The following is a 72,089-nucleotide window of genomic DNA, read 5'->3' on the forward strand; positions in this document are numbered from 1 at the left end:
ATCTAACAAAATGCTTAAAACACTACTTATCCATTATAATGGTGTAAGATTCTTGAGTGATTGGGGTGTGCTCCGGTTTTCTAACACTGTCCACCGAGAAATAAACATTTGACAGGGAAGAGAGAGAGGAAAGCTTTTTCAGTTTTTTCTAGAGAGAGAGAGGTGCACGAGAGGGAAGAGAGAGAGGAAGAGAGAGGGAAGAGAGAGGGAAGTTTTTTTAGTTTTTAACAATTTTCTTTTTTATTTTTTTAAGAAAAGGGTAAAGTGGGAAGTTCATGTAATCAATGGAATTAATTTGTACAAATTAGTGAAGGGTCTAAATTTTGATATTGGGGGTTTTATTAGGGGCAAAAAATGAAATTTCCCTTTTGATTTTGTTGGGTATGAAAGAAGGAGACTAAGATGAATGTAGAATATAATGATGAAAAAAAGCTAAGGGTGTCATTGATTTGGCTGTTGGAATTGGATTTTCTCTTTATTTTTTTGAGTCTAATTGTTTAGCTTTGATCTCTGCATTTTTCAAGAGATGTTCTTTTTGCATTGATTTAGGCTTTTTTTTAGATGATTTTTTTAGTTTATTATCCAATTTTTCTTAGGCATCTCTTATTCATGCAAATTATTTAGTCGATATGATTATGCATGAATTAACTACACACACTTAAAGTGAATGGTGAGCTGATTTAGATGGAAAATTTTCCATCTTTTATTTATGATGTACCCAGTTGATCTTTTTCAATAAAAATTTGTCAAGTGTTAAAAAAATACTAAAAATAATCATCTAAAAACTAATTCCATTATAAAGTTAAGGTTGGTGGCATGAAAATTAATTTTTGATGATCCATTTGATCATTTTTACATATAATCATCTAAAAACTTTTATGTAATAATAAATATGAATATGATCAATATCTAATAATTATTAGAGAAGATGGGTGAGACTTTTTAGTTGGTTTGGTTCAAAGAATGTTGACATTATAATTATTAGTATGTTTAATTATCATTATATCTAGAAAAAAGGATTATTAATGATGATATCTACATACATTCTTAGTAATGAGGCCACTAAAATAAAATGTCATAATAATAAACCTATGAATTTGGTCATTTTTAGAAGTCAAAAATGGACTTTGAAGCATAAACATATATTATATTTTATGTTCTACGTGTCAATTTGTGAGGTTCCTACATATCAGAAAAACTTAATTAACAAATATTAATTAGTCTTATAATTTTTTATTTTTTTGCCTTGGTAGAGTTCCACATTGCCAATTCAAGTGATCATATTTTCCAAATATGAAGTGTACCAAATCGATATTATTCTAACATAATTAATATAATATGTTAAAATTGAGTGATCAATAGTTTGATTAATAGTTTGGTACGTTTATTATTATTGTTGATTTTAATCTATGTACTACATCTATTTTTATGTAATGGATTTTGTATGATTTGTGTTTAATAATGGAAATTTTTATTTTAATTTTAAAAAAATAATTTGTTTGACGTTGTTAAATATTAATATTAAAAGTTTTCTTTTTTAAAAGGAATATTAAGAAAGTTTGTGAGTATATTAAATTTCAATCTATTTTTTTTATTTATTTGCTTAATATTTTTATTTACATAGTTAGAGCCAATGGACATAGACCCTTGCACTCACTAATATTAGTTCAAGGGTTAATACTATTTTAGTTGTTATATTTTACAAAAGTTACTAATTAGATTCTCTATTTTGTTAAATGATAAAATTGTCCGTGCATTTTTTAAAATAGTTTAAATACTGAGCTCAATTTTTAATAATTTTTTAATATAACTAATTTAAAGATAATTCCCAACACGAATAAATGCAGAAAACATAACTAGTTTTATCAAAAACACATCTAAATCGAGTTACTATTAAGTTTTATTTTAACCAAAAATCAGTTAAGTGTACTATTTAGTAGCATTTTAGAAAATACATGATTTAATTTGTCATTTAATAAAACAAAATGTCCAATCAATAACTTTTACAAAATACTGAGTTCAAAAAAATTAGAGGAAATTACACTCTATACCCTTTTTATATTTTCCTCTTTTATTTTTACCCTCTTTTTTAAAGTCTATCATTTTTACCTCTTTTTTAAACATTATACCAAATTTACCCCTGTCACTTCAAGATACTTTCCATGTGACTCTGTTATGTCAGGGTATTTTAGGTACAATACACGTAAAAAGAGGTATGTTTCAAATAAATATAAAAGTAGAGGTAAATTTGATTTATTGATTAATAAAAGTGGTATTTTTTAACTTACCCCAAAAAATTAATGAACAAATTGTTTTTCTTTTTTAAAAATAAAAATAGAGAAAATACATTAGTTGTGATTTCACTCAAATTATTTATCGGCCCATTTACGTTTACAATTGCAATAGTTTAAATGGACAATCATGTATGACAATTTGGGCTGCTATTGGGCTTTATGGCTAACATTAACAAAACAAATTAGAAAATTTCAGTTTTATGGTTTTTCCAACAAAATTTTACAAAACTATGTTTTTTCAAAAATATATATTTTATGGAAAAAATTAAAAAAAAAAAAAGTTTTAAAAAATATAGAAAAAACTCATGAGAAAGAATCTGTTAAATGATTCTTTAAATAAATCTTTGTTAATCCAAATCATAGTCTAAATTACCATAATACGAGAAATATATCGATTAATTTTAATTCTTTATTTTTCTATTGATTCTTTTCCGATGGAAATGTACGAGGTTTTAGCTATTTTCTACTTTTAATTATTAGAATATAACTAAAAAGAAAGCTTTAATCTTCTTTAAGCTAGCATATTACAATCCTCTATGATGATTGGTATGCAATTTTTCTATTAAACATAATAATAATATTAGAGTCTCATCACAATGAAAGTTGGAAGAAGAAGAGGACTCAAAAAACTAAGCTTTTCTCCAAATAATAACCAACCAAACCTTCACATTTGACTAGGCTTTTTTTTTACTACCTTTCTCTTCAATCAATCTAACTCATACCCAAAAAAAAAAAATCAAAAAAAGAGCAAATAAAAAATTGCTCTATAGAAAAAGCTGAGCTACTTTAATTACAAAAGTTAATCTATGTTCCCTCTACTCTAAACCCCATAAAAACAAAGTTATATATTTATGAACAATTTGAAAAAACACCCAGAGATGCAGCCACATCCTTCTCCAACATTTTACTTTTACTTTTTTTTTTTACTGTTTAACTGTCAAAACCTGGTGCTGTTGTTTAGTGTTGGCAAAAGAAGCTCCTCAGCCTGTACCTTAGCTAGTACTGGCCTTGGTCTTAGCCTATTGTTGTTGTTAATGTTGTTGTTGTTGTTGTTAATGTTGTTGTTGTTGTTGTTAATGTTGTTGTTGTTGTTGTTGTTAATGTTGTTGTTGTTGTTGTGTCTTTTTGAGTCAATTTGTACAATGAAAATAGCATAAACAGGTCTATGGTCTGAAAATCTTGACTCTTCTCTTCCATACCAAATTTCTTTCATTCCTTCTCCTTTCCATAATATCCTATCACACCTGTAAAAATTAAAATTTAATTTTCAAATTTATCAAAATTTTGATTATAACAAAAAAAAAAAAAGTAACTTGCAGCATAAATATTAATGTTTAACTTCCAATTGTAGATAAAGACTTAAATTATAATTTTGTAACTTCGGTAAGTAAGTGTCAAGTAAATCGTCAAGTGGTAATTCTTAATTGGTCTAGGTTATAAATTTTTTATTTAAATATTAAATTAAATATATTAATAAAAAAATAACACATGAATGATGACTTAACATTTAACAGGTATGTACAGAAATTTTAAAAACATAACTTAAATATTATTACCTAAGTATTTACGCCAAAAATTACTTTAAGTTAATGCACATGGTTTTGTTTATAATCTCAAAATTATTATACCAAAATTGTCGGTTTATTCATGTTACTTTTGTTTATTAATTAATTTAGTTTAACAATGATAGTTTTCACATGGACTGTTCTCAATTACATCTTAATTATATAAATGAATCATATATATATTATATATATAAATACTCAATGATAAGTGGAAGCTTCAACTAGGCTTGGTGATATTATTATTATGATTAATTAATATTAAAAAAAAAAGAAACATATAAAAAGAAGAGAGGCTGGTAAGTAAACTGTCATGAACAGAGCAAAACTGCAGCACTAAACATATTTTATAATAATAATAATAATTATATTAATGATATATATTATAGAAGAAAGAGATAATGATAAGTATTAGTAGTACTACCACAACTTGTTCATAATTTCATTGGACAAATAATATATAAAAAATAATGATTAAGACTTAAAGTTGAAGACTTACCAGGCAGGTGTTCTTTGTTTGTGTTTGGATTTATTTGATGAGATTTGATTAACATAATAATGATCTGAATTAGTAACATATTTGTATGTTGGTGCAAAATCTATTACCCCTTCTTCCCAATCTTTGAACACTCTCCCTTCTCTTTGTTCTTTCCTTAGCTATAATATCATAAAAACAAATAAAAAAAATTAATAAAAAATGAATAATTACGACATAACTACTCAAAATTTTGAGTTTGTAAACGATATTATATTATCTTATATAGATTAAATATAAAAATATTGATCCGTATATAAGAATATAGGTTACTTCACTTATTATCAATTAGTTTTAAGATGAAAATTCATGCACCTTAAATCTAATTATTTATTTAACGGCACAAGTCTTTAATGTTTATAAAATTGTAATTTTTGTTCAGTTTCGTAAATACAAATTTCGTTTTAAATTTATCAAAAGAAGATTTGAGCGTAACTCATACTATATGTTCCCGTCCAAACTTAATGATTTTGAATCTGGACCTTATATGTGTCCTGTTTATTTAAGACACTGTACTAATGAAACTGAAAGAAAATTACATTTTTACTAATATTAGTTACTTGTGCCACTCAAAAAAATTATCAGATTTATGCCACTTACAAACTCAAAATTTAAATAAAATTAATCAAAATTAAAATTTACCTGATCTTTCTCCAAAAGTGTTTGCCAATCATGTTTTTCAATTAGCTCATGAGTTTCACAATTTCCACTACTACCACCCACAAGTCTATAATTCAAATCACCTAGCCAAATAATCTTACTGAAAAAACCAAAAAAAGAAAAAGGATTAATAATTAATTAATTAATTAGAATTAATCATAAGATAAACAAGTTTTAATGAAGACTTACTCATGCTCTAATATGGTATTAGGTGATGATTTTTCTAAAGAAGAAGATGATGATGATGATAATGAATGAGATGAAAACTTTGTCTTCTTAAGAATTTCCATGACATCTGAGTTTCTTTTGACCTCATCTCCTTCTTTTTCACCAGAAGTCAAATGAGTACACACAAAACAAAAGCTTGTCCCACTTAAGCTCATACTAATTGATACTGAACCCTACAAAATAATCATAACAATTATTAATAACTCAAACACATTATTACATTTTTAGAAAATTCTAAATAATTTATAATTTCGAAAACTCACAATGAATACCTTATATAAATATATATTATATGTATATATACCTTATTGCCAAGGTAGCCCATGATGCCAGTACCAACACAAGAGACTTTCAAGTTGGAAATGAGTGAGCAAAGATCTGATCTAACCCAAACACATAGGAAGATTCCCACCATTTGTTTACTAACAGCCAACCTAAACTTGGGTCCAACCTCATCTTTAATAGCATCTTCTTCTTCTTCTTCTTCTTCATTTTCTAATGAAAGAAAATCTGAGAAACTCATCCTTCCTTGCTTCTTATTATTCTTAATTTGTTGATCAAATTCATTGTCATTTAAAGCTTCTCTAATCAAACCAATCCATTGCTCTGCTGGGCCCTTGTCCTCTGCTCCTAATACATTACCAGCATTCAAAGGCACTATTTCTTGGAACCTAATAACAATAATAATTGTAAAACAAACATGAATTTATGTACCAAAATTTTGTGTAATAGAGTTTTAACCCGAACCCTTTAAACTAATTCAAATAGTTCGCGCTGGACTACATACCTCATTGAAAACAAACTAAACATGAGTTTATATACGAAAATTTCGTGTAATTCAGTTCCAAACCCGACCCTAGACATAGGCGGGTTAGGCCCGTACCTAGGGCTCACTTAGCTTAGGAGTCCAAAAAAAGTATTTCACTTTTAAAATATACATTTTTTTACTGATTTCGAAAAATACAATATTTTTTTTTATGACCCACTAAATTTCAGGACTGTTTAGTTCTAACCTGAAGCCTTTAAACTAATTCAAATAGTTTGCGCTGGACTACATACCTTATTACAACAAAAGAGAAATTTAATTACCCGATAATATTTGTAAAATAAGCATGAGTTTATATACGAAAACTTAGTGTAATTCAGTTCTAACTCGAACCTTTTAAACTAATTCAAACAGTTCACGCTGGATTACATATCTGATTAAAATAGAAAACGAAAAACTTAATTGTAACTAAAAATGAGATTATCACTATAGAGAGTAGATCATTACCCAATAACATAGATATCAGCTTGAGTTGGAGACTTAAGCCAATTCCTTAAGTTCAACCCATCATGAGGGGAAATTCCTCCAACATTCCATGTCCCAACAAATGTTCTAATTTCATAACACAAAAAACAAAACAAGAAGAAAAATCTTAAGTCTAAGCTGAAAAAACAAAGTCTCATCTCATAATGTTTTGTTTGGTCAAAAGTCATTAAATGAAAAGTCAAATAAAGAGTACTAACCTCAGATTGAGATGATCATCTGAGTCTTGTACCTTTGAAAAAACTGCAAAGAAATAATATGATCAGAAAAACTAACCCCAAAACATAACAAATCTAAAGAAGAGAGGAAAAAGAGCAAACCCGAAAAATCTTCAGGCACGACGACGCAACAATTGTCGTCGGAGCAACTCTTTCTCCGGCGTTGGAGTTTAGTTGAAGCTTGTAAAACATAATCTGAGTTAAATTCATCTGTTTTGCTCCGAATGTTAAGCCATTTTCTTGCCACTTCTTTAGGCCAAGAAGAACTCTGCACCAATACAAAAGATAACATTTTTTTATCACATTTTTAGTTTCAAACTCAAAATGAAAATTTGAACAAGAAAATATAGTGAAAAATGAATAAAGATTGTACCTTTGAGATGAATTCTTGTCCAGTTTTCATTACTAGTCAGCCAAAGAAGAAAGTTTGAGCCTAATCCAAGAGATAGTATTATAATTATTATTATTAGAATAGGAATCTAAAATTATGTAAGCTTTCATCTAAAGATTTATATAATGAATTGAAAAGTTAAGAAAATAGCAAGAGGGGTTAAAATAAACTAATTATAGATTAATTCAACGCTCAATTTTTTATTTTTTATTAAAAAAAAAACCAAGTTGCAGTGGCAAATGGAGACAGCTCCTTTGGATCAATCTTAAGTTTTTTTTTTTTCTTTTTAAGAAAAAAGAAGCAAAAAAAACATTGGAAAATTATTATATTTTTTTAGAATAAAAAGAATTCAGAATAAGCCAGCTTCATACTTTTTTATTTTTTGTTTGGAATATTTGCTTACAAAGCAAATCTTCTTCTTCTTTCTTTCTTTCTTTCTCTAAACAGAGTAGAAAACCCAGTTATTTTTTGACTATAAAGATTGAAACTTTATTACAGATTTGTAACTAAAAACCATTTTAAAAAATACCGTTTTGATAATTTTGGTATTTTGTAGCTTAAAAAACAAGAAAACACAACAAAGTTAATAAATGCAGTAAAAACCAAAACAGAGAAACTAAAAGAGATAGCATTTGCAGCATTGAGAATCAGAGGAGAAGAAGTACTTACAGGAATGAAAATGAGCATATGAGACTGAATTTTTTTGGATGTGAAGAAGAGTGATATCCAATCAAATCAAAAGAATGATAAAAGATTGAGTCTTTTATAATCTTTTTCTTTCTTTCTTCTTCTGTTGTTGTTGCAGAAATATATATATATAGCCTTGAGGAGAGAAAGCACAAACCTTTGTAATTGTTTTTCCTAGTAAAAGCAAAAAAGACCTGTCTTTTCTTTTCATTTATAACTAATCTTTTACATTTTAGTTTATATTTATTAATAATTAGGCTTATTATTATTATTATTATTATTATTATTATTATTATTATTATTATTATTATTATTATTATTATTATTATTATTATTATTATTATATTCAAACACAGAAAGTAAGGAAGAATAGAAAAGTTGGGAAAGGGCCAAATTTGAAAAAAGTTATGAAAACAAACAACAAAAACAAAGGTGGGACAGGGCAAGGCAGTCATTTTGATTGGATTGCAGAGTGTTTAATTTTTAAGTGTTTTTAATCCTAACTTGGTTGGTTCTTACTAATAAATTTTCATATCTTAACTAATTTTGTAAACTTAGTTAAGATTTTTATTTTTCTTAATTTTAATATGTATTAAATTGGGTTCCCTAATACTTTAAGCTATTAAAAATTCTTTTTAAAATATTGAGAATATTAGATTTAAAAACTTCTCTTTAATTATTAAGAGACACATTAGATGAATACAAGTTTAGAAAACACGATTTAATATATGGATATTCGTCACATTAATAAAATTTAACGAAATTAAATAAAAAAATTTACATTTAATAATCTCACTAGTTTAAAAACAATGGTGAAACTAGCAATAAATATTAGTGGGGACAAAAAAAATTCTACAAAAGTAGTCTATTAATAAACAAATTATTATTTTTAGAAGAAAGAAAAATATAAACTTTAAATTTTTTAGGGATATAAGTAAATAGGTGCGAATAAAAATAAAAATAATTTTTTTATAAAATAAATATAAAATTATGTGAAATAAAACTAGAAAGAGAAATATTAAAAAGTACTACTAGTGTCTAGCACTTTTCTCGATGTTATACTATTATTGGTGTAATTAAGTATCAGGTCTCATATAATTTTAAAAAATAATTTTTAGAGAATATCGTTAATTAATTATAGAGTGCAACATATAAAAGGTGTTGGGTACCACTGACGCCCAATAACAATGCTCAACTAAAAAATTACAAATTTACAAAGATAAAAATGTAAAAAAAAAAATTATATTATAGGGAAATATAAAATATATAAAAAATTATGCAAAAAAATAATTTATTAAAAGTTGAGTAGAGTCGTATGCCAGTACATGACCTCACACTCTCCCCATCCCTAGGATGAATTTTTAACGATTTGAAAATTTGGGATACAATTAAGTACATTTTAAAATTAAGAAATTAAAAATTATAATTAACCTTTTCTAACTAAATTAAGAATGAGAAAGTATGAAACTTGTTTAGATAATAAAACTATTAATGAGGTGAGCTGTATTCCTCAGTTTATATGCTTGGAAAAGTAGTGGTCTTTAGTCTTTACTTATATAAAAATATATCTTTTATAAGAGATATTTTTCTCAAGTTTGGTATCATGGAAACATGCACTTACTACTACTTCTACATAATATTAGATTTAATGATAATTAAGAGTATATCTCTACATTCTCATTCTCTAATAATGATAAGAATTTTTGTTAGGTTAGCTTACTAAAACAAAAAAAAAAATGATCTTAATTAGATGATTAGATTCAAAAGCATTAATAGAGAGCACTTGTTTATAAATAATAAAGTTAAAAGTGGTCAAATCTGTTAGGAATAGGATGAGATTGTAATAGTAGCATTTGTTGTACTATGTGATGTACCTTCATTTACAACTACAATTGAGAATTGAGGACATGATACCGGGACCACATAAAAGTATATAGATATAATCAATATCATTAAATTAACATACATATAATTTTGACTTAAATAGTAAAAAAATTCAAACTCTCATCTTGTAAATACTCATTATTACACTGCAAAAAACTCCTACTTTTAGTGATAACTTTTTAATCACAACATAAATTTTTTGTGACTAAATGTGACTTTTGGTCACAACAAAACCTTACTTGTGACTAAAACATAGTATTTAGCTACAAGTTGTGACTAATTTAGTTTTAGTCACAGTAAATATTATGACTAAAAACACATTTAGTCACAACAAATAGTAATTTTTGTCACTAATACTTTTAGCTGCGAACTTTTTAGTCACAACATAAAAATAATAATTTATAATTAGTCACAACTTTTATACTTTTAGCCACAATTTTTGTTGTGACTAAAAGTAAACTTTTTTGTAGTGTTAATTCTATGGTACTTAAACTTTCATTAGTGATGCGGTTGAGATTTACGAAGATGAGGAAATTGATTTACTTAGCTCAATTGAGACTGAGATAGATGATTTCATTACATAGGAAAATCTAATACTATAGGATCTCACAAAATGGTGACAAGTGAGAAAGGAGATTTAGCAAAATAATCCTAACAAAAATGATTGCTTTTTGTGTGTGTAGGCAGAAGAGATTTGATGTGATGCTGGTGAGCTTAGTGTGTACCCTTGTACACATCATTTAAGGTTCGTAACACCGCCCCCTAAATGAAGGGGTAGTTGCTTCACACCGAGTTTGTCAATTAAGAATTAGACTATGACTTAAGCTATTAGTGAGACAATCTGCTACTTAATCTGATGAGGGAATATAGTGCACTTCGAGCTCTCATACTTTATCTTGCACAAATTGAATGTCAATTTCAATGTGCTTTGTCTTTACATGGTAAACAGAATTTGATGCCAATTTACTTGCACTTTGATTGTCAAACCAAGTAAGAGGAACACTTGGTAGCTTGAATTTTAGTTATTTGAGTAGTGATTCAATCTAGATTATCTCAACTAACACATGAGCAAGAATTCTATATTCCGATTTTGTCCTTGATCTGGACACCACGACTTGTTTCTAAGAGTACCAAGCAACTAATGTATCACCAAGATAAACGAAATAGCCTGCCATTGATCTCCTATCATCAGGGCAACAAGCTCAGTCCGTATCAAAGTATCCAACCAAAGACAATCTTTCACTATATCTAATATGGAGGCCATAATTCATTGTCCCTTTTTAAGTATCTTAGAATTCTCTTAGCATCACTCCAATGACTAGTAGTAGGAACGTGCAGAAATTGACTCAATTTGTTTACGGCAAATTAAGACAATGTCAAATATTGTGTGACACAAGTACTGCAGGGTTCCTATTACACTATTGTAGACTATATGATTTGACAATAGTTCACCATCTATTTTGGACATTGGCTTGCCCAAAATCATTGGAATTAGATACATGGTTTTAAGTTCAATGTATCCTATTTCTCAAGCAGATCATTGATGGATTTGGCCTATGTCAAGTACAAACCAGTTTCATCTCGATACACTTCCATGCCAATAAAGAAATGAAGTAATCCAAGGTCTTTCAGTGAAAATTATTATTCCATGTCCAAAATTTGAATGAAACTAGCCATCTATTCATAATTGTTCCCTGTTACAATAATAACATCTCTATAGATCAAAACTAGGATGATAATTTGATCTGTCATGTATTTGAATAATGAAGAATCAACCTTAGAAATATAGAGCTTTCAATCAATTAGAGTGTCCTCAATTTATCAAATTAAGTACGGGGTGCCTATTTTAAGCCATATAATGATTTGTTCAATTTGCAAATATAGTTTGATTGCTCTTGTCCTCAAACCCAAGTGATTGGACCATGTACACATCTTTCTTCTAACTCTTCATTTAAGAAAGCATTGTTATTAATGTCAAGCTGCTTGATTTCTTAATTCCTTGATACAACAAGAGTCAAGATAATTCGAATAGTTGATAACTTGATGAATGAAAGTCTAGCTAAAATCAATTTCAAGCCTTTAATGAAAGCCTTTAGCCACAAATTTAACTTTGTATTTTTGTATTGAGCTATCTGTATTTTTTTTCATTTATTCTTTATTTTACTAAAAAAAATGTATTTAGAGAACATGGTTGAAGACGCTTTTACAAAACTATAAGATGCTAAAGCCAAAAAGCTTTTTGAACTAAAAAGTAAAATTCATTACAAATCCAAACATCAATTATAGTAAATATTTTTGAAAATGGGTGATTAGCTAAGGTATTTTGGATTAGGGTTTCAATTTGAACCAATCATTGAGTTGTGTGGCTTGAGGGTGTGCTAGCTACAAAATAGCTGTCTATATATATAAATTTATATATACATTTTATGTGTACTATATACTATATAGCTTCTCTATTCTTTGATTTGCCATTTGATTTGATATTTTCTTTTTTTGCTTTAATTTTTAGTCAAATCACAAAGTCAGATGCCTAGTCTGATCAACTAAGCCTTTACATTAATCAATTATTTGTACGAGAATTATATATAATTAATAATTTCTTGTTATTAATTACAGTACTACAGTTCAGGAGACAGACCCCCCTACCTATATATAGACAACTATATATGTAATTTGATTTGTAGCTTCATATATTCATAGTTCCACACAAAAAAATTGTTGTTTTTATTGGTTAATTAATTATATATTCTTCTTTTTCATACAGATGATAGATTACATAATATGTATAATATTGCATGCATGCAAAATTATATAATTAATATATAGCTGGTTAGGTTTATTATTTGTAATTTCATTATTTGTTAAAAAATAAAATTATGTATAAATATACTTGGATTAATTAGCTATAGTACTATAAATATAAATGTAATTACTAATATACTAGTACTTTAGTATATTTTTCCGTATAGTATAATTAAGTATTAAATTGATATATTATGAAAATAATTTTTTAAAAAATATCACTAACTGCGGTGGGTATCTATGCTGGGCTACAGATTGGTGATCGTGTGGAGACGGATTCTTCTGTTGTTAATTCTTAGATTACTTTTCCGAATTCTAATTTTACGTATAAATTAATTGTTGAGGAGATTATTTCTCTTTTAGCTGCTGTTGGTGGTGATTCTTGTTGTGCCATTTCGCGTGTCGCGAATGGTGTGGCCCACGCACTAGCAAAGTCTGTTATTAGTTCTGTAGGGGTTGATTTGTGGACAGATACTTATCCTAGATTTATTAGTGCTCCTGTAACAGCTGATTTGATCTAATATGATACATTCTTTCTTACAAAAAAAAAAAAAACAGAATCAATTAATGAAAGCTAATAATTTAATGATGTTATAATATATATATATTTATATATAGAGAACTGTAAAGCTCATCCATTTATATAAGAGCGGCTTCAATTGTACGTATATATGTATAGTGTCTTTGACGTGACACCCATATTAATTAATTATATATAAATAAAATTTAATTTACATTTTAAATTGAAATGGCTCTTCTTTTTCTCTATCAAGAGTTACTTTTTTGTATAATTAATAATTAAGTACTTAATTAATATACACATTAATAAAAAGAAGCAATTAATAGAGAATAGTAAGTACGTAGCTGATAAAATATATAGCTAGCTAGGCTGCCACAAATAGGGAAGCATTATAGATGTTGCTTATTTCTTATCTCTTACTCAAAATTCATAAAACTAATTAATAATATCTTTAAATTGTAGGTAAACATCAAATTAATAATAATGATCATCATAAATATTATTCATTATTTTTGTTGACCACCACATTCATGAATATATATATATAGTTTGTATCTATAATACATTATGTGTACTCCTGCAATCCCTAATTATTCGAAAGATTTGAATAATTTTTTAGTCTAATTTTTTTCTAGTTGTGGACGTTATACTTATTTAAGACATTCTGCAAAATTTTAAGAAACTCAAAATAATTTGTGACAGTCAGTAATTCTAAGATTCATAAGAGGAAATATCAAGCTATGGAATCCCACATCGCCTCAAAAATGTCAAGTATAATGATTCTGAGATTGTGTAGGTATAGGACTATGCAATTGAAAGAGAACTTAAATGCAAATTGATTGGTATTGCCTATATCAACAAAGCGTGTCTTGTTATCTTGTCTCATCACGAAAGAACTCTATAATTAAGCGTGCTTGACCTGAGATAATTTTAGGATGGGTAACTCTTGGAAAATTTTCTTAGAAAGCGTGCGAGTGCGAACAAAGCATATTGAAAACACTTGTGTTGGTCTGTAGAACCAGTTGTCAGTCTAAGAAACAACCAAGAGTGAGCGTTACATGATTCACAATATAAAAATTTAATGTCCAAACCATCTATTTTACATGCGTATAAAATAAAAAAGACGTGTGCAATAAACTCTTTAAATCCTATTTTTGGTATGTTAAAATTTTTCGAATTTCTCAAATTTTTACAAAATGTCTTAAATAACTATAACGTATATGACTATTAAAAAATTAGGACTAAATTTCTTTTCTAGATACCAAAATAAATAAGGGTGTATCCAAAGGGCGCATTGTGTAAAATTTTCTTATATATAATCATAAATTTCAAATGGTAAAAACAAACACAAAACAAATAGCATCATGAAATGTGTCAAAGTACAAACAGACAAAAATATATATTTTTTTTCATCACAAATATTTCTTAAGATGAAAAGTAAATTATTTATAAATGGTATACGTATAAAAAGGATTAATGTTGATAGATAGTAAGCTAGTGGTGGAGAGATTTATAGTTCGATTTGATAGCCAACTACTATACCGCACATGTAAAGGGTCAGCTTTAAGTATAAGCGGACTAAGTTGGTACTTAGGATTCATATTTTTCAAGAGTCTAAAATATAAGATGAAAGGTTTAGATTTTTATTTAATTAAAATTAAGTGTATTGTAAATAAATATTTACAGTTTAGTCAATTAAAGTGTATGATACATTACATAATGGTACAAGTTCAAGTTCCATGATAGTACTCTTTTTAAATATTTTTTTATGTATTCTGAAAGTGAGGGCTCCAAAATTTAAATGACCTTAGGCCCATATATTTTCTAAATCGACCATGTACATTCAGTTGGTCAAACGTTCTGTTATAATTATCAGTGATGTTAAACACAAGCCCAACCTTTTGTATAAGCAAACTAGGCTTGTACCTACTTAACCCAAGGATCAATTTTTTTTTTCTATAACCTATTAAATTTTAAGGTCGACTCTAGTTACACTATCTTAGACACATTATAATTTGTTAACCATTTTTAATAATATATTAAATTAAAATATAGAAGACTAATATTAAATTGTATCTATAGGAAATTATAATAGTGTTGAACAATTTTCATATTATTATTATTATTATTACTAGCTCATTCACTTTTTCTCTTTATTTTTATAATGTAATTTAATTTTCTTGATTAAGTGGATGATTTGTACTTAGGAGGGTTGTTTACTTTATTGACTAAGAAACATTTATTGTGAAAAAAGTTAATTAAAAACCCTAATCATCTTACTATAACCCCACACGTGTTATAGCATTACAATCTTTTTCCTTTGTTTATTATTAAGTCTATCACACGTGCCACCATGCCCACTTCTCATATCTCATTGTGCTTTGGTCAATAACACTCAACATTATTATTATTATTATTATTATTATTATTACTTACTTACTTACTACTAATTATTAATAATTAGCTAGCCAAACAACCAAAAAATTACCTAAGCATATAATTAATATATAGTGCCCCCTGATCCTGTTCCCTCAGCTGTGATCAATAATAGATAAGAATATATATAAATGCATTTAAATTGATATTAATTATTTACTAATTAATACAATAAATAAGTATTTTTGACTATTTTTGATCAGTGAATAATCCAACCAAAGGACATGTGGCCTAAATTAACCTAATGCACTATATATTATAAGATCGTATAAATCATGCCTAATAATTCCAATATCATTAATATATATTTGCTTGACTCTCCATATATATTAATTAATTAAAAAGCAAAAATAAATAAATATAATAAAAATGAGAATGATGAGTAGATAGATAAACAGCTTATAAAGAGGAAACAAGTTCTTTAATTTCGTCACGCTTAGAGATTTGTATGGCCTACGTACGTATAAATCTATAATTAATTAATTAATTAAGGCATATATATAATTAATGTTAATGTGTTTTTTTTTATTACCACGTAAAAAGTGTAATTAGTAAGAGGTGGACAAAAGGAGGGGAAAAGTAAACGGGAAGGTACTACTTTTTGATCCCAAATACACTCATCAAATCTATAATAATTAATTAAATATTTAATTAAGTTGATTATATATGCATGCATGCATGTATATATGTGTGAAGAACACCTGTCATATATATTTATATATATACATATTGGTGAGAAATTTTAGATTTACAGTCATCACTAATTTGTAATTTGATCGTAAAATGTGTCGTTTTTTTCTTTGTTCAATCATAAAATTAATAATCGTGTCATGTAGTGAATAGTCTTATTATTTTTAAAGATAATTATTAGTCAAATTTAATATATATCTTTTTTATTTGTTATACTTGACAAATTATGATCGAGAGTATACGTACGTTAGAAAAATTACTTTGTAAATGTTATAAAAAAGAATTATTTTAATTATAAATCTATTTTGTCAAAGTTTCTATCTAGTTTCTAAGTATAGCTAGGTAATTAATTATTAATTAATGAATCTATAATTTTAGGTGATTAATATATATTCTTGATTAACTTTGATAAATTGATCTACATTTGTGCATATATAATAATCATTAATTTATGTTATATACTTAGATCTAAAATGAAATGAGAATCATTTTATGGTGTAATTAAGGTTTTGTCTCTTAAATTATTTTTTTGAGATAATTAATATATTAATAGTCACATTAAAGCCACATACATATTATAATAATAGGAGCATATTTAATCAAGGTTAATTTCACAAATGCACAAAAAAAAAAAAAATAACAAAAATACGGTTTTACGGAATTTTAAACATTTTTACGATTTTTTTATTTTATTTACATAAAATATGGTCTTTTTATGTTGAAATTTTATTCATTTGTTGTTAATTTTTTGTTATATGTATGTTATTTTTTGTTATTTTTTTGTTGTTATTTTGATGTTACTTTTATGTTGTTTTCTTGTTGATTTTATGTTGTTTTCGTGTTATTTTTTGGAAAACCGTAAAAATATAAAAAAACATTCTTTGAACGTAAAAATGTAAATATTTTACAAAAAATGGTGTCTTATGTAATTATTCCTTTAATTAATTTAAACTACCTGTAACTAAATATAATAATCTTCAATATTCAAATATTAACACTAAAAAAATACAAATACACGTAGGGTCTCATATTTTATCATTAAAGTATTGTCTATACAATTATTTTTCACTTAAATTTTCGTATTATAGTAAATTATTAGTCCTACATGATCAGTCTTAATTACCTCAAAAAATTACTTGCAAAAATGAACAAAAAAATGTAAACAAATCGGAAAAAATTACATTTTTTTAATGTTATCGTAAATGTTTTTTCTGTAGTGGTACTAGCTATTAATATAGGAATAACAAAAATGTGGTAGTTATTTATGTACATACTTAACATACATATAAAGGATCAATATATATATATAAAGGAAAGCATCAACAAGTTTATGTGGCATTCTATATGAGTTTTCTCTCCTATTCTTAATTTTGTCAAATTTTGTCATTTGTTTAATTTTTTTAATTATTTTTTAAGCTAAAAATCTATATATAATACATCCACATTAACAACACATCTATTATCTATTATTATTACTAATTACTAATAATGAATGATGGAGTAACTTATAACTATATCTAACTACTAATCTATTATAAATATCAATATATACAAAAAAAATATTGCATTATAAATTGGGAGTATTTTTTCTTTAAAATATATTCTTCCAACAATTAAAATAATTTTAGGTGATATACAACCTCTTTTACAAACTAAATATTTTTTGTCATATTTAATCTAAAAAAATTTACTCATATATATGCATGTTGAAAAAATACACACGGAACAAAAATTAAAAAAAAATCAAAAGAAATAAGCGATATTATATATATATATTTTTTAATCTATTTTTACTCTTTTTTTTTAGTGTTTCATGTTTTATTTTTTCTTTTTTTTTTAAAAAAAATACCTATACCAATATATGCATTAATATAAATTATTTTACAAATCAATATATCTATATTTATCTATCTATATACTTATATAAATGAGATGAGAATACTAAGGAGATGATGTAGCATCTTCTATATGAGTTTTGCTTATTGTTATTTGTTTTCTCAAATTTTAAGATTTTATTTGATTTTTAATTAGTATTTTTATTTAATAAAACTTTTCATTTTTTCATCCCTACTCTCTATTTAATTAATAACATTTATGTATGAATAATTAATGAAAAGATAAAAGAAGAAGAAGCATCATAATATTACATTGGTGGTTTGAAAAGACCACTCATTATTAAAAAATAATTCAGTAATAAATAAAAAACTGATAACTTTCCTTTTGTTTTTTTTTTTTTTTGAGTCAATAACTTTCCTTTTGTTAATTAGATGACCTATGGTTCAAAAAAAAAAAAAAAAAAATTAGATGACCTATGAAATTCTTAACATACGGTAAATGTAATAACTATTTGTAGTATTGTGTATTTATTTCACACTTATTGTCTTATATAATAATAGCATTTTTTCAACATTTTTATACAATGTACTCATGTCTATATAAATATATAATATTGAAACAAGTATTTGTGATATACCATTCTTTCTCAAGTCCACAACTAACATATATATATATATATTTATATTCTCTATATTACATATTTGCGGCAAGAGACAACCAGTCTTTTTGTGTGTATGTTTTGTTGTAATGAATTTATATATAGCTTTATAATCTTTATCCTTAGCAATTGTTTTTTTTTTCTTTTATTGTGTGTTCTATATTTTGTGACAGGAAGGGAGTACTCCAACAGAGCGGTATTGCGAACTCTGACAATATACATGGATCATTATCCTTTCAAAGATTTTATGCTTGAAGAAACTATGAAAGATTTTCAAAGAATTTTTCAAGTTAGGTAGCTCATAATATGACCAAGTTTAGACCAGATTCTCATGGTGCTGGTAGTCTTCATTATGTATATGTATGATTTTCTTTAAATCAAGTCTATGATATTTTAATTATATCTACACATATCTTTAAAATTATAGCCATTTCGCTTTCATATAAATCATTGTACCATTATTTCTAACTCTACCTAAGCCATTTGAGTTGTAAGTGGTGTTAATTTGTTGGATAATATGAAATTTATAATGACATAATGAACTTATTTCAATAAATAAAAAATTCTATAAGCTATATAATTAATTAGAATTTGGGTAGTCTCTTAGGTTGTTTTTTATTTATATTGTTCAATCTTTTCTCAAATTTTCATATAAGGTTTTTTAATTATGATTTTTTTAGTAAAATATATCACTACTACATTTTTTTTATTTAATCTTCTAATTTGTAACATAAATTTAAATAAGAACAATCTTATTGGATAGATTTTTGTATTGATTATTCTGTTAAGCAAAAATCAAGTGTTTTTGTTTACTAAATAATAAATTTATATAATAATTAATAGAAAATAAGTTTACTATGAAGAGCCTTAAACAAATGAATAAATGTTGTGGCATGTAAAAAATAATTAATGGTTAATAAATAAAATTTGAATGATTCAAATATTTATTTTTGCCATATTGATTGTGAATGTGCTTAAAAAAAAATCATCGGTATATAGATATTTGTATATATTTATAATTAATGTTCAATTTCTATGAAAATATTAATTGCCTAGCATTTTTGAATTTATATGTGTTTATCATCTATTTTTTCACTATATATATTTATATAAATATCTATATGTTTGATTGTTCTATAAATAAATTAATAGAAAATTACAAAAAAAAAAAAAAAAAAAAAATGGAAACAGATACTTGATTTATAATCATGGGGTATTTTGAAAGTTCTAGCTAAATGCTAACCCACAAAACTTGAAGAACAATTTAGTTAATCAACTAGCAAAACTGTAAGACAAATTAACATTTTATTATAGAAATAATTAGTCTTATTGATCATGACTTCCTTTTCATTGTTATAATTTACAAGTTTTACATCCACATAATCTGTTAAAAAAAAAATTAATCCTCTTATCTACCTACATTTACAATATTTGTGAAAAAGACATTCCAATGACCTACAAAACAAAATGAAATTTTTTTACAAGTAGCAGTCAAATTGTTTTTAGTTTTTTTTTTGGTTGAAAAAATAAATCTAAATAGTATTTTAAATAAATACTATGGTTTTTCTTTTGAAAAAAGTTATTTCATTGGATTTCTTTTTTAAAATAAAAATATAGTATAAGGTATAATTGATTACCCTAAACTGTTTTCCTCATATTTTTTGTTTTAGCTTCTTCCAGAATATTATTTTTCATAATAAGGCCATATTTTTATAAAGGCTAATTAGTAATTTCCCCTCCTCCCTCCCGAACTTTGACATATACCAAATCATACTTCCTGAACTTTTTTGGCCGTTAAAAATTCTCCCTTAACTATTAAGATTGTTAAATTTAAGAACTTTTGTCTAATTTCATTTAATTTTACTGTTTCAGTGATTGTCTATATACTAAAACATGCTCCTCAGACTTTGATATCTACCAAATTATGCCCTTCAAATTTTGATATGCACTAAATCATGCCCCCTGAACTTTCATCCATGTTAGAATTTTTTTACTAAAATTAGACAAAAGTCCTTAAATTTAACAATCTTAATAGTTCAGGGAGAATTTTTAACAGCCAAAAAAGTTCAGGGGGCATAATTTAGTACATGTCAAAGCTCGAGAGGGAAAATTGCTAATTAGCCTTCTATAAATTTTGGTAAAAAAAAATCATAAAAATAAAAATTTTCTCAATAAAAAGATTACAAATGTTGGGTAATACCGCGCGAAGCGCGGATTAATTCCCTAGTTTTAAAATAAAATAAATAATTGTAATGTATTTGAGCCCTCCACGTGTCTATATTTATGATAAGTTAACGGAAGTGGTAGTAACAATGTAAGAGAAATGTAACATTAGGTATTTTTGCCTCTAAAAAATATTAGGTATTTAAATGTATAAAATCTGAAATATAATGTATTTATGCCGCAATTTACCCTTTTAAAAATTTAATAATGTTTGACTTGGGTTTTTTAAAACTATTTTTACATTTTTTTACTTAAAAAAATTAATATTCGACACCATATCATGACATAAACCCATCCAATCCCAAATTCGAACTCAGACCCCGCCTCGAATCCAGACTTGAACCTTGACCTGGACCCAGACCCGAGCCTGAGTTCGAGTTCGGTTTCAGGGTCCGGGTCAGGCTGAGGGTCGGAGTCGGGGTCCGGGTTAGGAACGGGGTCCCAGACCGGGGTTGGGGTTCGGGTTTGGGTCGAGTTCGGGGTTCGAGTTCCATGGTCCGAGTCGGTCTGGGGTCCAAGATCTGGCGTTCAAGTTTCATGGTTTGGGTCCGTGTCCGAGATCTGAGTTCCATGGTGCGAGTATGTGAGTAAAAACGTAAAATATAATACTTAGACAAAAAAAAATATTTTTGAAAGTTGAAAACTACGTTTTGATGTTTTCTGTTTTCTAGTTAATGCATAAACTAAAGTTAAACATGAAATTGAAAAATTTGGTTGAAATTAATTGTTGGTTTTAAAATAAACAATAGAATTTTAATGGGCCAATTAAACACATTCTTGCTTAGTGATTAGAATAATTGATATGCTTAAATCCCCCAACCAAAAAAATATATATAATTTTATGTAACATAACATTGGTATGTAGTACTTTAAGGAATAGTAATGAAAAGGTTTATGCCTTTATTATTGCTCCACTAACTCTAAGTTCATCAAACAATCATATATCATGATGATAACTTCAAATTATTTCATATCTAATTTTAACCATTATATTATAATTTTTAATTAAAAAACCATATATATCTTAATATTACTTTTGTTAGTGTCATCAAATCAAAAGAAATCTCTACAATTAATATATTATATTGTTATTTCATGTGGAATATTATGGACACGTGTCTCTTGATTATATATATTAACAAATATACATATATATTATTAATTATTTTTTTTTTAATAAATCATGCAAATTTTATTAATAGTAATTAGCTAAGAATAGTCTACGATCAAGTTGGGACATCTCTTCTAGAGATATGATCATAATTAAAATTAGAAAAACAAACAAAATAATCAATTGCGTAATTACCAGATCGTTTGATGAAAAAAATAAAATAATATCAAATAAAGAGAAGATTGCAACATAATAGTTAACCTTAAGAACACTTATATTATGTTTCATCCACCGCTCAGAAGACACAATAGTAAAAATTATTGCAACAGGTTTGATCTTGTAGCCTGAGCACTCAATTATATTATGTAAGGTATGTACTAGTAACAACTTCTTCAATTACAAAAAACTTATTATTCCCAACCACTAATAGTGATGTAATGGGGAACCATTGAAGAACATAGAAAAATCAACAACGAAACAAAATAAAATAAAATTATGTCATACAGACAAAACTAAAACACGTAAAACCATATCACATAGACAAGACTAATCGCAATAACAAAACACAACATCAACCAATATACTCCTAAACACTGAGAAAGTCACCGTGGGCCCTACAGAAGAAAAAAGACAACCTTCAATAACTATAGATTTAGAAACAAGTTATACTATTAATTAATTAGTAAAAGAAAAAGGATTAGTGAAAAATATAATTACGTAGATTAAGGACGGTCCAATACTTGTAAATGGAACCTTCTATGCCGTTTTTATCTTAATTAAGGTACCTACCTAGCTACTTAGCTCTCTATATGTATAGACTTTTCTTCAGTAATTAATTAAAAATTATATTACTTATGATATAAATATATATGTATATATAATGATGAATAATTATCTCTACAACACAATTGACATCGTATTTATCCTTCATTTACATGAAAAAATAATATTAATATACGTAAGAAAATGACATTTAACCAGCCACATGCATATTCATAAAATCACTGACCTTTCACCAGTTCATAAGACAAATATATATGTATGCATATATAGATATATATTTGTAGAGATTCCTTATCATGCATATTAACTAACCATGAATAGGAAAGAATATACATATAAATTATTATAAATGTCACAAGTAATTTTTATGAATGCATCTGGCAAATTGTGTTGGTAAAAAAATTAAAATTTTACTAGTGTACATTTATAGTGGCAAAAGTTTAACTTTTATTAGTACATTTACGTGTTAGGAAAAATTATTTTTGCCCGAGCTTTTCATATTGCACTGGCAAAAGTTCTAATACCAACGTTAATTTGTCAACCTCTTTTGCATCAAATGTAGATTACGTTTTGCTAGCACAATATCAAACTCTTGCCAACATAAAAATGTACTGGCAAAAATGACATTTCTTGTAGTAATTCTTATCAAAAGATACATACAATCTATATATAGACACCAATTTTTAATACATCAAATTTTTTTATTTATACACTAATATTATTTGTTCTCCCGATAAGGGACACATGGAATTCTTACAACAAATATAGTTTAAATACTTAAAACTCAATAGCGGGCCCAAAAGATACATTAGGCCGGATTCGCAAGTGAATAGTCTTTTCGGATGAAGAACAGACAACTAGGGGTGGAGCCAGAACTAAAGAGTTGGGAGGCCAATATCAGACAGTGCAATATACAATAAATTTAAATTTCAGTGACTTTAATACCTTTTAAGGATGTGTGTCAATTATAAAAAATACTACATTTTTAAATTTTATAAATATTTTATACAATATTTTTTTTTAAAAAATGAATCAAATCATTAAATTAAAAATAAAATATGAGTGTTACGCTAAAATTTGACAGAGTTTAATTTAATATTGCCAAAATTAATAATAATATGTAATTTCTTAAGGAAAAAATACTCATATTAATTTTTAGAATAATATAATTAGTTAATTTTACTACTATTTATTAAATAATTTACTAAATATATTTTTAAATTAAAACAAATTAATTAAGTCTAATAAAATAGTAATATAATAATTTACTATTTATTAAATATATATAATTGTAAGACCTACATTAATATAAAAAATAAAACTATATATTTTCTTAATAATAAAATTATATTTAAATAAGTAAATACTAATTTTTTAGTTCTTTCATACATGAAAAATTATGTATTAATATCTTTTTATATATGATTATATATATATGTTTAGTAGTGCAAATTTTTTAAAAATTCAGCCCCTATAGAGGTCTATGTGGCTCCACCCTTGCAGAAAACCTATCCAGGGAACCATCCAACATGGTGCATGTCTGGAAAATATTAAACAACATATCCAAAAAAAAAAAAAAAAATAGCAAGCATCCGAACGTCTAGTGCAGTTTCCCATTTAATTACCAGATCTCACAAGACCATTGTGACAATCAGTAATCTCGTGATCCATAATGGAAAATAATGGGTAAGTCGTGCAATCCCACATCGCCTGGGGAAGGTCAAGTGTGATGATTATGAGACTGTGTAGGTATGAGACTACACAGTTGAAGAGAGGCTTTAAATGAATTGATTGGTATTTGTAACGTCCCCGCTTCAAGCCTCCATTGGGTCCTTACACCCACCGAATAATGGCTCTTATACACGGGTATGCCACTCTGGCTGCTTCCTGGATTGATGACTGACCCTACAGACCAACACGAGTGTTTTCAGCGTGTTTTGTCCTCACTCACACGCATCCTGGGAAAACTTCCGAGGAGGTCACCCATCCTTGAAATTGCTCCAGGCCAAGCACGCTTAACTGTGGAGTTCTTTCGAGATGGGCTACCGAAAAACAAGATGCACCTTGTTGATATAGGTAGTACCAATCAATCCATTTAAGCTCTCTTCAACTGTGTAGTCCCATACCTACACAGTCTCAGAATCATCCCACTTAACCTTCCCCAGGCGGTGTGGAATTGCACAGCTTACCCGGTGTTTCCCCTTACGGATCCCGGGACTACTGACTGTCACAATCACCCCCCCTTACGGGGTCCGACGTCCTCGTCGACCACACTTCCGGCTGGGTCAAGGCTTTGATACCATTTGTAACCTCCCCGCTTCAAGCCTCCATTGGGTCCTTACACCCACGGAATGAATGACTCTTATACACGAGTACGCCACTCTAGCTGCTTCCTGGATTGATGACTGGCCCTACAGACCAAACACGAGTGTTTCCAACGTGCTTTGTCCTCACTCGCACGCTTCCTGGGAAAACTTCCCAGGAGGTCACCCATCCTTAAATTACTCCAGGCCAAGCACGCTTAACTGTGGAGTTCTTTCGTGATGGGCTACCGAAAAACAAGATGCACCTTGTTGATATAGGTAGTACCAATCAATCCATTTAAGCTCTCTTCAAATGTGTAGTCCCATACCTACACAGTCTCAGAATCATCCCACTTAACTTTCCCCAGGCGGTGTGGGATTGCACAGCTTACCCGGTGTTTCCCCTTACGGATCCCGGGACCACTGACTGTCACAGTACTACCTATATGAACAAGGTGCATCTTATTTTTTGATAGCTCATCACGAAAGAACTCCACTGTTAAGCGTATTTGGCTTGAGTGAGGACAAAGCACACTAGAGATACTCGTGTTGATCTGTAGGACCGATTATCAGTCTAGGAAGCAGCCAGAGTGACGCACTCGTGTATAAGAGCCATAAATTCGTTGTGTAGGCCCAATGGAAGCTTGAAGTGGGAACATTACAACCAAGAATAATTAACTCATAAAGATCTCGGCCAAAAGATCATATCTTGCTAAATATGGAAAGATAGTAATTGATAATCAAGAATTTAATGTGTTTTTATTCTCTACGAAAATAAGACACAGTTTTGATAACTATCAATATGATATGATATTACAAAAAATCTTACTTTTATTTACAACAAAATTTGTGACTAAAAGTAAAATAATTGTGACTAATTATAAATCATCATTCTTACGTTGTGACTAAAGGTTCGTGAATAAAAGTATTTGTTGCAAAAATAACAATTTATTGTGATTAATTGTATTTTTAGTCACAATACTTGTTGTGATTAAAACTAAATTAGTGACAACTTGTATCTAAATACTATGTTTTAGTCACAAGTAACTTTTTATTGTGACTAAAAGTCACATTTAGTCATAAAATTTTATGTTGTGACTAAAAGATTATCATTAAAGGTAAATTTTTTTTGTAGTGTGGCATCCACATCAGCATGTGTCATGCGCCTCATGGATGATCGGGCTTCAGCAAATAAGCATAAAGTCAATATGTTATTTGTAACACCCCATCAGTAGGAAAATGGTAACAAGTATGAACCCTAGACACTATAAATATTCAAAGAACCCTTCATGCAAAGGTTAGAAACTTATTCCTCAACTGCTCGCAAAATATTTCACATATTCTTGTAAATCTTATAAGGCTTTTCTAGTTTTAAAATAATAATATTGACTCGTGGACTAAGACTCATTAATACCACAATCACGTAAAAATTCATGTTATTTTCTTTATCTTTGATTGATTTCTTTAGCTTTTACAGATAATCAATTAGTTTCTAAAAAATCTCACTAAATAGGTATCAACACAATATAATTGAACTTTGAAGAAAAAAAGAGAATTTTCAAAAATATATTTTCTTAAGTTTTATTTATAATTTTACGGCCTAATATTTTTTATGAAAATATGCTTGTAAAGTTTTAAATACAAAAATACATTTTTTGAACAATTAAAGTAAGAGAACAACTAAAAGCAACAATAAATCAATCTCACGATAATCATAAATCAATTATAAATAAACTATATAAAAAAAAATCAGAAAAACAACATCATAACAATTATAATACAATTATAAATAAACTATAAAACAACAAAAAATAAACGGTTTATTATTTTACTGAAAAATGTATTTTTACAAATAAAAAAGTTTAAAGTGTAAAAGTAATTTTTTTTTCATATTGACGTAATTTTGTAATTTTTTAAATTTTGGTTAATTTTATAAATTTTTCCAAAAAAAATATGTACATTTGAACTTAGGAAATTAATATTTTTAAAATTAATTATTATTATAATATATAACAATATATTTTTTTTTTTTTTGAAGAAAAGCGTGTAATATATTATGAAATAAGACAGTTAGACCTGTCGGTCATTACAGAAAATATTTTCGGGCAAGGAGTTCAGATTCACTGATCCGAACCTCTGATGGGAAAAAGCCCACTTGGCCACATTATGGGCCGCAAAGTTACAATGTCTACTAACATGTTCAAAGCTACAACCGATAAAATAAGAAGAGATTCTGTTACAAAAAGAGACATAGTTCTCAAGCTCCCAAGGGAAATCTTTCCCATTGAGGGCATTGATCACTATCCTCGAATCACTCTCAACTATATATAACAATATAACTAATTATTACATTGTACTTACCAAGGAAAATAAATTTTCTTATATAATATTAACCATTAATGCATTCGATCACAAGTTAGTAAGTGAGAAACAAAATAATTAGTTATATATTATATATAATATAATATGATTTGAGAATCTCACAATAAAATTAACAAATTTGAATTTTTCATAATAAATAGGTTTAACTTTAAGTCATTACTTTTTTTTTATATTGATCTATCTATGTGTAAATTCCATTTTGAATTCTGTGTTTTATAAAAGTTATCAATTAGACTTTATATTTTGTTAAATGATAAAATGGACATTGAATTTTTTAAAATGGTAAAAATAGGACACTGAGCTTAATTTTTGAATTTTTTTTTTTAATATAACCAACTTGAAGACAATTCCTAATACGAATAGATAGAAAAAATGTAAACAATTTTGTCATAGAACTTTTAGATCGGATTATAATTAAATTTTACTTTGACAAAAAATCAATTCAGGATCCTATTTGTACTATTTTAAAAAATACAGAATTCATTTTGTCATTTTTTTTTTAAAAACAATTCATTTTATCATTTAACAAAATAAAAAGTTCAATTAATAATTTTTGTAAAACACAAGATCCAATATTTATCCTCTATATATATATTAATTCGAAATAATTATGCAACAACCACATGTTTAGAAATTACATTCTTATTTTTAATTTTAAACTACTTAATAATTAATTGGCTTTTATTTTGTACGTGTCAAATTCCAACAACACTCTTCAATCTTCATAGTCAACACATCAATGAGATTTTTTTAAAAACACTTATGAAATAATTTAACTTAAATACACTTATATATCCTATCAAAAAAAAACTTAAATATACTCATTGCCAATCTCGATATTTATTATTTAGTACCTCTATATATTTACATAAATAAACAAATTTATAAGAAATAATTAAGAAAAAAAACTTTTCATAATAATTAATTCTTTTAAGGGATGGTGCTATAAAAAATGGTCTCGATGTATTATTATTATTGTTATTCATTCTTTGCTTTTTCTTTTATATATACACACACACAAAAGTTTAGGCTAAAATTAAAAAAATGATCATCATGATCATTAAAAAAATGTTGTAATATATTTAATTGAATTTGTTAATCACATATATACAACTACTAATTTGAGTAATCATTTGTGAATATTAGATATATTATACTCTCATCTCTAAAAAAAAAAACAGTTTTAGTTGGAGACTATAATTAAATAATTAATAAGGTTGTTATACTAGTTAATGGTGATATTCAATTTTCAGTACGTACGTGCATATATAATTCCAAAGTTTATTTATAATTATATATAAAAAAAATGGTATAGTAATTAGTGGCTAGTGGTGTGTGTATTTATAGCTATAGCTAGGGCATTATAAATTTTAACATATATATTAATCAAATCAATTAGTACAAATTAGTAATTATGTACATTAATTTCAATTGATATATATATATATATTTATACATATATGATATATCTTCATATACGTGTTGGGTTTATGAACGTGGACGGCTACCATATGATTGGCTCCATTGTCGAGTCTGCTTACTTTTGTAAGAGTGTAATTTCTATGGAGATTACTTCCTTCTGAGGAGGCTATTCCTTTTCGTCAAGTTCCTATTCGGGCTAAGATTGTTATTTTGTTTGTTTCTTTTGGTTATTTTCTGTGGTATCAAAGAGGTAGTCTCTCTCGTGTGTGGTCTGTAGCATGGGAGAAAAGGGAAAAGAAATCCAAGTAGTCTCTGTAGACTTGGAGAAGGAGGAGATTATGAAGCGGGATAGTAATCTTGAGATGGAAATGCTGGAGCTTTTTGAGGACATTACTCTTGAAGATGTGGTGGTAAACAAGGCGTGTGTTGGAAAGGTTGTGGGCTGTAAAAATATGCCAGCTTCAGTGGTGAAGAAAATACTCACAGGAGTGTGGCGTAGGCTTGGATTTTGGCGAATGAAGAAATGTGAGGAAGGTGTGCTTGGATTCTTTTTTGATGAGGAAGACGATTATCAGTTTGTCATGGAAAGGAGGCCTTGGATTATTAATGGTGTCCTACTCAACATCAAGCCGTGGCCGGTGGAGGGGGAGGTTCACAGTGGAGAGTTTGAAGTGGCGGCGTTCTGGGTGCAGTTCCATGGCCTGCCTACGCGTTTCCTGGCGAATGAAAATATTCCTATTCTGGCAAAAAAAGTTGGTCATTTAGTGAGGAAGGAAGAGAAAAAGAAGGAAGAACTAGTAAGGAGAGGTTTTCTGAGATGTAAAATAGAGTTATGGTTATCTCATCCTTTCCCGTCTGGTTTCTTCCTCAAGGCGGATGGCAAGCCGGACTCCTGGGTTCAATTTAAATACGAAAAGCTTCCCCATCTCTGTTTCAGCTGTGGAAGGCTTGCACATTGGGATAAGGTTTGTTCTGACCAGCCTACGATGGTCTACTCAAAGGTTGGTCCAGCAGTTCCAATGTATGGAACCTGGATTAAGAGTGAAACAGGGAGTAGCAATTGCTTCAACATGAAAGGAAAGGGGTCGGCCCAACTGATTTTTGAAAGGGAGGATGTGCCGGAATGGGATTTGAGTAGAAGGAGAGAAAGAAATACGTGGAAACGGTACCCCAAAGTGACGGAAAAAATGGAGGAAAACTCCGGTGACATCGCGGTGGTTGTTCCAGAAACGGGGGAGGAGTCCGGCAAGGAAAAGGACAAGGTGGATGATAGTACAGTGACAGGTGGCCTCAAACGGAAAGGTGTGCAGGAGGGAACGTCCACTACTGTGTCTGGTGAGGTGTGTACGGGGGAAGAATGTGGAAGGACAGGTGGAATATCCGTTGGTGATGAATCTGGAGGAATAAATGTTGAAAACGTGGGGAATAGACAGTTGGAGATTTTGAATGCTGAGAATGGGCCTAATTATTTGGAGTTGCCTAACCCGGATTTCTCTTTAGGCCCAGATGGAGAAGAAAGGATCCCGGACATTGGGCCGACCATAGCCCAAAGTCTTGAAATTCCCCATTCTTGGCTTTGTAGATCCCAAAGGCCCCATGATTTTCCTGAGCCTACCCCACTTAAATGGCCCAATGATGACCCAAAGGCCCAAGAAATCTTCTTTAATTTGTATGGTCCTGATCTAACTGATATGTACAAGGCCCAAGCTTCTTTGATATGCAATCCTCCTGATCTCTCTATGATGATCGTGCAACTGCTGGGATCAAAAAAACGTAAGCCACATACCTGGTACCACCCGTGGCCTGCTGTCACTAGTTTTGAAATTCCTCGCTGTCCGTCGGTGGAGGAAGGGGAGGAGAATGAAAAGCCACAGAATGATGCTGTTATCACCCCAAAGTTCAGCCTTGGGTCTAACGATGGAGGAGAGAAACCAAGACGAAAGAGTTCCCGTCGAAGTGAGCAAGGATCGGTCTTGTTTAACAGAGGCTCCGGAGTCAAAACACGACGTGGGAGGAAGAAGGCTGAGGCACAACAATACGAGATTAAGGAGTTCGAAGGTAACTTAGAAGTTGTTTTGGATAATTGTATTGATAATACTTGTCAATTGGATTTTGGAAATGGCGAGGAGGCGGCCTCAAGCATGCCCCCACCATCCCTATGAGGTGCCTATCGTGGAATTGTCGTGGGATTCGTAGACCCACGACGGAGAGAACTCTTCGGAGTTTAATCCTTGAAAACAATGTGGATGTGATTTTTTTAGCGGAGACTAAGGTAGGAGAAGAGGATGTGAGGATGTTTATGAATCGATTGGGATTTCCTAATGTGGTTGGCATTCCTTCGGTGGGTATTGGTGGAGGATTTTGTCTGGCGTGGAGACAAGTTGGTTTAATTGAAATAAAGGAAGTGTTTGCGGCTGGGTTTCATGCTTATGTTCCTGCAAGTCATGGAAATGTGGGCTGGCACTTGATGTGTTTATATGGGACTCCCTATGCTGAGGAGAAAGTTGAGTTTTGGAAGTGGGCTACTGAAATGGTTTCAGGTTTGAGGGAGTCATGGGTTGTCTTGGGTGATCTGAATGTAATTCTGGAAGGTTCAGAAAAATCTGGGGGAAGGGAATTCCATAGACGGGAGGGGGCTTTTCTGAGGGAGTTTTTGGATGAAACGGGAGGTGTTGATTTGGGTTTTCATGGGGTCCGGTGTACTTGGCACAATGCTAGAAAGGGAATGAAAAATGTTCGGAAGCGACTTGACCGGGGTTTGGCGGAGGCATCTTGGTGTACTCATTTTCCTAATGCTAAAGTGATAAATTTGCCAATTCTAGCTTCGGATCATTCTCCTATTGTGCTATCGACCACTGAAGAACACCGAAGACTTAACTATCCCTTTCGGTTTCTGGAAGTCTGGACTTCGAGTCCTGGTTGTGAGAAGGTGATTGATCGGGCTTGGAAATGTGATTATAAGGGGAGGAAGGATGAAGTCCTTTTACAGAAACTGGGCAAGACAAAATGTGATTTGAAGAAATGGAATCAAGAGTCTTTCGGCTTCTGTGATCAGAATTTGCGAAACTTTAAAAGGGAGCTAGTGGAAATTCAAAATAAGGCACCAACTAAGGAAAATTTGGAAAGGGAAGCGTCGGTGCAGTTGAGTATCATGGAAATGGAAGCAAATTTGGAAAGAGTTTGGAAACAAAAGTCGCGGGAGCTTTGGACTCGGAAAGGGGATGGGAACACAAAATTTTTTCACGCCTCAACGGTAATTAGGAGGCGTAGAAACAAGATTGAAAGTGTGGAGAGCGATGGTACTTGGTTACATGGCCGTGAAGACATTGGAAATTTTATGAGAAACCGGTTTATGCAAGTCTTTGAATCTCAGAATACTGTTATTGATGACGATCTGGATTCCTTATTTTCTGAGATGGTTTCGGAGGAGGAAAATGATAGCATTTGTAGAACGCCTTCGGAGGACGAGATTAAGCAGATTGTGTACGCTCTTCACCCTTTGAAATCGCCGGGGCCTGATGGGTTCTCGGGTATTTTTTACAGAAAATATTGGAGGATAGTGGGGGGTAAAGTGTGTGAGATGGTTCAAGGATTCTTTGAAGATGGCTCGGTTTGTGCTAAACTTAATCATACTTTTCTATGTCTTATCCCTAAGGTATCATCTGCTTCTCGGTTTGACCATTTTCGTCCGATTAGCTTATGCAACTTCTGCTACAAAATTATTTCCCGTATGTTGACGGATCGTTTGAAGGTAGTTATTGATAGACTTGTTTCCCCTTTCCAATCCGCCTTTATTCCGGGTAGATGGATTGCGGAATGCTCAATCATGGCTCAAGAAGTTTTGCATAGCTTTAAAAGAAAGAAGGGTAAACATGGTGTGATGGCTGTTAAAACGGATATGAGCAAAGCGTATGATCGCTTAGAATGGAACTTCCTTCTTCGAGTCTTGAAAGCCAATGGATTTAGTGAAAAGGTGTGTAAAATCATCATGAGTTGTGTAACTTCAGTGTCATATTCGGTGCTTCTTAATGGGGCTCCTTTGGCTCCCTTCAATCCTAAGCGCGGATTGCGACAAGGAGATCCTTTGTCGCCATTCCTATTCATTCTTTGTAGTGAGGTTTTATCGAAGTTAATTATAAGGGCCGAGACTAATGGGGAGTTGAGTGGCGTAAAGGTCTCGAGAGATGCGGTTCCTATCTCACATCTCTTTTATGCGGATGATGCAATTTTCTTTTGCAAGGCGACTGGGGGGAATGCGGCTGCTCTTATGGAGTGTATCTCGCGGTATGAACGTTGGTCGGGGCAAGAGGTTAATAAACAGAAAAGTGGAGTTATGTTTTCGCCTAACACCCCGTTGAGGTGTAGGGAGGAAGCTAAGAGTATAATGAATATCAATGGCCTTAATCACTCAGAAAAATATCTCGGCAATCCTTTCTTCTTTTCGGCAAAGAAGCGAAAGGATTTTCATTTCATTAAAGATAAGGTCAAGGGACGACTTGAGGGATGGAGGGCAAAGAATTTGTCTCAAGCCGGAAGAACTACGCTGGTTGGATCGGTGCTGCAAAGTGTCCCCTGCTATGTTATGTCAACAGCTTTGGTTCCTAAGACTGTTTGCGACGAGTTGGACAGGATCGTGGCGAGGTTTTGGTGGATTGGCAATTCGGAAAAACAGAGATATCGTTCGTTTAAGTCTTGGGCTGATATTTGTCAACCCAAAAGATGTGGTGGTCTTGGGCTTAGAAGGTTTAGGGACATTAATTTGGCTCTTTTGTCAAAACTGAGCTGGGGATTGCTTACTAGGGCTGATAAGCCTTGGATTAAGCTGCTGGAATCAAGATACTGCCAAGGTTTAGATGCTTGGAGGGTGGAGAAGAGAGCGGGTGACTCCTGGGTTTGGCAAGGAATTCTGGAGGCTAGAAAAATTTGCAAGATTGGGGCTGGGGTTCTAATTGGGGACGGTGGTTCGGATTTGTGGGAGAGACCTTGGGTCCCTGGGGTATCTATGGAGGAAGTCCGTAGTAGTTTCACTTATTCTAGAAGACATGCTTTCGTCAAAGTTTCTGATCTTTTTATGGAAGGGAATCGAGAGTGGAATTCAGATCTTATCAATGAATGTTTTGAGGAGAATGTGGCTCAGGCTATTCTGAGCATTCGGCCTTTGATATCATCTAATGATAGTTTGTTTTGGAAAGCATCAAAATCGGGCAAATTCTCAGTTAAGAGCAGTTACTGGGTGAGTCAACAAGATAGGTTCAAGGATCCGAATAAGGTGTGGGAAAAGCTTTGGCGTTCCCCTATTCATCCTAGGCTGAAATTGTTACTTTGGAAAATCTGGTCTGATGTTTTACCTACAAAGTCGCGAATTGGGAGGTTGGAGGAGGGTTGTGTGCTCTGCAACAATGCTGATGAATCTGCTTTGCATTTGTTTGGTGCTTGTAGTGCTATTAAGGCGGTTTTGTTTCATAGCAATTGGGGCATTCGAATTGATGATCTGCATTGGAATTCCATTATGGATTTCGGGTTATGGTGGACTTCTGTGAATGATGAGAGTCTGCAGTTGTTTGTTGCCTGCACTTGTGCGTCGATTTGGAAATGGAGAAATATTGTGATTTTTCAGAACCGGCCTTTCTCGATTGCAGATTTAATATCTGATGTGCAGGCATCCGTGAGAGAGATGACTGTGTCTGATCTTGCAGACCCTGGGGATGTTCCAATTTTGAATGCTCAGGACTTATCGGATATCTCTTGCGATTCCGACTTGATACCTTTTCATACTGATGCTTCAATTTCAGGCGAGGAAGCTGGTTTGGCAGCTGTTCAGAGGGCTGCGGCTGATGGGGTGCAGGCTTGGGTTGCTACTGATTTCACAAAAGTTTCTGGGATCCTTGAAGGAGAACTTTTGGCAATTCTGCTGACTCTTCAATTGGCTCGTCAGCTTAATGTGCAAAGAATCAAAGTCCATTCGGATTCTAAGGTTGCTGTGATGGCCCTCAACCTTGGTTGTTTGCCTCTCGCCTGGGGCACTTACCCTGTGTTTGAATCCTGTCGATGTTTGTGTAAGTGTTTTGACAAGGTTGTGTTTTGCTTTTGTCCTCGGGCTGAGAATAGTGTGGCTGATGCCTTAGCCGGTTGGGCTAGAGGGTCTAAGTCTAGTTCTCAAGGTGTGTTAAGGGACATTGCCCCCTCTGTGGCAATGAATCTGCTTTAGTTTTTGTTTCTTTCTTTCAATAAAATGGACTCATTTAACAAAAAAAAATATATATGTAGTAATTAAATGGAAAGATACATGTATTTTATATATAATTAATTAAGAATTAAAGATCGAACAAAGATACACATATAACCAAATGTCTGATTATATTTAGTGTAGGAATTTTACTTGGTGAAATTCCAAGTTTAACCTACACCACTCAAGAAATATGTCAAAACGACAGGGACAAACTTGTCCCAGAAAAATTCAATTTAAAACCCCAATCAACGACAAAGAAACCTTGGTCGTTTCTCCTGCACGACAATGGAACTTGTCGTTCTTCACTCACACGACAAATCGTTTAAACCAAACGATTTGTCGTTCTTGATTGAACAAAAGTAAGTTCAATCAGAGCTAACCCTAGCTCATTTGCACCTTCGAACATTCGAGAGTTTCTCAAACTCTCTCTCTTTCTCTCTGCCTTCTCTCTGGTTCTCAAACCCTAGAACCAGAGATTCTTCTCGATCTATTGATCGATCTTACCCAGAAACCTTCCCAGAAACAACCCACAACACACACATACAAATATCAAACATAGATCATTAGGTTAGGGTTAGAAAATGAACACCAGAGATTATAGAGGTTCGCCCTAAATCAGGGGTACGTCCTCTTTGAGCTCGCCTTGAAGATCGACCTCAGATCTTTCACTATGAAGAATGAATATTACAACAGGTAAGAAATCCAAGTCACAGATCGACTGGTATTTCTAGGTTTTTTCTCTCTTTAGTTTTCTGTGTTTATTTCTCTTTTTCTTTCTGGTTTCTCTCACTAACTCACTTCTGTTTCTTGTGCATGAACTTGAAACAACATCTGGAGCTGAACAACCTCTCAGATCTGGTAACCTAGGGCTTTTTGCATCTGGTATATCTCATCTCTTCTCTTCTGTTCCTTTTATAGTTGTAGTTCTAGGGTTGATCACAGAACTAGGAGTTAGTTACAACTTCGGTTGTAACTAACAACTAGTTCTTGATCCACTAGAGGCGAAGCCACCTAGGATCTGATTTCTGTTGTATTCTGTTTGTATTTATTTGTAATTTTTCACTTCATCTGTAAAACTGTAATAATAAAGGTTACAGTGAGGTCTAATTTTAACAATTTCCACCTTAGATCTCATCTGTAATGTTTATTATCATAGTTCTTCGTCCTCAAAGGGTCTTAGCTCATAGTGGTAGTGGTCATCCATCACTACCAACCCCTAACAAGTCCAAGCAGTGCTTGAACTTGGTTAAGGGTAGCACCTTAGTACCGATATCAGAAGGATTCTCTTCAGTGGGAACTTTCTCTATCTGTACAACCTTCTGTGTCACTTTATCTCGTATAAAGTGATACTTAATTTCCACATGTTTGGTTCTGTCGTGAAAGACAGGATTCTTACACAAGTGGATACAACTCGTCGTACGAGTAGATTATAGGTTCTTGATCTAGTAGTTTAAGTTCTTCTAGTAGTCCTTTAAGCCAAATAGCCTCTGTAATAGCCTCTGTAACAGCTACATACTCGGATTACATTTGTAGATAATGCTACAACGGTACATAGCTTGTACTTTCCAGCTGATACAATTCCCCCATAGTGTAAAGAAATAGGCAGAGGTAGATTTTCTACTATCTCTGTCACCTGCATAGTCTGCATCACTGTACCCAGTGATCATTCTGCTGTTGTCCCTCCTCTTGTAGTTTAATCCTACTTCAGTAGATCCCAATAAGTATCTTAGTAACCATTTCATAGCCTCCCAGTGTTGTTTACCTGGGTTAGCCATGTACTTACTTAGTACACTAATGGCATAAGCTAAATCAGGTCTGGTGCTTACCATTAGGTACATTACTGATCCCACTGCACTAGAATAAGGCACTTCACTCATAGATTCTTTCTCAGCTGTAGTTTTAGGGCATTGGTCTTTGCTTAGATAGTACTGATTGGTCATAGGTTGCTTAGTTTGCTTTGCATTAGTCATAGAGAAATTCTCTAAGACTTTCTTAATGTAGTTTTTCTGATGTAGCCTTAGTGTTCCATGCTCCCTGTCCCTAGAGATGTTAATGCCTAGGATCTTAGCAGCCTTGCCTAAGTCCTTCATTTCAAATTCTTCCCTTAGCCAACCTTTCATTAGGTCAATCCTGGTCCTTTCCTTGCTCACAATGAGCATGTCATCTACATACAGCAGTAAGTAGATGACTTCATCAATCTTAGTGCCTTTGTAGTATAGACAGGTGTCATAATAGCTCCTAGAGAACCCCTTCTTGATCATGAACTCATCAAACCTTTTGTTCCATTGCCTTGGTGACTGTTTAAGTCCATACAGGGACTTAATCAGTTTGCAAACCAAGTCTTCTTTGCCTTTTTCCTCATATCCTTTAGGCTGTTGCATGTAGATTTCTTCCTCAAGTTCCCCATGTAGAAATGCAGTGGTTACATCCATTTGATCAACTTCTAGGTCAAATTGAGTAGCTATGGTAAGTATAATTCTGATGGTTTTATACTTAGCCACAGGTGAGAATATCTCATTAAAATCAATTCCTTCTTTCTGTGTAAATCCTTTAGCCACTAGTCTTGCCTTAAACTTCTTAGGATCTGTCTCACTAAGTCCTTCTTTGTGTTTGAAAAGCCATTTGCATGAAACTATGCTCTTTCCTTTAGGTTTCTTCACTAGTATCCAGGTTCTGTTCTTTCTCAGAGATTCCATCTCTGTGTCCATTGCCTTGGACCATTTCTTGGTATCTTTATCAGTCATAGCTTCTTCATAGGTCTTAGGTTCTGTCATTTCCACTCCCATAGCACAAAAGAATGCATAGGCTAGCACTTCTTCCCAAGCTGTGAAGCTGAATCTCTGAGTAGGTCTAGGAACCCTTCTAGTTCTGTCTCTGGTCAGTTGGTAATCTTGTATTGCCTCATTTTCTTGTCCTTCTTCAGTTATAGGTTCCACCTGAATGTTGTCATCCTGAACTTGGTCATTTCCTTCCAAGTTTTCATCTCCCTGAGTATTTTCCACCTGTTCTGGTTCCACCTGAACAGTATTAGGTTGAGTGTTCCTTGTTTGCATGTCCACAGATGTGCCTGCAGGGTTAGTGTCTAAAGTAGGACTAGATATTGCATTATTATTAGTAATACAAGGAAATAAATCTTCCTTAAAAACAACATCCCTACTGTTTATAGCTTTAAACCCTTGTTTCTCTCTTACCCATAGTCTGTAGCCTTTAGTGCCTTCAGGATATCCTAGAAACACACATTTGAGAGCTCTAGGCTCTAACTTACCAACACTCTGATGTGCATAGGCTGCACATCCAAATACTCTTAAATTTGAGAGATCAGGAGGCTTACCTGACCAGATCTCCTCTGGTGTCTTGAATTCAATGGCACTGGATGGACTTCTGTTCACCAGGTAGGCTGCTGTTAACACAGCTTCTCCCCAAAATCCTTTAGTGAGTCCAGATTGCAATAATAGGCATCTGACCTTGTTCATCAAGGTCCTATTCATTCTCTCAGCTACCCCATTCTGTTGAGGAGTAATTCTCACAGTTCTGTGCCTTTGAATTCCAACAGAGCCACAATATCTGTTAAATTCATCACTGCAAAACTCTAAACCATTGTCAGTCCTTAGGGTTTTAACCCTTTGATTAGTTAAATTTTCCATTAGGGTTTTCCATTGTATGAATTTAGATAAAGCCTCATTTTTATGTTTAAGTAAAAATACCCAAACTTTTCTAGAGTGGTCATCAACAATAGACATAAAATACACATTTCCACCATGTGTTGGAGTTTTCTCTGGTCCCCAAAGATCAGAGTGAACATACTCCAATATATGCTTAGTTTTATGAATGCCTGTTTTAAATTTTAGTCTATGATGTTTACCTAAAACACAAGATTCACAGAAGTCAACTTTACTTACTCTGTCCTTACCCAGTAATTTTTGATCACTCATGATCTGTAGGCCTTTCTCACTGATATGCCCCAGCCTTCTGTGCCATAGAACAGCCTTTAGGTCTTCTGGATTGCTAGTGACTGCATTGTTGCAGTGAGTCACTGGTTCTCCATCTAAGTAGTATAACCCTTCATGTTTGTGGCCTTTGATTATTGTCATAGCACCCTTACTTAGCTTCATTGAACCTGCTTCAATTTTGCTAACAATACCCATGTCATCTAGAACACTTATAGAAATTAAATTTCTAGCAAGATTAGGAACATACCTTACACCAGTTAGGGTTCTGACAATTCCATCAAACATTTTAAAACTTACATTACCTGAACCTTCTATATTGCAAGTGTTGTTATTTCCCAGAATTACTTTGCCACCATTAGAATTTCTGTAATCAGTTAGGATTTCCCTAGAATTTGTCATGTGAAAGGTACACCCAGAATCCAAAATCCAGTCATCTTTGAAAGATGTAGATGCAACATAAACTTCACCACTATCATAGCCATCTGAGTAGTTTGCTTCTTGTTGCTTGTCATTTTGCTGTTTGTTTTGATCTGATCTTTCTGAGAACCTGCCTCCTTTCTTGTTCTTGTATTTATTGTTGTAGAAATAGCAGTCTTTCTTGTAGTGTCCAGGTTTTCCACAATAGAAACACCCTGTAGACTCACCAGAATCCCTTGATGGTGATCTACTCTTTCCTTTGTTTGAGTTTCTATGATGATGTGCACTATTACTTCTACCCCTGTTATGGTAGGGTTTCTTGTGAGATGGCCTTCCCCTACTTAGGTTCATTTCACCATGTCCAGAATTGGATTTTTCACTCTTCATCTCTAAGTCTTTAGATTTTAGGGCTGAAATAACTTCATCAAGTGTGATTGAAGTCCTTCCATACTTGATTGCTGTCTTTACCTCTCTGTATGAATCAGGCAATGAATTCAAAATGATTATTGCCTGATTTTCATCACTTAGAGCTTCATTCTCTCCTGAATTTGCCAATTCAATGTGCATTCTGAGAAACTCATCAAGATTTTGATCTAGGGTTTTAGTGTGACTCATCTTAAACCCAAAGATTCTCTCCTTTAGGTAGATCTTGTTAGTAAGGGACTTCTGTTGAAACTGTTCTTCAAGTTTCTTCCAGATCTTGGCAGGAGTCTCTTCTTTATCAACCAATCTGATAATTGCATCAGAAAGATTGAAAATTATAATTCCAGTAGCTGTTTCTAACAGCTCTTCTTGTTGAATCTTTGAAGTGTTTTCTGGCCATTCAATAGGGTCTTCAAGAACCCTAAGTAGTTTCTGTTGAGCCAACAGAGATCTGATCTTTCTTCTCCAGATCCTGTAATCACCAGATCCATCAAAACGATCAATGTCAACCTTGATATTGCTCATGTTAGAAAAAATCAAAATTAAATTGAGTTGAGTTTAGAAAGATTGATTTATTATCAGTTTGTGGAATTTCCACAGGTTTTCCACTGTCCACAAATTCTTGTTGTGTTTCTTCTTCTTCTCCCAGTCTTGATCACTTTCTTGATTCTTTCTTGAGTTGATTTAAGCTTGAACCAAAGCTCTGATACCACTGTAGGAATTTTACTTGGTGAAATTCCAAGTTTAACCTACACCACTCAAGAAATATGTCAAAACGACAAGGACAAACTTGTCCCAGAAAAATTCAATTTAAAACCCCAATCAACGACAAAGAAACCTTGGTCGTTTCTCCTGCACGACAATGGAACTTGTCGTTCTTCACTCACACGACAAATCGTTTAAACCAAACGATTTGTCGTTCTTGATTGAACAAAAGTAAGTTCAATCAGAGCTAACCCTAGCTCATTTGCACCTTCGAACATTCGAGAGTTTCTCAAACTCTCTCTCTTTCTCTCTGCCTTCTCTCTGGTTCTCAAACCCTAGAACCAGAGATTCTTCTCGATCTATTGATCGATCTTACCCAGAAACCTTCCCAGAAACAACCCACAACACACACATACAAATATCAAACATAGATCATTAGGTTAGGGTTAGAAAATGAACACCAGAGATTATAGAGGTTCGCCCTAAATCAGGGGTACGTCCTCTTTGAGCTCGCCTTGAAGATCGACCTCAGATCTTTCACTATGAAGAATGAATATTACAACAGGTAAGAAATCCAAGTCACAGATCGACTGGTATTTCTAGGTTTTTTCTCTCTTTAGTTTTCTGTGTTTATTTCTCTTTTTCTTTCTGGTTTCTCTCACTAACTCACTTCTGTTTCTTGTGCATGAACTTGAAACAACATCTGGAGCTGAACAACCTCTCAGATCTGGTAACCTAGGGCTTTTTGCATCTGGTATATCTCATCTCTTCTCTTCTGTTCCTTTTATAGTTGTAGTTCTAGGGTTGATCACAGAACTAGGAGTTAGTTACAACTTCGGTTGTAACTAACAACTAGTTCTTGATCCACTAGAGGCGAAGCCACCTAGGATCTGATTTCTGTTGTATTCTGTTTGTATTTATTTGTAATTTTTCACTTCATCTGTAAAACTGTAATAATAAAGGTTACAGTGAGGTCTAATTTTAACAATTAGTTAATTAACTAATAATGCATCTACATATATACTCATTATTACAAAACGATAACTGATTAGGAAGTTATTAATAAATATTAATTAATTACAAATTATCAAACCATATACAGAGTATGTATCAACTCACTTTAACCATAAATATATATATACATGTTATTTTGTCTCATTGTTTGGCTTATATATATATATATATGATGATCAATCATAATAATTTCAAAATTTTCATAACATATATATAGAGTGTCCAAACCCTTTTTTCTTTTAGGAAAAAAGACTAATTAATTAAGGGACGAATAATAATGAGTAATTATTAAGACTTAATTAATTAATAAATATAAAGAAGAAGAAAGTGTGGATTAGTTAAATGCAAAAAGTTTAACACTACTTTAAAAGCTAACCAATTATAGTTAGTAGAAAGCATGATTAGGGCAAGTGTCCTAATCATGAATCCCTGATAATTATATATTATATATATATATAAAAATTGTTAGAGCTAGAGAATCAAATATGGTGGGTAATGATTCTTCTATATATATTCTTAATTTACAATATGAATGTTATTATTAAGTATCAAAAGCAAACGCTTTTATTGATTGAAAGATTTGGGTGTGGTATATGATCATTGATCATTAATTAAATTATTTAATAAATCAAATTCATTATTAATTATAAAGGGTCCTTATTTTTATGCGCCACATCTCACAACATAATTTATTATAAGCTTATTTGGTATTAACTTATATTAATAGGTATAGTAAAATTATATATATTATCTTTTTACTACAAACTCGATCCCAATACCGACTCTGGTTGTGGATCTAGACCCATCCTCAGACCCTGACCTAGGACCTAAGTCCAGGTCAGGGTCCAAATCTAGGTGAAGTTCGTGTTCAGGTCTAAGATCGGGCTTAGATTCAAGGTCCTAGTCCAGATTTGTGTCAAAGTTTTCGAGGCACGGTCAGAGTCGAGTTTTGAGGCCAGGGTCGCAATTGATTTTTGGGTCATGAGTTTGGAGTCGGGTTTAGGGTTCGAGCTCGGGGCCAGTGGGTCCGAGTCCGTGCGCTAGAGTCTGGGACTCGCCGCCATATTTATATTATTTATTAATTTATATTAATTTTTTTTAAACGTAACAACGACGGAACATTAGCCATGAAGACATGCTGCTAATGTTCTGTGTCAATATGTCATTAATCGAAACTGACACAGAGTACAGTAGCGGATCCCCGTCACTAATATCCACCGCTATTAATAATTAGTAGCGGCCGACAAAATTAATTTTTGCTGCTAATAACTATTAATTACAGTCAATTATTAGCGACGGGCTATTAGTGACAGATTCTCGCTACTAATAGCGCAATAGAGCAGTGGATTGGGGGTTTATTAGCGGCGGGCTATATTAACGACGGATTCTAATTGCTTATAATAGCCAATAACAGTGGATTGGAGGATTATTAGCGGCTGAGTGTATATACATAATATACATAATTAATTAATTAATACTCTCAAATTTTCATTAACTAGCGAACAAGTAATTTTACGTATATATTATATATATATAGAAGAATGAAGCTGCATATATATAATTGCTAAGCAATGACGTACATATACACCTTTCATCATAATATTTCATGTATATATATATACACAAATATATTAGTGGGGGCAGCTGATCGTATAGAAATATATAACACATGCATGGTTGAATATAAGTCCCATGTGATGATGATCAATTACAAAAGTTATCTTTATTAATATCTTTATATATATCTATATATATACTAGGCAGAAGTTACGTGCAAATGCACGTATACGTAATTATATACTTAGTTTAGAAAAGTTAATTAAATTATATAAAGTTTTAAGAATAGTAAATTAGATGCAAAATATTTACAAAATGAGTTAAAAAGCAATTACATTTTGATTCTTTAAAAAAAAAAAAATTGCTTCCAATTCTAAAATTTAAAAGGAAATATGCTCTAAAGTTTTTAAAATTAAGGAAAGACAGAAAAGACAGGAAAGTCTTGTTTAAGAGAAGAAAATAATGTGTATCCTCTATCATAAGACCAAAACTATAGGCCACATTTCATAATTTCCAAAGTTAATGTCACTTTAACAAACAAAAAAAACTTGCACTATAATGCAACCCAAATACAAATTGAAAAAGAATTATTATTATTTCTTTTTAGTAGCTCCACCAAATCTGCAAAGGAAAATTAAAATGACCAATATTATTTAATTTGGTATATATATTTTGAGAATCGATCAAGATGAATATCATATATATATATATATAACATTAATGACCAATATTATTTATTATCAACAATCTTCAATCACACAAAAAAATGTCGAATATTTTCTGACTACTTAAATATATACAAATTAAAGTTACACAATGCAAGTTACATTTGAAAAACTAAATAAAATAAAATTCAAATTATTGGAAAAAAAAAAAAAAAAGAAGAAGTTGTAAGCTGGCTTATTTACAGAACAACAGAGTCATTTTCATATCCTCTGTAACAATGATCGAAAACCATTTATTTTTCAAAGAATTTGAATACAATGTCAATTGCAATAGATGTTTGGGTTTGAGAGAGAAAATCGCAATTACAAATTAAATTTGAATCAGAGTTTTTTTTCCTGAATGCGAATAAGATTTTTTTTTTTTTTTGCTGAATATTCGAATAAGCTCAGCTATTTAGTGACCCACATTGAGTAACTCTAAAACTGTTTAGTGACACTTCACCGCGCGTCACTAATGAGGGTGACTGGGAAGATAGTTTTTAGTGACACTTCACGCGTGTCACTTAACCCTTTTACATATCACTATAGGCATTTAGAGTTAGGTTTTGTCAGACTGAAAAAATAATAGCAACACACAAAAAGTGTCACTATATCTTTTTTTTTTTTTTATTCTTTATTATTATTTTTAAAGATATAGTGACACACAAAAAGTGCCACTATAGTAAATATTTTTCTAAAAATATAATATTGATTTTCTCAAAATAATATTTATAATTTTATTTTGAAAAAAAATTAATAATTTTTTTAATTAGGAAAGCAATATAATATTCTTATATTCTTTTAATTATTCTAAACCAAAAATAATATACTATTTATTACAAATATCATATTTTAATCACACACTTTTTCTAAGCTATATCTAAAAACCTATATTATTGATTCAAAAAAACAAAATCTGAAATAATACTTTGTTTTATAGCTTAAATGCTATATTCATACATGGATATAATACAACATTTGAAATAAAAAAAATTAAAATTAGTCATAACAGTGAGTATCATGAACTCAAATTTTAACCCAAATTAATAACAAGAATAACACACATCAAGAACATAAATATAATATAGACCTAGTAACAAAAAATATTTTAAAAAATTCAGATACACATGAATTCTTGCACCAAGAACGTCATCGGCCATGATTCCCAACTCAAAACGTCATCAACCACGAACCAAAACACCATAAAATTTGCGGTCCACAACGAGTATCAAACTCCATCAACCACGAACTCAAACGATGAACATCGAGATCCTGCACAAATGAGAGAGAGGGAGAGAGAGAGAGAGAGAAACTGAGAAATGAATGAGAAAAGAGATCGACCTTAGGTTTGGGGGTTGAGACTTGAATCTTCAGCCGTTGGTGTCTTAGGGCAACACGGAGACATCGTGCGACCCAAAAATGGCGAGATCCACCTTTGACCCAAAAACGAAAAATCGTCTAGTGACGCATCAGAGACGTTTAGCAATCTTGGTTGGGAAGTCGTGCCAAGCTTCACCGGGGCTGAGAAGTGCTTCTGCCGTCAGCCAATATTAGAGAGGACAAGGGAGAAACACCCAATACTTTGAAAAATTAATGAAATGAAAAAACCTAGAAAGGAGGCAGCTGCTTTGTTTTGGTTTTTTATTTTTTTTAAGAGGAAGGAGGCGGCTGTAGTGTTTGGAGAAGAAGATTTAATTTTAGGGTTAAGTATATATTGTAGGGTTTTAGAAAGAATTTTTTAATTTTTTTTATAAGAATAATAAGTTAACGGTGTTAAAAGAAAATGTTTTAAAAAAATAATAATAATTTTTTTTTGGTTAAATTTAACAGAATATTCTTTTATTTGTAAAGTATATTCTGTTAAACCAAGAATTGCCGTTAGATAAGCACTTTTAATATATAAAGATATATATATACATATATTATGAATTAAAGTGTCATATTGATCGAGCTCGATCTCAAATATTAATAAATACATTTATATAATTATAAAACATTTCATTTTATAAAAATCAACATTTAATATTATTAATTAATTATTGCCCTATAATTTCTCTAATAACTATGACATATTGTATCTTCGTATAATAATATTATGAGCTATATAATGATAATAAACGTACAACAAGCTATAGGGGTCTCACATGCATGCATTATACATACATATATATAAATGCCTTATCATATATATATATATGTATTACTCTAGTGGATCAATCTGTACTTACATGTATATATACATATTATTACTATACGCATGTACGTATACGTACAAAATGTACAAAGATATGGCTTTTGATTCATGCTGGTATACATGATCATTTGCATTAATGATTGAATCGGTACGTAGAGAGAACAATAAATATATACATAAATATATATATAGTATATTATATGGGCCTAAAAATCAGAAAATTATGGTATCTCACTCACACACAGCTTGATTTTCTTCATTCTTGTGATCACATATATATAATATAGAAAAATAAATAGATTCCAAAGTCAAATATATATATTCTTTACGACTCAACAAAAATATTTAATTAATTAATTCTTTTATTTCAATCAATTAATATATATAATATATATATTGTTATTTATAATATAGATGATCATATCAGTACATACATGAATATGGTAAGCCAGTCAAACAGTACAAATATGTATATCTAATCACTAGAAATATGTACTATTTATGAAAAATATTTTAATAATCGAAAAGTAGGGAAGACTTTAATTTTCATTTATTTCCATAATATATAACCGAACACATATATTAATTTTCATTAGCCGTCAAATTAACAAAATTCTATGATTTGTTGGGTTTTAGTATTATCCAATCTAATTGTTTGGTATTGGTACAAGTTGTGTTTGAAATTTAAATGTATTGTAATTCACTTTTCCTAGTGTTGTTGAAAATTGTAAACAGTTTCTATCTTCTTTTAGTGATGTCTATTTATTTTTTACCTTGTGGTTAGAGCGTCTTGGTTACATGCTCATCTGTATTTTTACTGAGTTTAATCTTCCTTTTGATATTGATGTTTGAGGCCGAGTTAGTCTAGTTAAATAGAATTTTCAATACTAAAAAGAAAAAATAAACTCGATATGATGATTAAAAGCCATTTAAAACTTTTCTCGTTTTATGTTTTAAGAGAAAATGTTTATTTCTAGTAGTGAATTAATTTAATTATAGTCAAAATAAATGTGTAACCTATAATTTTAATTTATATTTTTGTAACCTACGTACATAGTAACTTGGAGAGGAGTTACAATTTGTTATCACTTGTAACTCATGTGTTGATCACACATTATTAGTGTAATAAAAGGGTTATTACACAATTGATGATGGAATTCAAATATTATGAAATATAGTTGTTACAAACTATATTAATACTCATTTATATGAGTGAAATGAGGTGTTGTGTATTTGAATTCTAAGTGATATTCGCCTATACATTATAAAATGAGGTCTTTGGTGCTCATTTGAGTGAGAGGTCAAGTTTTCTATCAAGAAAGCACTTTGTTAGAAAACCCTAAGGCTTGATAATTCCCAAAGCTATTTCCATGAGAGTTCCCTTAGTGCTCAGAGATAGGGGAAATAAGTTTTTGGACAAAGGTGTAATACCTTGTTCAAGTCATGGTGATTCTCACTAATCTATACTCGAGTTTGTAAGTGAGTATATATATATTTCTTCATATTATATATATGTGTTATATAATATTGTGTAATCTATCTTCGCTTTTACCTTTTATATATATATGTATTGTAACATATATTTAATCAATCTCTTATTCTAATCTTTCTATTATACAATAGAATTGTAATTTATCTTGATTTTTTCTTCCATTGTAATAATATATCTAACATATAAAAATATATATATACATACATATATACTTGTTGACCAATTTTTTTGCAACTAAATTAAGAAGTGATTATAAAAATTAATGATAGTTTAAAAAAAACAAGACTAATTTTTTTTACGTAAAGTGTTAATTAGCCTTAGTGCATAGACCACGTGCATGTATTAAGGTTGTTCAAGCTTACAACAACCATTTTTGCTTAAGAATTAAAATTTAGATTCTCTTGAGAGAGGAGCCATATGAGCCCGATTAGATGGGCCCAATAAACACTTAGGTGTCGTTTGGTAACATTTTTTTAATTAGTTTTCTGTTTTTATAATTGAAAAAGTGAAAAATTTTCAAAAATATGTTCTATAAAACTGTTTTTACTTTTTAATTTTTTAATTGAGAATCAAAATTTTAAAAACAAAAAAAGTCACTTTCAATATTTTTGTAAACAATTTTTTTTTTCTTAATCAATATTTTGGACTTCGATCAGACCCGGACCCAAATCCTCTCACGGTCCTGGCGCTGAACCCAGCATCTGACCTGAACCCGAATCTAACCACGAACCTAGACTTGACGTAAATAAAATCAAAAAATAAAAATAAAAATGAACTTTACAGAACACACTTTTGTTTTCTGTTTTTAAATATAGCAATTTACATAATTCTGCCCAAAGGTCGGCACATAGGGATGCATATTTTCCCCATGGGGATGGGGCCCCGCGGGGACCCGCCCCTAATGGGGCAGGGATTCCCCGTCTAAATGGGGAATGGGGCGGGGACGGGGATCAAATTTTATCCCTGAATGTTAAACGGGGCGGGGACGGGGATGATACTCCCCGCTCGATGGGGACCCGTTTAATTTATTAATTATTTTTTATTAATATTTTATATTTTATATATGCATTTGTATTTTTTTTTAGTATATTAATATCATTTTTATAATTTTTGAAGTTGTATTTTTGTATAATAATTACTATATTGAATAGTAAATAATATGTAATATTTTATCTTTTATGTAATTTAATAATTTTATACATTTAAATTTTTAAAATAAACTTTATTTTTACAATAGGGGATTCCCCGCCCCGTCCCCGCCCCATTAGGGGATTCCCCGCCCCGTCCCCGATGGGGAATAAGCGGGGATGGGGCGGGGATGGGGATTAAAATCCTTAACGGGGATGGGGACGGGGAGAGCACTCCCCGCTAATTCCCCGTCCCGTGTGCATCCCTACCGGCACACAAAGAGTGATGAGTGACTTGTCCGAGGAAATTACATTTTAAATTTATCACTTTATTTTATATGTTTTAATTTTTACTTTTATTTTTAAATTCTTTAAAATATATCCACTTTATAGATGATGTCTCCATTATGCCCTTTAGGTTAATGTAAATTATGTTTTAGATTTAAGTGGAGAATAAAGATATATTAGACAATTCACTCACAAAAGTGAGTATATTTTAATGAAATATAATATGAAAATATTTTTGATTAATGAATACAAAAAAAGAAGATATTTTTCAACTTATTCCAACTTGTCGTGGGCGTATATAATTAGTGTAAAACAAGCCATCCTAAAAATCATTAGAGGATCAATACATTCGAGACTACCTCAGTAGGGGGCCCTTATTTGGGACCGTATTAGATTTTTACGAGATTTTACTCACCTGTCTTTTCTATCTTGAGAGAATATCATTTCGATCTTCGGGAAGCTAGGTGTGCCCCATTTGTTCCATGACATGTCATCCCAACAACTCTTCTGATAGTAACACGTGTCATGTCCATCTCTAATACATTAAGAGGATATTTTTTTTTGAAGAAAAGCGTACTTAATTAATAAAAATAAAAGCTAGACCTCCTGGTTATTACATAAAATGTTTAACGGAATGGTGCATAGTGGAATATCACCAAACAACTTGTGGGTAAAAGCCTATTTAACCATGTTATATGGGCGACAAAGTTGCAAGTCTTACTAATATTAAGAGGATGTTTTGCTTACTATTATTAATATACACTAAATATATGATTTTCATACTAGTATAATTATTGTAACACTTTTTCAATCATTAATATTAGATAATTACTAACAAGTATTATTGGTATATTGTTATAGGTATAATTATGTATCGAATATAACTTAAGAAAATAATTTTAAAAAATATCACTAATTAATCGTAAAACACTACCTATAAATAATAATGAATACCACAAATACTTAATAACATGATACTCTTAATATTATTGTCTAAAATATATGGAGATATATATATATATTTGAATATACTAGTAAAAAGCTACGTGCGAGGCACGTATATTAAATTTTATACTAATTTTTTTCTATGTTATTTGAAAGTTATACAATTAACAATTAAAGAAAAAATATTATTAGTTATTCGGTGAGATTATTATTATTATGTGTATAAGAAGAAATCACAAATTAATTAATCTTATAATCTTAACTTTAATCAAATAGGATCTAGATATATGAACAATAAATAATCACGTAAAAATTAAAAATAATTATTTGAATAAAGAATTCAATATACACAGTTATATATATGAATCCCATTAATAAAAAATAATTATTCAATATATGAACAATAATTTGTCACGCTATATGTTTTCCAATAAAGAAATCCACCTCCTCATAGTAAAAAATAAATAATACATGTAATACAGATCTTTGTAATGGAGTACCTAAAAGAAACAAAACTTCAGTTAACATAATCGGAAAAAGTTTAAGTGAACTAAATAATGACTAAGAAGATCTAAATTACAAAATGAAAATAACATGTCTATATGAGTATGATTTTTTTTGCTATATGAGCATGATTGATCTAAGAGAAAATAGATAAACCTATAAACATATAAATATACTTAATATTAATTTTGACAAAGAAGTAATTCAATTATAAACAATTCTAAATATCAGCTTGACAATTTCAACACACTAATTACTCATTAAATAACCATAATGTATACTTCATGATAATTTTATTTTATTTGATATCAAATGATAGAGATTATTGAGGTTTTCAGCCATAGAAAACACACTATGATCAAAAAGTAATGCTCATTAATTGTATATTTCAAAAAAATCCTAATTTCCATGAATGTCCCTAATAAGATATAAACAATCAAGTTGTAAATTAAAAAAAAAAAAGTAGCAAAATTTCAGTTAATACAAGAAATAGAACAAATTGAAGATTTATACAATATTAGAATTTGAACTTTTAGAGGCCATTAACGAAGGGACGAAACTCGTTAGATCCTCTAGGAGAACACTACCTTAATAGTCTGAACACAAAAATTGTAGAAATCAAAATATGAATAAATTAGCATCATCAACAAAAGAAAAATTAAAAGGAAAAGACTTAATAATTACGTGACAAATAATTATTGATTGAATTAAAAAGTTAAGATTATAAGATTAATTCAAATTATTATTCATATATTGATTCTAAAAAGAGTAAGAAAAAGAAACATCATTTCTTTGTGCCCAAACTCTTTCGGATTTTACAAACTCTTTGATATTAACAAAATTGTTGCTTTAATTTTTCATCACACTGAAAACATATTGTTTTAGCTCTATTAGACAACCAAATTTTCCCTCCTAAAAAGTCATTTTTTTTTTTTGATCAAAAGTCATTTTTTTTTTATAATTGAAAGATGTGATGTTTGAGTAATTACATGTATCGTGTAGTTGAAGATTTGATGTTGAGTAATTTACATGCTGTGTAATTGAAGATTTGATGTTGAGTCATTTCACACTGGAAACATATTGTTTTAGCTCTATTAAACAACCATATTTTCCCTCCTAAAAAGTCATTTTTTTTTTATAATTGAAAGATGTGATGTTTGAGTAATTACATGTATTGTGTAATTGAAGATTTGATGTTGAGTAATTTACATGCTGTGTAATTGAAGATTTGATGTTGAGTCATTTTTTTATTTTTATTTAATGATGTTTTTTTTTTTTTTGGATTTAATGGGATTTATTTTATTATATATAAATAAGAAGTGATCCATGAATTTCTCATAAACCATTTTATTTTTCCATTAATTTTTCATAAACTATTTTATTTTTAATAATAAATTATTTTATTTTTAATATAAATAAAAAGTCACCCACGAATTTCTCATAAACCAAGAATTCGGTTATATAGGCACACTTTATATAGAATAGATATATATATATATTTGAATAAAGAGAGATATTTAATTATGTGGGCGTATATAGAAGAGAAAGAGATAACTTTGAATTTCTTTGTCTTAATAACTTTTTGTGTTGGTCGACATATTACAATTCTATTATTAATTTATATGGATATTTATTATTATTATTATTTATTAATTTGTTAGATATATATTCTAAAATTTTAAAAAATATAGTAAATATAAATATATTAGTAATTGGGTTTATATTTCTATATCTCAAGGAATCTTCTTCTATATTAATCTCATGGGCCGGCGGATTAATACAATTAATAAACCATTTAATTAGAGATAATGAAATAAAAATCTCTACACTCTAATTGTTAATTAACTAATTAAGTAAACACTTTCACTTGTTCTTATCCACAAAACAAAAAATATACATCAAATAATTATTGTAATAATTAATTAATTGTTCCCTTAAACACCTTCTTTTCTGTTTTTGGTTTTGTTTTTTTTAATTTTATTTTTCCTTAATACAAGTTGGCCCTATGGTAATCAATGATGTCAATTTTTCTTTGTCTTTTCCTCTACTTGACTTTAAAAATATATAAATATATAAGATAAGTCTACAGTGTACTTTTTAAAAGTGTATTTGGCTATATAAGATAATTTTTTAGTTTTTTTTTTTATGATCGTGTATATTATAGTTATTTAAAATTCTCTGTAAAATTTTAAATTCCGAGTAATTTACAGTACTGAAAATAAAATTTACATATTTTGCTATATACATGATTATTTTTCTTATACTACACACTGTTTAAATCCTATTTTTGATACTGTTATTCGATATTTTTCGAAATTTACAAGTAATTTTAAATAATTACAAATATAAATAAATAAAGAATATACCACAATACCCTTTTGAGATCTACTACAAAAATTTCTAAATAAATATATATTAATGGACAGAAGAAACATCTTCATTTACGTGTAAGTAACGCGTATAAGTTTCTACCCAAAAAAAAATTAACGCGTATTCTCAATATGAACTTTATAATTGGTTTAAAAAATATATATGAACTTATAATTAATAATTATTTTATGCCATTCTTAATATTAAGGTCATAATTATTTCATTGAAATCATGTAAAAAAAAATATTTTAATTTTAAGTTGATAATATTAGTTTTTATTATTATTTTCAATATATATAGGTGCATGCATGAGTGGGATATAATATGAATCACAAATTAATAGCTGCAACTTTTTTTGGAGTCAAAGACTGCAACTTGTTTCTTCAATTCAATCTAAAGTTGAAAAGAGATGGAGTCAAATGAAAATGGTGTGCTAATTGGGCTTCCTAGGCCCATTTCTAAAATGTTGGGCCAAGGAAGTCCACTAAGAAAGTCCACTATATCGATGACACTACTACCATTGTGAGAATTTTATACACCAACTTATTTTGAAAGAAATTTACATTTTCTTATATACACATAAATAAAATAAATAAATAAATAAATAAACATCTTTCTACGATCATTAATACGTATGTGTATTACCTTATCTTAATTTATAATAACATAGTATTTCTTCTACAAAAATACGTATGTGTATTTGGAAAAATAAAAATCAAAATGGTATAAACAAAACTTAATATTATTTTAGAAAAAAAAATATATTTATTTATTTTTTTGCTAAAGAAAAAGTATCTATATTGAAACCTATGAGATCCAATATGTTAATTAATTAACTTCTACTAAGTAAAGCCAAGTCCATCACACAAATAATTCTTTACTTACTAATTATAATTTAATTTAATTAACACAAATCACTTATGTCTAGTTACACATACACATTACCAAAAGTTATTTTGAATAATACCCTTTATCTACATAATTTGTTAATTAAAGGATATAGAAACTTATTTTTTTTTATTATTATAGAAACTTAACTTTCTCCCTTCTTTTCTTTAAATATTGAAAATACACAAATCAAGGTTACGCAATAATCAAACGAATTAACATTAACATTATCTAATTAGGTAATAATTTTACAAAATCGTCATCGAAGCACTCAATAAAATGGATTGATGTGTACTACCTTCTTCATTGTCAAGTCTTCTAATTTTGAAAGATTCCAAATTGGAGATTTTCTTCGATTATTTTTCATCTTTTTAAATTATTAGTTGTTATAAAATTATATGATAATTTATCGCTTTATTTAGTGTTAGGAAGATAGTATTTACTATTCCGTCGATTATTAGTTTATTTTATTACTTTTTTGTTTTAAAAAATCCTAAGTGCAATTTTATATAAGTGTAAGTTATAATATAACTAACTCAAAAACCAAAAATTTCCAAAAATTATTAAATGGTAATTAAACTAGTTAATTAATTAATAATAATAACAACAACAATAAATTGAATTGTACAATAAATCCAAATGAATAAATGAATTTTCAATCAAAAACTACCAAAAAAAAAAATTAGAAAATAAAATTAGAATTAAGAGGAGCCATATTCCCAAACAAGATCTTCAAATCATTCTCCAATGGAGTCAAATTCAAATCCAATAAGCAATAATCAGCTTTAATTCTAATACTATTAGATCTCTTCAACACCATTAATGGTGGAGTTGAATTTTTTTTTTCTTCTTCTTGTTCTTTTGCAGTAGCTGCTTTAATGAGTAATGAAGAAAACCCATCTGACCCATTATCATTAATGGAAGCTCTATGTCTTCTCATATGGCCACCCAAAGCTTGTCCCATACTAAAAACAACTCCGCATATTGAGCACTCATGTTTTCTCCCAATAGTTTTTTGTTGATCGTATTGGTTTTCTTCTTCGAATGCTTCATTAGTAACGAGTTTCGGCTTTTTGTGACTCGCTCTGTGTCCACCTAGTGCTTGAAACGACGAGAATCGCTTGTTACATGTCTTGCATTCGAAAACATGGCCACCAGAGAAGCCAGTTTGGTTAATCGGGTTGGTCGGGTTAGTCAGATTGATGGGTTTGGTCATCATGAATTGGTTGTGTGATTGTAATAACATCAAACATTTGGTGATACTATTGTTTTGTTGTTGTTGTTGTTGTTCTTCATGTTCTTCTCTAATTCTCTTCTTCATCATCATCAACATAATTTCTTAGTAGTCTTTGGTTGTTTTGTTATGTTGTGTTGTGTTGTGTTTTGAGGTTGGGTATGGAGATTGAGTATTTATAATGAGAAATGTTATGTGTTGTTTGTTAGTTTCAAAGGTTTGACTTTGCTTTTTTATTTTTCTTTTACTTTTTCATGTGTTGGCTGATATATTTGACTTGGTGACCAACATGATATGACCAAGTTGTCCTTTAAAAGTGCAGGTTTATTTGTAGTAAGAGTATTACAACTAGGGAAATGTTAAATGGGTAAGTTAACTACCACAAGTGGTATAATGTCATTAACACATTTTATATGGAGTCTCACACTAGCCAATTATAAATTTTCATATTAGTATTTAAAATACTAAATAACAATACTCTTACAGATATGTACTATAATATTAAAATATTTGTTAGCTAATTATGATAATTACACAGCTTAAAAAAAGTTGTTATTAAGCACTAGTTAACGTTTATAGTTAGTAGTTTTTTTTTTTTTAAGAATCAATAACAGAACATCATTTTTTTTTGGTTACTATTATATTTTGAGCATTGTTATTTACCAAGATGCTTGGCACTATGCATTCTATAAATGATTAGCGGTTCTTTGTAATTTTTATTAGAGTATTGTTCATAGGCATCGATCAGTAGTGTCTCCATTGGTTAGCAATATTTATTAAAAGGTATTTTCTTTAGTTGTATGATACTCGATATTTAATTACATCAATAAAGGAGGGTATTAGTAGTACCTTTTTTCAATTCTCTTTTTATTAAAGTAAAATAAGTACAACCTGATATTAAATTACACTAATAGCAATATTACACATTATTAAAGTACTAATTAAACACTATAGGTACCATTTAGCATTCTCTTATATTTTTATATATATTATTATTGGACACCAATAAAATTTAACACCAATTAAAGGTGACATTCTAGTTGTTGATATTTTTTTAAATTTATTATTAAAATTATATATAATTCAATAATTAAATACACTAATAATAATAATATAATATCTAGAAAAGTGTTAGACATGCATGCATATTTGTCTAATTAGTAAGAGGAGTAAGTAAGCACACACGTTGGGAATTTATAACATGATGAGCTTTTGTTTTGTTGGGAGTTTCTAGGAAATGGGAGGGATTTTAGTTAGTGTTTTGTGGAGGAGTTTGACTTTGACTTTATCTGAAAAAGACCAAAATACCCCTCCTCATGTTATACACATGAGGTAATGATTAGATTATAACATCATTCCACACGTAAGACACTACAATTAAAATTAATTATTAATTAAGATTATATTGTCTCTCATTTTGTGAACGCGGATAGAGAATAATAATAATAATAATAATAATATAAACTATAAATAAATACTAAAAATAATTATAATAATAGTAATAACTTAGTTTGATGAACCATGATTAAGTCTTAAAATAATTAATAATTAAAAAAAAGTACTAAAACAGGTCAGTCTCTTCTGGCAACTAGTGGTGATGGTGAGCTCTAGTATTAATTATATTATACTACTAACCCATATTAACACACACATTAATAAAATATATAAATATTATTTGGCTTGGTTTAATTTCTTGGAATGTTCTAAAATTTTGAGTTTTATGAAACTTACTACTATTATTATGAAGACAATATCATGAGTTTGAATTTTCATTTTCTTATAATCAATGTATGCATGTGGTACATTATTTAAGAAAATTTTGACCCAAAAAACAAATGGGATTGGTTTGAATTTTGTGTTTGGAGTTGACAAAAGTACCAAGTGTGAAATATTCATTATCCTATTATTATGATTATGCTTATCTATCCACATCATATATATATGTATTATGTATTATGTATATAATAAGGTTTCACACTTAATAAGGTTATAAAGTTTGAGTTTCTACACTAATAATAAGTCCTTTAAAATGAAAAAGTGTAATTTGGATTATTGATAAGCTTTTCAAAGCAATGACCCAAAATTCCAAATAAGTAGGAGAAGTGTAATAAATATACTATTTGTCAACATTTATTATTTGAAACTCTTCACACATGTGTGGACTATGGACAAAATCAACTCAGTCACACAAACACACTACAAATAATAGTCCAGCTTTCTTTCATAATACTTATCTATTTTTAAGTTTTACATACAAAAAATTGAATCATTTACCAATTTTTTAACCATGGTGTGATGTGGTAGTGATATGTAAAAAATCATTACTTAATAATACTTAAAAGGTGTTACATACTAGTCCAAATTTAGATCTTGAACCTAACCTCGAATCTCATCTCAAGACTTGGACTCTAGACTAAGCCTTGAACCTAACTCAGACTCAAACTCAAAACTTGAGGGAAATTTACAAAAATATTGGAATTTAGGTTAACTTTTACAAAAATACTGTCACACGGAAATCTTTTCAAAAATACTGTGTTTTTATAAAACACTAGTAAAACACAAAGCAGAACAACTCAAAACAACAGTAGAACACTAGTAAAACACTAGTAGAACACAAGTGAAAACTTAACACAGTATACTGCAGTATGAAACTTGTAAAAAAACACAGTAAAAAAGTAAAAATTTCCGCCTGGCAGTATTTTTGTAAAAAAATAGCAAAAGTTAGTATACCATGTAAATTTCCCAAACTTGACCTGCACCACGCTCTGGGTTCGAGCTGGGATTATGGCCCGAGACTGGAGATGGGATTCGAGTCTAAGGCTAAAGTAAGGTTGGGGTTAAGTTTATGGTAAATATAGTATAATTTTACATTATTTATTAATACAAGTCTATAACAAATATGATATTATAATATAATTGTGCACAAAACTATACAATATAATGCAATACAACAGTGTACTAAATAAGCCCTAGATATTATGAAAACTCTTAACCACTCGAAAAATTTCACTTCATAATAGTATTGAGCAACATGAGGTAATGACATACAGTAAATTCCATCTCAACCATAAAATGTGTTCAAGTAAAAAATTATTACCTAATACCACTTTGAGTATCATACTATTATTGATGTAATTTAGAATCTCGTAATTTTAATTTTATACCACTCGTAAAATGCCACCTCATGATAGTATTGGGCACCATTTAGTCATTGTATTTACTTACACATAATCAAAATAACTTATAACGAATTTTATCTCCAATCAATTTAATTAATCAAAATTTAATGATAGTATTTTAATTTTATATCACTCGTAAGATGTCACCTCATGATAGTATTGAGCACCATATAGTCATTGCTTGTACTCTAATCAGGCATTTACACATAATCGAAATAACTTATAACAAAATCTATCTCTAATCGAATTAATTAATCAAAAATCAATGTGTTTACTTATTAATCCTTATAAAATTAAGTAAAACACACCATAATGATTAGTGGGAATGGAAAAAATATAAAATTTGAAAACCAGAATGTGATACTACAAAGCTCAACTATACCTACACATAATAGAGATTCTAATAACTCATCAGTTGATGAGTGGAATGAGAGTAGAGTAGTAGTGTTTTTCATACTATTACAACACATGACAATAACTGTTTTTTTCTTTACTCATTAACATCTGCAAAAGGAGTTCTGATAGGCGAAAATGGCGGTAGAAGCAGACAAGGGATCTTGCTTTCTGTTGTGTTGTTCTTTTTGTTGTTCTTTATATTGCTTCTCATCTCTTCTATTGATTTCAAGCTCGGGATTTCTACCACGCGTTTCTTAGGCGTCTCGTTACTATGATCATCAATCTGCAGTTCACAACAATCATGTCATTATCAAATTATTTCAATATGATGCAAAAATTGGTTGAAATTGAAACTTCTCAACTTACCATATAATCTTTGGTAAGACATTTCTCTGTTTGACTTTGAATATTCAATATGCCTTGCCCATGATTCTCTTCAATTGAATTGAGTTGGTATATACACAAGGCTGTCATTGAATCTATTTCCTTCTTATTTTCCTCGTCTTGATTGAGCGAATCTGCCCGAGTTTTCTTTTGAGTTAGATTGATTTTTGGAAAAGAAAATTGTATTACAAAGTAACTCAGTAATTACCATTAATAGTTGTCAATGTATCAGATGCTCTGGTGTTGAATTCTTCATCAACAGTTTGAGATGCTGAAACGAATTCTTTGTGTGCAACGATATTCGCAGATATGTTTTTGCTATTAAAGAAATGAACACTAAATTTAGAAAATATTTAACACAAGAACAAGAACAACCAACATTAAAAAATTTGGTGTAAAGAAGACTTACTTCACAGTAGATCCTATCTCTGCTAAATTGTTCTTGTTAAGATTGCTTATGGATGATTGAGTGTTCTCCCATTGTTGCCTTGAATCATCCACTCTCTTTGAACTGAATACCCAAAATGAAAGAACGGAAGTTTTAGTATCTAAAGTGTTCATTGGACCACAACATTCAATGTTTTTAGGCCTATCTAGATCCGATCCAATTATATATTGGAGGTTAGATTTTACCATCCAATCCGATCCAATTAATTTCATTCATCTGACCGATCCAACATATAATCGAATCCATCTAATAAAATCTAACATCCAATATATAATTGGATATAGTATTAAGTATAATAACATAAAATTTAATTACTTATCCAATTGAATATTCAAGATAATATCCAATCTGATCCGCTTATAATTGGATATTTAATGTTTGGTGGTTGGTTGTAGTTGGATTGGATCGATTTATGCATACCCCTAATCTGAAGTTTGTGAAAATTGACCAAATAACATGTGTAAAAATTGATAATTTACTTACCTATGGTGCAGGCTATTTTTCATAAAGGTTGTATGTTCAGCAACCGAAAATGTGTCTTCCATGTAACGAGTTTCCGACTTTTCCAAGAATTCGGTAACTTCCTTTCTAGCACAAACCGAAACTTGTTCCATGTTCAACATCTCTTCCACCAATCTAGTGTTCTCCTGTTTATTCGAGTCCAAGATTTCTCTAGATGCTTCTGAAACCTGAATACATTATGTGCATGAGTTTTAAGGCAAAACCGCTTTATAATCTTAAAATCAAGAAGCAAAGAAAGATACTTACCATAGCAACTTTTTTCGATGTTACAGTTGCTAATATGGCTGCAATATTTTCCAAAGCTGATCTTTCCTCTCTAGCAGCCTCTTCCTTAAACATCCTCTCGAAATTAACTAATTGGCGGGATCTTTCATTGTAGCTTTCTTCTATAAATTTACCAACTTGAGAAGCACGGTTATGGAGGTCGTTGAAAAAGTTCATACTTGCACTTGAAATGACTTGTGCTGCAATCAAACTTCGTTTCAGTCCCTCCTCCTGTTGTTTCGTCGAAAATTCCAATATTTGTTGCTGCTCACTTAGAGACTTTTGCATGTCATTCAACACCTGCTCGGCATCCATAACCATAGTGGCAAGGAACTGCAAAGAGTAGACAAAGATTGATTTACAAGCGAATTTCAACAGAAGAACGAAATTAGTATTTTTTTCGGTTAAAAACACCATACATTCTCAACAGCAGTTGCTTGTGATGCAACCACATCATTTATCTGATTCAAATCAGTTGATGCTTTTCTTTGCAACATGTCAACGAGTTCTTTCAAGCTTGCTACTCCCGAGCAGTATGTTTCCGCCATTTTCTCAACCTTCGACTTCATTACTTGAGTCACCTGTAACAAGTTTTGTAAAATTAAACACTTGATTTGTTAGACAATGCAAAAAAAATCATTACACATCAATGGTATTAGAATGTTTTCTTACATCAAATTTAGAAGCAAAGTTGATATGAACTTGTTCTTCCATTGATCTTATTTGCTGTGTTTGTTGAGAAACAGATCCAATGATGACCTTATGGAGTTCTTTTAAACTCTTATCAAGGTCAGACCCGAATGTCAAAACCAAGTTTCGATTTTCTGATTCCAACCTATCTTTATGATCTAATTTTGTGAACAATGAACTTATATCATCTGATGCATACTGCAAATCATTACGCAATCCCTTCGCACATTCAATCAAAGAATTTTCTGAACACAGATCAAAACAAATCATCAATATTTGTCACAAATGGAAAAAGAGAATGACTAGGAATGTGTTTGAATTTCCTGACCTGAGGATACCATTTTCGATATAATGATCTCCTTCTCTTTCAAAGATTCCATTGCCAATCTATAGCTTTCTTGTAAATCAAGTAATGCCTTGTTGGTAGTTTCCAAACTTACCTATAAATAACAGACACAAAACTTAGTTTTTATGATTCAATGAAAAACAAAAATTAGGGAACTAAGAAGTTAACAAAAGTTCAAAGTTTATGTTACATACTTTGCAATCATTGAGCTCGCTTTGAAGGTCTAATCTTTGCTCTTGCTCGGTAACATAGAGCTCGCGAAAGCTATCCACTTGCTGTAACAAGATATTAAATATTCATAACTAAGGTAAAGATATGATCTTAGTGAAAAAGAATACCATCTAAAAATATAAAAGTACCTTTTCCGATAGAATGAGATCGTTCTCTAGTTGCTCAATTTTTTCATCCTTAGCCTGTAAAGATTTTAAGTATGAATATGATAGCAAAAATACCATCTAAAAATTTATTGAGTAAAGGATCAATATACCTTCTTCTCAGCTTCATCTTGGACAAATCTTTCGTGTGGAACATAAACACCGTTCTTCTCCCTTGCAGCTCGAACATCTGTTTTTCAATCATGTCTAGATAAGAAAATGTATAACAAAAAGCCAATTCTCAAGTATGAAAATGTATTACTAACCATCTTTCATTCTCTCAAGTTCAAGATATAAATCTTTAAGCAACACAGCCTTAGACATTTTCTGGTTTGCCTGCAAATATAAAATTTACATTGTTAGAAAGAGATAGAAGCATAAGAGAATAGTACAATCAAGTAAGCAAAATAAATAATGTGTTGTGACAAACAAACCTCGGGTTTGTTTCGAATATTTTTGGCACGATAAGCATAGTCTAGTGTGCTTAAAGTTTCCTCCAAAGAATGAGCAGAGGGAGAAATTGTAGCAATAATACAAGTTTTTGTTTTTCCTCCTAAAGAATCTCTCAACAATCTTGTGAGTTTGCTATCCCTGCATTGAGAAAAAAACTCGGTTCATATACATGTCTTAACAGCAAAACACATAATGACAATGTGAGTATGCTATGAAAATGTACCTGTAAGGTATATGGCTCGAATGTTCAACCAGCGCATTTATGACACGGCCCAAGGTGAGCAAGCTCTTATTGATCTCTCCCGCTTCTCTTGCTCGGCCCTATCACATTATTCAATCGAATGTAAAACACATTATCCTAAACTTTGATGACATGATGAACAAACAAACTATAACATGCCATACCTCTCTTGCACCTGATCTAGATATGTTCTCTGATCCCGCTAAGTCAACAAGATTAAGTTTTCCACATTTGATCAGCTCCTCATCGCCAATGGTAGCTTCTTTAATGTGCACAGTAATGGAAAACACAGAATGAGAGCGGCTGCTATGCTTGTTTAACAAGGTATCAGCTGTACGTCTCTTTGCAGACCCTCGTTCCAAGAGATTGTAGATTTCGCTAACACTGTAAACAGCTTCTTCTTCGAGGCCTCTCACAACCACACAACCCCTTCCATCCTCCATTAGTGAAATGGGCTTCTTTTGCTTGTCTTCTGGACATCTTGAAGTGTCATCAGAGGCCAATAAATCGGTTATATCTTCATTATAGAGCTCCAAGAATGTAACTTTAACACTGTAGTCAGCGTTTTGTGCTTCAAGCGTTTCAAAAATTTGGCGAACTGCTCTTGGAATAACACCAGCCTCAGCAGACAGATCACCACCCTACAAAAGATAACAACAAGATCATTATACTACTTGATATGATTATATGAAACTTAAAATGATTAGTTAGAATGTAACATAATATTTTACCTTGTTTTTAATTCCACCCTCCATAGTATAGGTTTTCCCAGTTCCGGTCTGCCCATAAGCAAAGACAGTACAGTTGAAACCTTCAAGAACTTCATTAACAATTGGCGAAATCGCTTGGTCGTATATTGATCTTTGCTGTGATTTTGGCCCAAAAACCTTGAACACATGATGAAAAGTAAGCCAAAAAATACAATTAAAGAAGAAAAATAGATAAGGGGTGATTTGAAATCAAAGAAAAAGCTTACCTTATCAAAGGTGAAGAGTCTATCTATTTGTTTGTTAGCTACATTCTGCAACACGGTCACCTCTTTCTTTTGCTCATTGCATGAGATCACTCTTTGCACATTGGATTTTGCCTCTTCATCACTCAAAGGTCTATTATTTGATCAATCAAACAAAATGGGTTGATTGAGTCCTCTAAAATCCATAAATAAGCAAAAAAGAACTATTGAGAAATTGAGTTTAAGAGTAATAATGGGATTTTTTCTCTTCACCACTCAAAGGTCTATAATTTGACTAATCAAAATAATCAAAGTGCAATAAATCCAATAAGAGAGATGATAAATTATCCATCCAAAACAAATTCACCACCCACCTTGAGTGTATGAACAACTGAATTCATGAATAGCCTTACAAAATGAGTTTGTTTTTCTTTTTATGGCAATGAAAAAACTCGTTAAAAAATAGAAATAATAATGCCATAAAGCCTAAAAGATTATAAATCCCAGATATAAGTGATCTCATCTAACTACAAAAGTTCTCTTTCCACCCGAAGAACATACCGAGCTAATTTATATGCAGCCATAGTGGCCCACCGAACAAATTCATTAAAACTAGAAATTATAATGTCATAAAGCCTAAAAGATTAAAAATCCCACATCTAACAGAAGTTCTCTATCCACCAGAAGAGCGTGCCGAGCTAATTTATGTGCAGCCATAAAGGCCGACCAAAACATCTATCACTAGGGACACTCAAAACCAGCACACAAAAGACATTAAAAAAGAAAAATTGAGCTTAAGACTAATGACCTAATGGGGTCGCTTAGTGTAATTCAAGGATCACTTGAACAACAGCTTAATGGAAAAGAGGGAAAAGGGAGTGATTGAGTACCTGCATCGAAGCAAAACTTGAACATTAACTTCTTTATCCCTATCATGGCGATTCCAATCAACCCCTCTTGAATCCATTAAGCGCCGCCTTTCGGGACGAGGAGTGAGGAAAGGAGAGGGAGATGGGGAAAGCCCTCCCATAGTACCCACTTTCCTAGTCATCAAATCAGGAGTAACTGACATTGTTTTGCTCCTCAATAATCTCACTCACTATACAAACAAACATATATGTATAATTAATCATCAGATAGAGAAGAAAAGGCATAATCTTTAGAACCAGAATTCTTTGTTTTGGGATCAAATTTGTATGAACTTACCTGCAAATCACGCTTGATTGATGAGAATCAGTAAAGGGTTTGATTCGATTCGAGAGAATTTGATGAAAAAGATGAGCTTTTTTTGGTTTTGGGGAAGAAAAAGATGAGTTTTTGAAAATGAGTTTTTGAATAAAAGGAATGGAGAGTGTAACGGCTAGTTTGAAATGTAAGTGAGAAAGTTTGTATTTTTTTTTTTTTTGAGTGGAGTGAGGATGACGTGGTACTTTTGTGTGCTTTTTCAAACTAGGCTCCTCTTCCCTTTTTACTATGATTGGGTGATTTCAAATACTAAATATAAAGGGTAAATAGCGTTTTGTAAGCGGCATAAACTCAATCTTTATTTTTAGTGGCATAAGTACTCAATGTTTGTAAAACTGTAATTTTCTTTTAGTTTTGTCACTACAGGCTTCATTTTGAATTTATTAAATAAATATTTAGAAGTAACTGATACTACATGTTTCTGTCTAGACCCAATGATCAAGAATCTCGATCTTATATGTGGCCTGTTTAAGAAAATAATAGAGTTTGTATTGACGAAATTAGAGAAAAATTACAGTTTTACAAATATTGAGTACTTATACCGCTAAAAATAAACATTGGGATTATTCCACTTACAAACTTGAAACTTTGGGTACTTATCTCGCTATTTACCCAAATATAAATGATTTTTTTTTTTCTCAACTATCACTACACTTGCATTTAATTTTTTAAACTTAAATTTTGCATTTAATTTTTTAAACTTAAATTTTAATAGTAAAATTCTTCTAGTAGCAAATTTAAAGTAACATTCATTTTCTATCGTTAACTAATAATATAGACTATTTATATGTATACTCTGGTAATGTATCACATTTATATTATTATTTAAAAGATATAAAAATTATTTCAAAATTTATAATATTTTTTATTTTTTTAAACATTTTATTTTTCTATTTTTATAATTTCATTTAATTTCAAAAGAAATTTTGAAAATTATTTTTAAATAATAATATTAGGTATACCAATATAAATGTGTCATGTGTACAAGAGTGTATACATAAGCAGTTCATAGTGACACTTAACCGGATGACACTTTATATTTGCTACCAATTTAGTAGCTTGGATAGTTTTATCGTCAAAATTTGAGATTAGAAGGTTAAATACAAGTGAAATGACAGTTGAGATGTTTTAACCGCAAAAAACTCAATATAAATATGCTTAAATAAAGAGAAATGCTAAAAGATACTATTGGTATCTAGCATCATTCCCGTTGTCTAGGGTCGGCTCTGAAAATATATGGGCCCAAGATGAATTAAATTTTGGGGCCCTCAAAAATATATATAAAAAAATATTAAAAAAAGGAGTGTTATGAGATTTGAACTCATAACCTTGAACATTATGCCATCCATCTCAACCAACTAAACTATGAATATTTGTTCCTTATAATACACTTAAATTTTACTTAAATAAAAGCCTAATAATTTATTTTTTTTATTTTTTTATTTTGGGCTCCCGGAAAGTGTGGGCCCTAGGCACGGGCCTAGCCCGCCTATGCCTAGGGCCGGCCCTGCCGTTGTCATACCACTATTGGTATAATTAAGTATCGACTCTCATATAATTTAAGAAAATAGTTTTTAGAAAATATCACTAATTAATTGTACTACGCTACCTATAGAAAGTGTTAGGCACCAGAGGTGGCCAATAGTGATCCAAAATCTTATGAATTAGTTTTTCTTAAAAAAGTAATCTTTATGTAATTATTGGTAAAAAAATTTAATGTTTCTTGTAGGGAATTAGAATATCCTAAAGATAAATGAAAAATCATCACTTTACTTTTTGATAGGAAAGTAGAAATTTTTTTAAAAAAAATTACAAAATCCCAAGTTAATGTTTTTGGTTTTAATCATTCAATTCATTAACACGTGTAACTTACCAAATTTAGTTGAATATAAATATAAAATATTGGGAAATTTTATGGTGCACCAGCACCCATGTACCCCTTTTGTGTTTTTTACACTAATAAAGTTTTAAACTTGATTATATTTATAAGAGAACTGTTAAAGGGTACCAGTGGTGCTTAGCAAGCACCTTCCTATGTGTCAATATTGTTATTAGTCCAACTAACTATCGGGTCCCATATAATTTAATATAATAGTTTTTAGAGAATATCGCTAGCCAATCGCAATGCGACATGTCGAAAAAATGTTAGGCACCACTGGTGCCTAATAATAGCAATGCTCTATATATAATAGTGTATAACATAATTATTTAAGACATTAAAATTTAATGCATCAACAATAAAGTTTAAATAATTTATTGCAATTTTGAAAAGAAAAAAAAACAATTTGTTTAGTTCATCAACTTGTTTCCAATCAATTGTAAGATTCAAGTTTTTTGGCCTTGAGAGTATCTATTTTAGTGTTCATAACACATGACCAGCCAACATGACTTAAAGCAGCTTCAATAGTGTGTTTCAACAAGAATAGATTGAAATTAGGCTTGAGTCAGGTAGGATTTGGGCTTGAATATGCCTTGGCTTTGGTTATCATGGGGTGAGTAGGCTGATATGGAACAAGTGGTTGTGGTTGTTCAGGTTTAGGTTAAGGAAATATTTGGTGAGGCTCATATAGTGGTTCATATGGTTCAGGTGTATGCTCATGGTCAGCAAACATAGGTATGCCCCTACTGAACTAGAAACTAAACTTGGTGAATTATGAGCAGGAGAATCATCAAAATGTACCTTATGAGGAGGAGAGGTTGGTGATGAGGGTGTTGCTGTTTGAGGTGCTTCTGCAGATGCTAATGGAGAGAATGGATTTAGTGTTGGTGCTGGCAAGGTAGTATATGTTGAATTGTGAATAAGAATAAGGGATTCTTGCTGATATTTGTTGAGAAAACCAGAACAGAAAGGGAACTCGAGTTCATTGAAGATCACATTCCTAGAAAGATACAACCTGCTTGCGGGACTAAGACATTGGTACCCTTTATAAGAGTCGCTATAGCCTAAGTTGACACATTTCACTAAATAGAATTGGAATTTGTGAGCTTGGTAGGGTCTTAGACAAAGGAACCAAGGTGAGCCAAAAGTTCTTAAGAAGGTATAGCCTGATTTTTTATCATAAAGTACTTCAAAGGTAGACTTATGGGCAAGCACAGGAGTTGGTAATCTATTTAGATAAACAACAGTAGAAAAAGCATCACATTAGTATTTTAATGGCATATGTGTGCTTGAGCCAAAAGTGTAAGACCCATTTCAACTATGTGTCTATGTTTTTGCTCATCTCTTCTATTTTGTTCAAAGGTCTGAGGGCAGGGATGATTGAATTCTATGCCATGAGTTTTAAATAGATTAAAGAAAGCACGACATTTACCCCCTCCATTAGCTTTTAGACAATTTTCTTTTCAAACTTAGTCTCAACTAAGGCTTAAATTTTAGGAAAGCATCCAATGCTTCAAATTTAAATTTAAGTGAATAATATCATGTATATCTACTTGTAATCATTTACAAAATAGATGTAATACCTATGATTAATATTGGATGCATGTGACAGTCAGTAGTCCCGTGATCCGTAAGGGGAAACACCGGGTAAGCTGTGCAATCCCACACCGCCTGGGGAAGGTCAAGTGGGATAATTCTGAGACTCTGTAGGTATGGGACTACACAGTTAAATAGAGCTTAAATGGATTGATTGGTACTACTTATATCAACAAGGTATCTTGTTTTTCGGTAGCCCATCTCGAAAGAACTCCACAGTTAAGCGTGCTTGGCCTGGAGCAATTTCAAGGATGGGTGACCTCCTGAAAAGTTTTCCCAGGAAGCGTGTGAGTGAGGACAAAGCACGCTGAAAACACTCGTGTTGGTCTGTAGGGTCAGTCATCAATCCATGAAGCAGCCAGAGTGACGTACTCGTGTATAAGAGTCATTCATTCCGTGGGTGTAAGGACCCAATGGAGGCTTGAAGCGGGGACGTTACAAATGGTATCAGAGCCTTGACCCAGCCGGAAGTGTGGTCGACGAGGACGTCGGACCCCGTAAGGGGGGGTGATTGTGACAATCAGTAGTCCCGTGATCCGTAAGGGGAAACACCGGGTAAGCTGTGCAATCCCACACCGCCTGGGGAAGGTCAAGTGGGATAATTCTGAGACTGTGTAGGTATGGGACTACACAGTTAAAGAGAGCTTAAATGGATTGATTGGTACTACTTATATCAACAAGGTATCTTGTTTTTCGGTAGCCCATCTCGAAAGAACTCCACAGTTAAGCGTGCTTGGCCTGGAGCAATTTCAAGGATGGGTGACCTCCTGGGAAGTTTTCCCAGGAAGCGTGTGAGTGAGGACAAAGCACGCTGAAAACACTCGTGTTGGTCTGTAGGGTCAGTCATCAGTCCATGAAGCAGCCAGAGTGACGTACTCGTGTATAAGAGTCATTCATTCCGTGGGTGTAAGGACCCAATGGAGGCTTGAAGCGGGGACGTTACAATGCAATTGTAGCTGGTCCCCACAAATCTATGTGAACCAGATCCAAGACACCTTTTGCACGATTTTGAAAGGATTTAAGAACATGACTCAAGGCTTTGGTAGATGGGTGACCTAACCTTTTATGCCAAACATATAACTTAGAAATTAAAGACTCGTTAGCTCTAGGTTGTATAACACTCTTAGGAGAAGTTAAACCAAAAAACAACACAACTGGTTTGTTATTGGAATCTAGAAAGAAAATTGTGGAAGTAGATTTGTGGATTGGTAGTAGCTGGTAGAGACCATCTTTAAGCACCCCTCTTAGCAACACTCTTCTTGTTGCTTTGTCACCAATCAAACAGAGAGTGGGATAAAATTCAATTAGTATAGGATTATCAACTGTGAGTTTGGACACACTTATCAAGTTTTAGGAATTTGTGACACATGTAAAATGTCACTTAACAATAAGGATTGATTAGTGTTAGTGTGAAGATAACTACTACTTATTGAGCAATGGATAGTTTGTCACCATTACTAATTGTGGCAGTTTTTCTACCTCCATACTTCTGCTTCTGGTTCATTGCTCTAGTATCAAAAGTGATGTGGTTGTTGGCTCCACTATCAGCAAACCAAGCATCACTGTCAACAATTTTTGGTGTGGCTATGAAAGCATTTAGGTTGTTCTTAAACTGAGTATGATTTGCCCCTCGATCGATACCCATGTAATTTCCATCATACTTGTTATAGCATATAACAGTAGAGTGGCCATATTTACCACAAACTTGACATGTTAGTTTTGCACCACCACTAAATCTCTCTCAGCCTCTAGCTTTGTCACTAGATCACCATAATTTGAGGTAAAAAGACCACATCATGACTTGTAGAGTAATTTTTATTGAATGAACCTCTACTTCAACCACCACCATGACTTGAAATGGGAGTTTTACCTATCATATTGGCTTGAGGTGCAGTGATAGAGTTTACCACTTTGCTGGTGTTAGTGAGGATTTGTAGTCTTTTAATTTTGTTGTCAAAGCTAAGAAGAATGTCTTCAAGTTTCTGCCATGTAGTCTTAGGCTTGACTTCAATCTGAACAAAAATAGGCACATATTCACTATCCACATTTTAAAGAACATTTTCTACTAAGTGAGCTTCTGGATAAGGGTCACCAGCAAGGACTAGAATGTCAGCTTAATTTTTCTTTTGTCTTAGACATTCTGCCATTATTGAACCTCCTTTCCTCGCTGTTTGGATCTGAGTCCTAAGTTCATCCATTTTGGCACGAGAGTAAGCTCGATATAAACTCTCAAGAGCTTGCCATAATACTGCAGCAGTAGTAGCTCCCATGACTGCAGTGGCTATTAAAATTTATTTTGGATATTTTTTAACCATGGACTGCTCTAAATTTAAGTAAGCATATGCATAACTCTTAAGGCTAATAATAATATTCATACATCATAATCCAATTTGTATTAGTAATGAAAACTAATAATACTTCAATAAACAAGGAAATTGTTACACAAATTATTCAGATGAACATTAATTACGACATATAAGCTAATCTCATTAAGATTGAATGAGTGGAAACTTGAATTCTTTTACCACTAAATGCTTAATCAAACCTTTTTTAAAAAAAATATTTTGAAATATTATTTATTTCACATTGTATATTTGAAAAGTGTAATTTCCTATACTAATGAGTAAATCATAATTGAGAATTGAGATCATTGGTTGGTGTTTATCTAATTAAGAAGAAAATTAATAGAATTAATACATTTCTAAGAACATACATACCATTAATCATATCATCATTTACAAAATTACAACATCACTACTGATCTTAATTGGTTTCTTACATCAAAAGACATCATCAGGGCCAAAATCAAAATTAGATGACTTTGAATAACACATACAACAAAGTCAACTCAAAATTTCAAACTAAAACAAAAGGCCATTGCAACATTACACACATATATATAGTTTTCATTTGTTGGATTCTGTTGTGGCTTTGCAAATATTCTTCCATTTATCTTTAAGATCAACAGCAGTACGAACTTTTTTAAAAACATTATTAGATTCCAATATTTTTCTCCATGGAATCTTTCTTTTACCAGAATATATCTTCACACCCTCCTATAAGATATAAGTATATGAATTATTAATTATAATTTCACAACATAACAATTAATATAGTGATCAAAAGTTAATACCTTTAGTTTGTGTAACTCTTCATTTGTCCAGTGAAGCCTTTTTCTCCTATGTTGATGAGGAGTACTACTACTTGTCATGTTGCTGCTGAAATTGCCACATAATAATTCTACCTTATTATTATTGTTAAATAGAAAAATTCAAACAACAAAGTAATTAATTTACCAATGATAATGAATCACAGACTTGATTGGAGAATGATCATCAACATCATTAGCTTCATTGTTGGATTCAACTTGATGATGTTCTTTTTCATTGTCTTCTCTTTCTATTATCAACTCCTTAGTATTCTCCAAAGACATATGAATCAATGCATCATTTTCTTTTCTACCAATAGTCACCACATTACAAGGAATACTAATCTCATCCAACATAGTTTTTTTCTTCTCAATTTTCATCACCTCATCATCATCATCATCATCATACAACTTTGACTTTTTCTTCAAATTGGCATATTCAACATCTTTATAAATAGATTCTAATACACCTTTTTCTTTCAAAATTTCAGCATATGGATGAGTAGTAGTAGTAGTAGTAGTAGTACTATCATTAAAAATCGCTTCTTTGAACTGTTTCAAATCAGAGAAATATATAAGATATTTTCATTAAAAAAAAAAGCTAATCAAGAAATATATATCTACATACCTGCACCAAAGTACATTTTTCCATTGAAGCTCTTTTATGATTAAGAAAAGGTTGTATATCCCATTTTGACAACTGTAATGATTCTGAACTCTGATAAAAACAAAAACATTTCATTAATATGTATGATTCAACTTTGTGATGTATGAGATTATTTATTTTCCTCCTTCCTAAACTGCTATTATACAAATCAGTTTTTAATTGCTTTCTTTCTCTAAATTCTCAGTAGCTAATAGTGTTTTTTAGCTCATATATTTATATATATATTGATCTAATAGGCTTATTTTTTCCAGTTTTTTATTCACAAAAATGGGAACATGTACACCTTTCCATAAGCTTTAAATTTCAGATTCTTGTTTTTGTTTTAACAAT

At 30.7% G+C, this 72,089-nt stretch overlaps 4 protein-coding genes across 7 annotated transcripts in view; all 4 read right to left on the reverse strand.

Annotated features, from left to right (window-relative positions):
• Nucleotides 1–2,804: 2,804 nt before the first annotated feature.
• Nucleotides 2,805–8,154, reverse strand: LOC115708661 (type I inositol polyphosphate 5-phosphatase 8). Its single transcript, XM_030636645.2, has 10 exons — nucleotides 7,867–8,154; nucleotides 7,180–7,239; nucleotides 6,909–7,074; nucleotides 6,789–6,831; nucleotides 6,553–6,657; nucleotides 5,584–5,950; nucleotides 5,241–5,452; nucleotides 5,034–5,151; nucleotides 4,356–4,513; nucleotides 2,805–3,538 (listed from the first exon to the last, which is right to left on the reverse strand). The coding sequence occupies exons 2-10, from the start codon at nucleotides 7,207–7,209 to the stop codon at nucleotides 3,232–3,234; spliced, it is 1,506 nt and encodes a 501-aa protein (XP_030492505.2). The 5' UTR covers nucleotides 7,210–7,239; nucleotides 7,867–8,154; the 3' UTR covers nucleotides 2,805–3,231.
• A 46,155-nt stretch (nucleotides 8,155–54,309) lies between these two features.
• LOC115711191 (zinc finger protein ZAT11-like) lies at nucleotides 54,310–55,136 on the reverse strand. Its single transcript, XM_061112929.1, has one exon. The coding sequence runs from the start codon at nucleotides 55,072–55,074 to the stop codon at nucleotides 54,424–54,426; it is 651 nt and encodes a 216-aa protein (XP_060968912.1). The 5' UTR covers nucleotides 55,075–55,136; the 3' UTR covers nucleotides 54,310–54,423.
• A 3,253-nt stretch (nucleotides 55,137–58,389) lies between these two features.
• LOC115710255 (kinesin-like protein KIN-5B) lies at nucleotides 58,390–64,944 on the reverse strand. Its single transcript, XM_061112926.1, has 20 exons — nucleotides 64,431–64,944; nucleotides 64,115–64,323; nucleotides 63,249–63,378; nucleotides 63,004–63,159; nucleotides 62,437–62,913; nucleotides 62,255–62,352; nucleotides 62,013–62,169; nucleotides 61,845–61,914; nucleotides 61,692–61,768; nucleotides 61,564–61,617; nucleotides 61,399–61,479; nucleotides 61,187–61,298; nucleotides 60,841–61,103; nucleotides 60,588–60,749; nucleotides 60,151–60,501; nucleotides 59,866–60,071; nucleotides 59,344–59,445; nucleotides 59,143–59,252; nucleotides 58,917–59,068; nucleotides 58,390–58,833 (listed from the first exon to the last, which is right to left on the reverse strand). The coding sequence occupies exons 2-20, from the start codon at nucleotides 64,294–64,296 to the stop codon at nucleotides 58,645–58,647; spliced, it is 3,129 nt and encodes a 1,042-aa protein (XP_060968909.1). The 5' UTR covers nucleotides 64,297–64,323; nucleotides 64,431–64,944; the 3' UTR covers nucleotides 58,390–58,644.
• Nucleotides 64,945–70,642: 5,698 nt separating this feature from the next.
• LOC115711429 (uncharacterized) overlaps nucleotides 70,643–72,089 on the reverse strand; it is a 2,475-nt gene continuing 1,028 nt past the window's right edge. Inside the window, exons 3-6 of one of the 4 annotated variants that reach the window (XM_030639767.2) lie at nucleotides 71,721–71,810; nucleotides 71,262–71,644; nucleotides 71,078–71,159; nucleotides 70,643–71,000 (exon numbers count right to left, since the gene is read on the reverse strand). In XM_030639767.2, coding sequence (XP_030495627.2) covers nucleotides 70,851–71,000; nucleotides 71,078–71,159; nucleotides 71,262–71,644; nucleotides 71,721–71,810 — 705 coding nt within the window. In that variant the 3' untranslated portion in view covers nucleotides 70,643–70,850. Of the gene's footprint in view, nucleotides 71,001–71,077; nucleotides 71,163–71,240; nucleotides 71,645–71,720; nucleotides 71,811–72,089 lie in introns of all 4 variants that reach the window. The other 3 variants (XM_030639766.2, XM_030639765.2, XM_030639764.2) reach the window with 3 other exon arrangements.

Source organism: Cannabis sativa, chromosome 3, assembly GCF_029168945.1.
Source record: "Cannabis sativa cultivar Pink pepper isolate KNU-18-1 chromosome 3, ASM2916894v1, whole genome shotgun sequence".
Classification (NCBI taxonomy): domain Eukaryota; kingdom Viridiplantae; phylum Streptophyta; class Magnoliopsida; order Rosales; family Cannabaceae; genus Cannabis; species Cannabis sativa.

Bases quoted from the DNA above. Each gene is read 5' to 3' on its own strand.
- LOC115708661 (XM_030636645.2), bottom strand. From the start codon at position 7,209: ATGAAAACTGGACAAGAATTCATCTCAAAG. The intron at 5,951-6,552 runs GTAATGATCTAC...TATTGTTATTAG, and splicing joins GCTGATATCTATGTTATTGG to GTTCCAAGAAATAGTGCCTT. The intron at 5,152-5,240 runs GTAAGTCTTCAT...TGGTTTTTTCAG, and splicing joins AATACCATATTAGAGCATGA to TAAGATTATTTGGCTAGGTG.
- LOC115711191 (XM_061112929.1), bottom strand. From the start codon at position 55,074: ATGTTGATGATGATGAAGAAGAGAATTAGAGAAGAACATGAAGAACAA.
- LOC115710255 (XM_061112926.1), bottom strand. From the start codon at position 64,296: ATGTCAGTTACTCCTGATTTGATGACTAGGAAAGTGGGTACTATGGGA. The intron at 61,618-61,691 runs GTATATTGATCC...AAATCTTTACAG, and splicing joins AAGATGAAGCTGAGAAGAAG to GCTAAGGATGAAAAAATTGA. The intron at 60,750-60,840 runs GTAAGAAAACAT...AACTTGTTACAG, and splicing joins ACTTTGCTTCTAAATTTGAT to GTGACTCAAGTAATGAAGTC.